This window comes from Euleptes europaea, chromosome 13 (genome assembly GCF_029931775.1).
Source record: "Euleptes europaea isolate rEulEur1 chromosome 13, rEulEur1.hap1, whole genome shotgun sequence".
Classification (NCBI taxonomy): domain Eukaryota; kingdom Metazoa; phylum Chordata; class Lepidosauria; order Squamata; family Sphaerodactylidae; genus Euleptes; species Euleptes europaea.
The window spans coordinates 40,139,911-40,211,641 of record NC_079324.1 but is presented as its reverse complement, the minus strand read 5'-3'; the positions used below and the strand labels follow the sequence as shown (position 1 = coordinate 40,211,641).

At 46.0% G+C, this 71,731-nt stretch overlaps 1 protein-coding gene across 1 annotated transcript; it reads right to left on the bottom strand.

Moving 5' to 3' along the window:
* Positions 1 to 27,625: 27,625 nt before the first annotated feature.
* LOC130485875 (gamma-aminobutyric acid receptor subunit gamma-4) lies at positions 27,626 to 65,596 on the bottom strand. Its single transcript, XM_056859022.1, has 9 exons — positions 65,589 to 65,596; positions 63,263 to 63,411; positions 60,448 to 60,515; positions 43,512 to 43,732; positions 40,135 to 40,217; positions 34,093 to 34,230; positions 31,543 to 31,695; positions 28,669 to 28,871; positions 27,626 to 27,941 (listed from the first exon to the last, which is right to left on the bottom strand). The coding sequence occupies exons 1-9, from the start codon at positions 65,594 to 65,596 to the stop codon at positions 27,648 to 27,650; spliced, it is 1,317 nt and encodes a 438-aa protein (XP_056715000.1). The 3' UTR covers positions 27,626 to 27,647.
* Positions 65,597 to 71,731: the final 6,135 nt, after the last annotated feature.

The following is a 71,731-nucleotide window of genomic DNA, read 5'->3' as shown; positions in this document are numbered from 1 at the left end:
GAATTTAAAATGTCTCTCTCATGTGCTCTATCTAAACTAATTCATATATATTTTTTAAAAACAAAGAAATAGGCTCTGCTACTCCAGCTCATGCCTATTAATTCCTAATCGCCTTCTTCATGCCAAGGGATTTGTGATGGCCTGAATTATTTAAAGTAACTGGGATGAGCATTGCTGAGCAAAAGTGGAGAGAAGACAGATAATCTTGACCCCAATAAGAGTTGTTTAACATGATACCCCGCTAAACCCAGAGAAAGTGGATTTTTTTTTTAAAGCAAATGCAGAAAAACACCAGTGGTGTCCCAAACTCTGCCACTGGGCAGGTCTTCCAGAGATCCCAGCGTGAGATGCATTTTCTACCTTAGTAAGTCTGGCAGTAAAGGGTTTATAAAACTATGCATGGTAGGAAGGGTTGGTAGTGGGAATTTCCCTCCTGCTCCCATAATAGTAGAACTTTGGTGGAAATGAAATCAATTATGAGTAGATTTCAGAACACATGAAAGGAAGCACAGCTTCACACAGCGCATACGGTAGTTAACATGTGAAATTTGCAGCCAGGATGCAGCCCTAGCCATTTGCCCAGATACCTTTTTCAAAGAGGATTAAACACATTCATGACGCACAAGTGTGTGACAATGGCTATTAGCCATGATGACTGGAGATACCCTCCATGTCCAGAGGCAGAGAACCTCTGCATACTGGTTCTGGGATGGGCCACAAAGTTATACCTCTCTACTCCACTTCTCTACTTTTCTCTCTTACTCTACTTCTTGGTTTCCTGGATGCATCTGGTTGGACCACCTGGGGAAACAGGATTCTGCATTAGATGGATCCACTTTGGTCTGATTTACAGGGTTGGTCGTTGTGATTCTGGGGCCCTGGACAAAAATCCAGAATAGGGCCCTAGAATCACTGCCCTAGAATCACATGGCACTGGGGTCCAAGCATTGGTAGCCTTTGCACTATGGGAAGCAGTTGGGAACTGCTGCTGTTACCAGAAGCAGGCTGCGGGAGCCCCAGATAGGGCAGGCATGAGAAGCTGCTGCTGCTGAGCTAGCTGCCCCCTCTGTCGGGGGGGGGGGGAGGCTGTGGGTGGTCAGGGCACTCCCCGGCATGTTACCCAGTGATTAAGACTGCCCATGCTGATCTAACCAGGCTGTTCTTACAGTCTCACTGTTTTAAAGACAAAGCTACTGAAGACATAGCTTTGCAGCTGGTTCTCCTTGGAGCCAGCGTGGTGTAGTGGTTAAGAGCAGTGGTTTGGAGCGGTGGACTTTAATCTGGAGAACCAGGTTTGATTCCCCACTCCTCCACATGAGTGGCGGACACTAATCTGGTGAACCGGGTTGGTTTCCCCACTCCTACACATGAAGCCAGCTGGGTGACCTTGGGCTAGTCACAGCTCTCTCAGCCCCATCTACCTCACAGGGTGTCTGTTGTGGGGAGGGGAAGGGAAGGTGATTGTAAGCCAGTTTGAATCTCCCTTAAGTGGTAGAGAAAGTTGGCATATAAAAACCAACTCTTCTTCTTCTTCTTAGGTGAGGCTAGGTTGACCTGCTGCGGCAGCTGTGCAATTCGTGCCTGTATTTTAGTGCAAAGACTGTTTGAGGAACATTGGTGAGCCAAGCTCAATCAGGTGGCTTTCCTAGCTATTCCGATCTCCCCGCTCCCCACCCTCAACACTTCCAGAAATGGTCATGTCACAAATTCCCTTTCCAGATACCTCCAACCTCACTGCAACAATGATTTCCTGCATGTCTGGAGAAGTCTCTGCCGTGGCTCAGTGGTAGAGCATCTGCTTGGGATGCAGAAGGTCCCAGGTTCAGTCCCCGGCATCTCCAGTTAAAGGGACTAGGCAGGGAGGTGATGTGAAAGACCTCTACCTGAGACCCTGGAGAGCTGCTGCCGGTCTGAGTAGACAATACTGACTTTGATGTACCAAGGTTCTGATTCACTATAAGGCAGCTTCATGTGTCTAATAGGCCAGGCTAATTTGGGGGTCCTATAAAATGGGAAAGGTGCCAATCATTGTTAATCAGGTGGGTCCAAGACAGAGGCTGGCTGCCTCCATGGGTCAGTCCTAGAGTCCTAAGCTCAGCAACCCCTCAAGGTGTTCAGTTTTCCAGGCTGTGTCTTTTTAGGACTACCACAGAAGTTACAAAACTTGAAGTTGGCAAATCACAAAGGAGTGATAATAGCAACAGTGCGAGTGCCAGGAAACAATTATTCCTTCTCTGATTCATCAGGATTTCACGTCAGTAGGTATGTCTCCAAATGCCATGCTGCTTGTCCAGAAAGCCAAAGTCACCTTCCCTCATCTTGTGCTTTGAGACACAAAAGGAAGCAGAACTGCTAACGGTGTCTTACAAGATAAGCAGTTTCTATGTTCTGAAATAAAATCAAAATGACTACCAGCATCTTGTCAACATTTTTATGAGATACAATCCAATTAAAAAGAAAATATCAGGGCTCAGATGAGACCAAAATCCACAATGTGTGCTTGCAACCTAGGGAGGGGGAGGGAGGGGATGACGACTGATTGAGCTTTCCCAATGCTGCAGAAAAGACACTCTGCACATTCTCAATGGTATGCTTTATTCCTGCTAAAACTGGACTCTCATAATCTCTAATGCAATTAAGTTCTGACCGTTGTGTCTGCTCTGTAGCTGTGAAGATGAGTCAAACAGAGCCTGCTAAAAATTCTGAGAGGAAAAGAGCGATGAACGCTCTTAATCCCTTAGGGGAAGCCTTTGTTAGTGTGCAGTGCTGAATGGGCCTCTTTGAAGTCCTTCACAACAACCTATCTCCAGTCAGGAGAGGTTTGGCAGGCTGAGAGAAACAGGTTGCTCTCTGCTGCACATAGCAGTTGATTGCAATCTCTAATTGAATTGTTGGGGATGTTTGTTGGCAAGTTGCCATGCTGCCAGCCTGCTGACAGCTTTCCGCTCTTCGGCGGAGCCCACTGTCTCTGGGGTCTGCTGCATCAATGTTTCCGAGAGGATGAAGGGTAGGGTTGCTAACTTCAGTTTGGAGAATTCCTGGATATTTGAGGATGGTGTCCAGGGAGGGAAAGGTTTCGGGAGGGGAGCGAGCTCAGTGATACCAAAGAGTCTGCCCTCCGAAGCTGTCATTTCCTCTGGGCGAATTGATCTTTACAGCCTGGAGACCCATTGTAATTGTTTTTAAACCCCCAACAAACTCCAGCCCCCCTCTTTGAGAAGAAGAAGAGTTGGTTTTTATATGCCGACTTTCTCTACCACTTAAGGAAGAATCAAACCAGCTTACAATCACCTTCCCTTCCCCTCCCCACAACAAACAACCTGTGAGGTAGGTGGGACTGAGAGAGTGTGACTAGCCCAAGGTCACCCAGCTGGCTTCATGCGTAGGAGCGGGGAAACAAATCCAGTTCACCAGATTAGCCTCCGCCGCTCATGTGGAGGAGTGGGGAATCAAACCCGGTTCTCCAGATCAGAGTCCACCGCTCCAAACCACCGCTCTTAATCACTACACCACACTGGCTGGCAACCCTTTATGCTTTCAAGCAATCAGCAGAGGCTGGGGCCCAAGTGTGGGATAAATGACAGCATGGATGATAAGGGCAGCCTGGTCATCCAGACTAAGAACTGGAGGTTCCTCTTTCTCCCTTCCAAGAAGTTGTAGAATTCAGCAAAGAGGCTAAACTATACCTTCATATGATTTGGGCCCCGCAAATGGATCCTTCTCCAGACTGAAATGGCATCGAGTCACTTGGGTTTATGATGAAATTTGACTGGCGACCCCAAATGGCTTTTTGTTCCTTGTCAGTTCAGCCTGCAGTCCAGTGGCTGTACACAGGCTTTGTATGCAGAAGGGCCCAGATTCAACCTCAGGTCTAACAGCTTGGGAAAGAAGAACCTGCTCCTCTGGAGATCTCAGAGAGCCGCTGCTACTCAAAGCAGACAACGCTGGCCTAAATGGACCAGCAGTCTGACTCTGCAGAAGGCAATATCATACATCCATATGAATCAGAAGGGTGTTACAATCGGACCTGTAATTTACTTACTTACTTATTTTGTTATTTCTTTTATGATCTGCCTTTCTGCATGAGACTAACCATGGATTATGCAATTAAAAAAATGCAATAAAAACAGCATAGTGTGTACCACAAACAAACAATGCAACAAAATTACACAATTAGGGGACAATGTGTTGGAACATGAGACTGCACATGGCAAGCAGATGGCAAGCAGATGTAAAAGATCTATGTGACAGCCAGGTGATTGGTGGTGTCACATGACAGCTCAATGACTGAGCAGAAAAACTGGCTTGTACTGGACTGAGCTAGATAGTCCTGGAGACAAGGCAGCCAACAGGTGATTGGCTGAGAGACTATGCCAGATATGTATATAGGTGTGTTATATATGTATTGGGTTGTGGGTTGTGGAGAGTTGATGACCAAGCGGAGCATTCTGTCACTGTGAATAAAAGAGCACTTTTGTACTACGTGCTGAGTCTTCTGTGCTTACTCGCCTGTAGAGCTGCAACGCTTTCTAACATACGCCAAAAGGGTTATGGGCCCAGAACAGCTCAACTGCGCTACATCCTGGAGGTTCTGAGCAGAGGTACTATCTGTGGAACAAGGGCTGTAGTGAGCAGAAGGCGAGTGGATGTCTGAGGTTGAGTCAGACGGAGCAGAGGAGGTGCCCAGCAGGTCTGTCAGCAGCAGTGCGTCTGAGGCGGAGGAGGAGAGCGACACGGAGCAGGAGCAGCAGGGAGCGGGAGAAATTATGGCTCAAGCTGCAATGTCCTTGCTTGTGGAGAAGCTCACTTCTACCAACTACAATGTGTGGGCGTTACGTATGCAACACTACCTTAAAAGAGAGGCACTGTGGATTTATGTCTCCAACCCCCCGGATCCTGAGACGCCGCAGGACGTGGTGAAAGATGAGAAGGCACTGGCAATCATAGTGCTGAGCGTGGCTGACGACCAGCTTGTCCATGTGACGGGAGCTTTAAAAGCGAAAGCAGCCTGGAACTCATTATCTCAGGTCTACGTACAAAAAACAGCTGGCTCTTTGATAGCCATATCGAGACGTTTGTACAGAACTTTTCTTTTGCCGTCAGTTCCTGTGAGAAACCATATAAATGAACTGACTGAATGTTTCCAAATGCTGGAGCAGAGGGGGAAGACTCTACAGGAGGATGATAAAGTTTATATACTCCTGAGCTCTCTGTCTGAGCAGTATAATATGTTAGTTACTGCTCTGGAGTCGGTTGAAATTGATAAACTGACTCTACAATATGTTGTTGGAAGAATTTTGGGCCATGAGAAGAGATTGCTTGCAACAAATCCTGAGAAGCCTGCCAAGCCGGAGGGAAACCTGCCAAGCCGGGAGACGCGGAGGTTTACCGGCGGAGAGAGGAATGCGGAGCAGAGAAAGCCGGGTGATTTACAGCAGCACGTGGCTCTGAGGGTCAGACGTTGCTACATCTGCAAGGCAACAAATCACTTAAAGCGCGACTGCCCAGAAGCAAGCAAGAAAAGCCGAAGGGACCAGTCGTCACGTGAGTTTGTGAGCGGTCAGAAGGCATCATTGGTGCTGACTGAGCACAGTGACACAGCCGGTGTCTGGATTTTAGACTCTGGTGCGTCACAGACCATTTGCCGGCATCAGGAACTTTTAAAAGACACACGGGACTCAAGTTTGCCGCATGTAAGCCTCGCTGATGGAAGGAATTCTGAGGTGACACGTGAGGGGAGTGTGTGGTTCCAAGCTTTGAACTATACATTTAAAAAGGTGCTATGTGTCCCTGAACTAGAGAACAATCTGTTAAGTGTAAGTGCCCTTGACAGGGCTGGATATACTGTAACATTTACAGACAAGGCTTGTAAGATATCCAAAGGTGGGAAAGTGCTTCTTACAGGGAAAATGTGTAATAATGTGTATGTGGTAGAAAATAGGCATGTGGAGGCAAAAATGATAACTAATAAGAGCCCCCATGACAATTGCATACATCTGCTACATAGAAGGTTGGCTCATGCAAATTATGAGACCATAAAGAAAACGCTAGCCTTACTGGGGAAGGAAAAAGTTAAAGAGTGTGGGAACTACCTGGATTGTGAGGTATGCAAAAGTTCCAAATCTAAGGCTTACCCAGTGGCTAAGCATAGTGAGAGACTCTCAGACACTGCACTAAAGGTAGTGCATGCAGATGTAATAGGTCCCTACAGGGAGAGTCACTCAGGTAACCATTACGCGTTGATTCTGGTGGATGATTGCACCAGATTCTCATGGGTGTATCCTTTGAAAAAGAAGTCACAGGTGTTTGAAACATTTAAGTATTGGGCCAAAAGAGTGCAGAAACAACTTAAATGTACCTTGGATTCTCTCCAAACAGATTTTGGGGGAGAATTCATGTCAAATGAGTTTAAGAAATGGTTGCAGGTGCAAGGTGTGAGGCACAGGGTTGCCAACGTGGCGGTGCCAGCAGAAAATGATGTTGCTGAGCGACATGGGGGAATGCTACAAACAAAAATGTATTCCATGTTGCAGGATGCAGGGTTGCCAATGACATACTGGGCAGAGGCAATCAAGGCCGCCGCGTATGTTTCCAACAGGATCTGGACCAGGTCCATACAAGACATACCTTATAGGGTTTTGTACCAGAGGGATCCTAGCTTAGGTTACCTCAGAGTGTTTGGTACAAAAGCCTGGGTTGATGTGCCAATATCCAAGAGAAGGAAAGGAGGAGCGAGAGCTAAGAAACTAACCTTCCTTGGGTATCAGTCTGGCATGAAATCATACAGGTTTGCTGATGAGCATAATTCTCTCAGCTACAGCAGAGCTGCGAATTTTTGTGAGGGAAATAACTGGGCCAGAATTCATGGACAGGAGGAGCCAAAAGAAATTGGGCTACCATTGACAGATCTCTCACAGGATGCAGATGGGGTGAAGCAGGAGGGATCTCCTCAGAGGGCTTCATCACCAAGGGCTGAAGAGGGGAGGCAGATTCCTAGGGTGTCAAGCAGGAGCACTAAAGGAATTCCCCCAGAGAGGTATGGTTTTGAGACTACTGATGTAAATCATGTACAGGTCAAAGAACCAAAGAGTTTTCAGGAGGTAATGGCTTTGGAAAGCAGGGAAAAGGAGGCCTGGCTAGAAGCCATGCAAACTGAGTTTGATTCCCTGAAAGAGAATAAGGTATTCTCTGTAACAAAACTGCCAGCTCAGAGAAAAGCCATAGGGTGCAGATGGCTTTACAAAGTCAAACAGTGTCCAGAAGGGAAGATACTCCGTAAGGCCAGGCTTGTGGCTAAGGGTTATTCCCAAGTTGAAGGGCAAGACTTTGATGAATTATTTGCTCCCACTGTGAAGGCTGATACTATAAGAGCTGCATTGTGTAAAGCTGTCAGAAATAATATGTTAGTGCACCATTTTGATTTCACCACTGCATATCTGAATGCAACAATAAGTGAAGAGATATATATGGAGCAGATCCCTGGGTTTGAATGCAAGGGTAAACAAGGAGTATTAAAATTGCATAAGGCTCTGTATGGATTAAAGCAGAGTGCACGTGCATGGTCCCAATGCATTAGTGAAGCATTGGCAAATCTTGGGTTTAAGCAAGGTGTTGCTGATCCTTGTATGTTTACCAAATGTGTAAAGGGCTCTGACTGTGTTGTATTTTTATATGTTGATGATCTTTGTTTGTTGTGTCATACAAAGGAACAACTAAACTGGTTTAAGGAGGCAACTGGAAAACTGTTTAAAATGAAGCATCTTGGTGACATTCAAAATTATCTGGGGGTAGAAATTACCAGGAACCCAGAAGGATATTTTGAATTGTGCCAGGAGAAAAAGATTGAACAGCTCCTAGAAAAATTTAAAATGACAGAGGCAAAAAGCACTGAGACTCCCATGACAACAGGGTATGTGAAAGAGGTGGATGATAAGGTATTCCATGACAAAAATCAATACCAATCATTGGTGGGTTCATTGTTATATCTGTCATGTTGGACAAGACCAGACATTTGTATGGCAGTACATTTGCTTTGCCAGAAATGTGCATGTCCATACATGAAAGACTGGAATGCAGCAAAAAGGGTGCTGCGATACTTAAAAGGCTCAGCTTCAGCCAGGTTGTGTTTAAAGGCTGATGCAGAGGAAACAATCACAGTGTATAGTGACTCCAGTTGGGGAGAGAGAGAAGAAGGAAAGTCTACCACTGGGTATGTGTTATTTTTACATGGGGCACTGGTTATGTGGAAGTCTTTAAAACAGACTCATGTAGCTACCAGCACATGTGAGGCAGAATATTCTGCATTAAGCGACAGTGAGATTCAGCTGGAATGGCTGTGTCAACTGGCTAAAGACCTAAATCTTGAATATGAAATGCCTGTAAGTGTTTACTGTGATAATACTGCAGCACAGCAATTGGCTGGATATCAAGGTATTAGAACAAGAAGTAAACACATCACAATAAGATACCAAAATGTCAGGGAAGCGGTAAACAATGGTTTAATGGTTCTGAAACATTGTGCTTCAAATGTAAATATTGCTGACGTTTTTACCAAGTGTTTGCCTACAGAAAAGTTTGAACTGTTTAGAAGCAAATTGGGGCTTGCAATGTCAGTCTAGGAGGAGTGTTGGAACATGAGACTGCACATGGCAAGTAGATGGCAAGCAGATGTAAAAGATCTATGTGACAGCCAGGTGATTGGTGGTGTCACATGACAGCTCAATGACTGAGCAGAAAAACTGGCCTGTACTGGACTGAGCTAGATAGTCCTGGAGACAAGGCAGCCAACAGGTGATTGGCTGAGAGACTATGCCAGATATGTATATAGGTGTGTTATATATGTATTGGGTTGTGGGTTGTGGAGAGTTGATGACCAAGCGGAGCATTCTGTCACTGTGAATAAAAGAGCACTTTTGTACTACGTGCTGAGTCTTCTGTGCTTACTCGCCTGTAGAGCTGCAACGCTTTCTAACATACGCCAACACAATGGTGGTGTAGTGGTTAAGAGTGGTGGTTTGGAGCAGAGGACTCTGATCTGGAGAACCGGGTTTGATTCCCCACTCCTCCACATGAGTGGTGGACGCTAATCTGGTGAACTGGATTTGTTTCCCCACTCCTCCACATAAAACCAGCTGGGTGACCCTGGGCCAGTCACAGCTCTCTTGAGAGCTCTCTCAGCCCCACCTACCTCACAGGGTGTCTGTTGTGGGGAGGGGAAGGGACAGTGATTGTAAGCCAGTTTGATTCTTCCTTAAGCGGTAGAGAAAGTCGGCATATAAAAACCAATTCTCCTCCTCCTCCTCCTCCTCCTCCTCTTCTTCCAACAGTATAGTAAAGGTAAAGGTCCCCTGTGCAAGCACCAGGTCATTCCTGACCCATGGGGTGACGTCACATCCCGACGTTTACTAGGCAGTCTTTGTTTATGGGGTGGTTTGCCAGTGCCTTCCCCGGCCTTTTTCCTTTTATTCCTAGCAAGCTGGGTACTCATTTTACTGACCTCGGAAGGATGGAAGGCTGAGTCAACCTTGAGCCGGCTACCTGAAACCAACTTCTGTTGGGATCGAACTCAGGTTGTGAGCAGAGCTTGGACTGCAGTACTGCAGCTGACCACTCTGTGCCACGGGGCTCTTAAAACAGTATAATACATACAATAATCATTGCAATACGGTCCTGAGTTTGCTTGCTGAAAGGCCTTCCCATCAACCGGGGATAAGAAAGACCAAATGTCTGGGTCTAGGAGAAGGATGAAGAAAGCCATGCAGAACTTGCCACATTGGCAGTGCTCTAAAGATATTAAGTTGTCTGGTGTCCAGAGTATAACTGACTGAGACTCTAATTAGGATCCTAATTGAAGAACCAGCTTGGCACAGTCCTGCTGCAAGGCTGCCTTCCTTCTGTGTGCTAATTTATGTGCCCAAATATATTGATCTTGCTGTGCAATGGAGTGACCAGAACACCTACAGAACTCTAGGCTGTTACGGGTTAGGACCGAACACCCACTCTCTATCAGATGCCAGGCTCTAGATGCCTGGGAGAGGCCAAGACATCTTTACAGATCTCTGCTGCATGACTGAGCAATTGACCCGAGCAAGGTCAGTGGCCTCGGGAATGAGCATTGTCATGCTGTCTAGCTCCAAGTCTCCAGGGCAAGGGAACTCTGCCTTCTGCTCTGGCGTAGGCTGAGTGAAAGGAAGCTTGGTGACCTTATTTCAGAACTGCATCTAGAATTACTTTTAACTTGTGCAATTGATTGCTGTGCTGGCACCAGAACAAACGCCTTTTTAAAGAGTCCTATGTGTGGAGAATTGGTCACTCTCTGTTTGTTAGTTGTAATGAACAAGGACTCAGTGGAACAGGCTTCCTTGGGAGGTGGTAAGCTCTCCTTCAGGTTTTTAAGAAGAGGTTAGATGGACGTCTGCCAACAATGCTGATTCTATGACCTTAAGCAGATGATGAGAGGGAGGGCATCTTGGCCATCTTCTGGGCATGGAGTAGGGGGTCACTGGGTGTGTGTGTGTGGGGGAAGGTAGTTGTGAATTTCCTGCATTGTGTAAGGGGTTGGACTAGATGACCCTGGTGGTCCCTTCCAACTCTATGATTCTAGGACTGTCACTTACAAACTCAGAGGCTGTCTCTGGGATTTCCAGGTGTAAAGGACAAGCCATGAGGGTTGGAAGCTTCCCTGGAGTTTCTGCCTGGACATGCCAAAGAGTGTTGAGCTAGAGGGACTTTCATCCGACCCTGACCCAGCATTGCAATCTGTATATTCCTTCTAACATCCTTATACAATCCAACTTCTGTACAAAAAAAGAAAAAAAAGAGAGGTTTTTTTTTTCTTTCAAAATTTGCCCTGCCATATTTTTCCAGTGCAGGGTGGACCAGTATTTGTGTCTGGTTCATTGTTTGGTGTCGCCCAGTTTTCCTAACCTTGAAAGTCTCATAAAAGCCATTCACTCATTGCATTGAATATGGCAAAGAAGAGACTGGGCTGTCTCAAAGCAATTGCCAGGCATGTTAATTTAAACATAACTCTGATTTGGAAAGTTTGGAATTGACACTTTCTCCAAATGTTCCGTAGGCATGAAAACTAATTAGTGGAGTAATTTACTCCCTCATTGCAAACGGCAGCCAAAATCTCCTTGCCAGAACAAAAGCAAAGAGCTTGCATGCCTTTCAGGCTGTTTGTCGGCTGTTCCACCCACTGCTGAAAGGAAAAGGGGCCCCGTGCTCTGTATGCTGGGTGAACCCAAATCCCTTGAACTGGGCCTTGCATTCCGGAGTCCAGAATTCTCTCCTTGATGCACATTGTGGGTTTTTTATCTCAATCTTCCCCACAGGTGCTCCAGCTAAAAGTAGCCCTTCTGATGATTCATTTGCTAGATTCACTCCAGATAGTGTATCTTCTTTTGCATTTCAGATGTGTGGTTGTTTAATGCGCCATTCCAGACCTTGCTGGGGGATTAATGACAGACTTCAAATAGGCAGCTCGAAGCTGCAACCCCTCATTAATCACAAAATGGTGTCCTGGGTGGGTGGGGAAATGGGGAGTCTGTTATTGGTAGGGAAGGAAACTATGATAGCAACTTACGTGACTAGATTTGTTATAGTGGTCAATACCGTTTCTATATCTAGGAAGTTTTCTCTCTCTCACATGCTGCCATGTGTTCCCGACTCATTCATTGGTGGAGAAGCATGTGTACTTTGCTTGTGTAGTGGCAGCAGCAGAAGTCTCAGTCAAGGGTGTTAGTCCAGGAGTCAGCCAGTCCCTCAAGGGAAAACCACTTCCTGCCACTTCCTAATCAACAGATGACTAAGGCATGAAGGTTCTTTTCTTCTTCTGTCTGTGGTGCAGGATTCTCCTCCTGGCTCCAACCCAACAGTTTATGCTAATAGTTAAAGATAACTCAAACATGTTCCAATAGGGTTGCTACGTCCCTCTTTGCCCCCAGCAGGAGGTTTTTGGGCAGAGCCTGAGGAGGGTGGGGTTTGGGGAGGGGCAGAACTTCAGTGCCATAGAGTCCAATTGCCAAAGTGGCCATTTTCTCCAGGTGAACTGATCTCTATCGGCTGGAGATCAGTTGTAATAGCAGGAGATCTCCAGCTAGTACCTGGAGGTTGTCAACCCTACAGACCATACATACATAATACCTCATCTTTACCCCAATGGGGACCTAATGCAGGTTTGTTCTGCCTTCACTTTATCCTTACAATACCCTTGTGCAGGAGGTTAGGCTGACGGTGTGTGACTGGCCCAAGTTTCCATGGCAGAGTGGGAATTCGAACCTGAGCCTCAAGATCCTAGTCTGACACTCTAACCACTATGCCACAATAGTCTCTTCATGGTGTAGGATTCCTATAGACAGGCAGACATCACTGAGGTCCCGCTTGGGCTTGCATTTAAAGTTTGAGCAAGGCCAATAAGCCCAGGATGGAAGGAGGAGAGGAACTGGAACAGGTGAAGAACAAAAACCCATTTATTGCCTTTGTAGAGGCACTGATCATTTAAACAGAGGGGAGGGAGGGATGCCGCTTGAAGGCTCTGCAGACACAGACACCAGTCGGGGGAGAGCTTTGCCTGACAATAAAACCATCATAAAACCGCAATGAATTATTCATGGAGAACATATTGCTGATGCAATAAATCACCACTTGGTAGCAATGAGATTTGTATATTCAGATGCAAATGAAAATGTCCCTAACTCCATATTTCCTAGTCCTCCCCCAGTTTGCCTCCCCCCACAAAGGGTCTGGTTTAGACTTTACCCTTTGACTTTCCAGTTAAGCCAAAAATGGAAGATTATTCAAGCCAGTGAGTTAGAGGGGTGGAGAAATATTCTTCTGCCTGAATACCAATCTGAATGCTTTTCAGGGAGGGCAGGAGTCAAAGCAGGATTCAAATAATGAGAGCAAAGTAACAAATCATGAGAATTCAACTGGGAGGGCAGGATTAAAATCATGCAACAAACAACTAAAGTTTCAGTGGAAAGCAGAGGTGGAGATCCTGAATTTTAGATCTGACATTTCAAGGTCAACCTCCCCTTCCTTTTCCCCGAACTGGTCTGCTGTCTATTACACAGCCTTTGCACATGGAAAGGTGAAACCGAAGGCTTCATTCCTGGCTCAGCTGTGGATTTCAAGACTTATTTCTGGAAAATTGGACAAATAGTGAGCTCTCTCTCAAGATAAAGAATGGCTGTGGTTACATCTATAAATCACTGCATGAAGCGGTGTTTATTTGGTCAACATAGTTTGTGCGTGCTATCAGAACCCCATTATTTTGTCATAGCCTAGGACAAAGTATCCACTCTGTGTCCAGGTACTAATAAAGTGTTGTTTTTCCTTTTGAAATGGGGTTAGGTTTTGAACTGAACGAATCTGCTCTTGGATTTGGAGCCAAGTCTGAAATCCATTGATCAAGACAGCTGATTACAAGTCCAGAGCTGGATCACATTTGGAAGCTTTTACCATCATACAGCAACATCACGATGAGGCAATGATAAAAGAACCCACCCAAGTCCAGGTGATATAGAATCATAGAGTTGGAAGGGACCACCAGGGTCATCAACCCCCTGCACAATGCAGGAAATTCACAGCTACCTCCCCCCCACACCCCCAGTGACCCCTACTCCATGCCCAGAAGATGGCCAAGATGTCCTCCCTCTCATGATCTGCCTAAGGTTGTAGAATCAGCACTGCTGTCAGATGGCCATCTAGCCTTTTCTTAAAAACCTCTAGGGAAGGAGAGCTTACCACCTCCCGAGGAAGCCTGTTCCACTGAGGAACCGCTCTAACTGTTGGAAAATTCTTTCTAATGTCTAGATGGAAACTCTTTTGATTTAATTTCAACCCATTGGTTCTGGTCCGACCTTCTGGAACAACAGAAAACAACTCGGCACCTTCCTCTGTATGACAGGCCTTCAAGTACTTGATTATGTGGTACTGAGTGATGAGCTAAAGTCCACAGAATCATCTACAGAAAGACGATAAAAGCCCAAACTCATTGATATGAATTTGCACTGCTTGCATTTCAAAAAAGCCCACAGCAGTGCAGGCATTTACCTTGCACCTCCAGGATCATTAGACTACATGCTATGAGTCTGATTATCCCCTAGATCAGTTTTTGTCCTGTAGGCAATGAAAAAGAAAGTTATTTCCTGTTAGAACAAGGATGGTTCACTATGATGACAATCATTATTTTCCCTCTTTCAAATTCAGATGAAAATCTCTCTGCAAACTTCAAGCTACGCTGCGCTAGTTACACAAAGACCACTGCAGGCACTCGTGAAGAAACTGGTTAAATTACCTTGCTTAATAGACTCCAAACTGAGGAATCCAAGTGGAAAGTGTGCCTTCGAGGTCCCCAGAGCTGTGGAAAGCAAACAGCACATGGCTTTCCCATTCAGGTGGTTTCTGAAGCACCAAGGAGGTTTCAGCGAAAGGGCTTTTGTGTCCCTGGGGTTTTCCTAGGGCAGCTCTGTGCATCGTTTCACAGAATGGCCACGTTTTTCAGTTCCTGGTATCTGTTGATGCTCACATTGTTATAAAATTGCAAGGTGTACACTATATCCCAAAAGGTAAGGTTGTTTTTTTTTAAAAAAAAGAAAAATACCAGCTATGAATGTCAGCATATTTACAAGAACTATACATTAAAACGGAACTCTTCTTTCTGGTGAGGATTAGTACTCAGGTCTCTGGAGAGTCAGCATACAAATTAACTAAATAATCCAATATTCTAACTAGAATTAAAATGAATGTAGGTGGGGATTCTCCTTTCTGTGTTCATATATTAAATATGTACAAATCTACATTCTAAAACTGGATTGAATTCTGAAAAGAGATTTGTGTGTGTGTTCCTTTCTCATATGAACCAGCATTTCATCACAGGAAAGCAGAGCAGCTTGGTATCTGCACGGGACCACTGCAGGGAGACTTTCCAACCATGAATGGAATTGAATGGTTCATCTGGATGACCAGGCTAGAAGCACCTTTGTCATAACAGTGGGGTTTTGCTTATTTTCAACAGCAAAGCAGTAAATGAAGAGAGCGCAATGAAAACAATGCAGCAGTGGTGATACTCTTGTCAATCCTTACTCCTTGCAAGACCTTGATTTTCAAAGTCATAAACATCCCAGCTGGATCCTTGGGCATGAAGGAGCAAAGAGCTTTCCCCTTCTATTGTTTAACTCCATATGCCAGTGAGGATGTTAGCCTCACAACCTTCCATCAAGCTGTGCTCCCACCAGGGTCTTGCTGGTATTCTTGGACCTGCACGAGACCTGCATGGACTTCATGTTTGTTGGGGGGGGGAGGGATCAAAGTGCTCCCACAGTGCTTTGATTACATCCTACTGAATTCAGATGCCTCTCTCTCATGCTGAGTGTCAGTCATTGGGGGGAAGAAAGTTCTGCCAACACTTGGTGCTGCAAATTGGGGTCAGCTTCTTCCACCCCACCCCACCCTACCCCAGGCTATTTGTAGATGCAGAGAGAGATTTTCCTTCTCTATCTTGCCCTGCCTCTGTGTGTTTTTCCTTTTTAAAAACACGTTTGGGAGAGTGCAGAGGGGAGGCTATTGCAATTCCATTGCATGCAGGCTACCCATCATTGAGGATGAGGATGGAAAACAAGTCTAGCTTTTGCCTTTGGCCACCTCCCCCAGCAGAAGAGCAGCCCTACCAATGTTACACAGAATACAAGCAAAGCCTTTGCCTCTTTTTCTGAAGGGCCAGGCATGCTAAGAGATGGAAATTATGTTTCGGTTGAAAATCCTTTTCCTCAGTCCTGCACCAATACACATTTTGCCAGGAATACAGGTGCCTACTCCTCCTACCACCAGACTCCCATTTAGGGTTGCCAACCTCTTGGTGGTAACTGGAGATCTCCTGCTATTGCAGCTGATCTCCAGGCAACCTGGAGCAAATGGCCATTTTGGAAGGTGGACCCAATGGCGTTATACCCCATTGAAGTCCCTCCCCTCCCCAAACTCTGCCCTGCTCAGGCTCCACCTCCAAATCTCCAGGTATTATCCAACCTGGAGCTGGCAACCCTACTCCCACCCAAGAACAGCTTTCTGTACGTAATGGTGGTCTTGGCCTCTGACGGTCTCAGCAACTGCAAAAACCCTCAAAACCCAGCAGAGAGAAAGGCCAAATCAGGTGACCCTTCATTGCACAGCATCAGAGGACAATGCCATTGAAAGAGGGCACTGGTCGCTTCAGGAAGGAAGTGCATTCCAAGCGGCCTGTCACACAGTTTGTGCCTCTTTTTTTGCAGGCTCAGCAAGAACATCAGTGCTTTGGCATCAGCTCCAGTCCTTCCTTCCTGATGAGTCCTCAGCATTTTCTAGGCCAGCTGTCTTCTACTGTTAGCCTCAACTCTCTCCCCTTTCCCTTCTCTGCTCCACCTCCTGGACTGCTTCCCCGCCCGTCTTTGAGCTCCCTTACCTCTTGGCAAAGATGAACAATGGTGATCGAGAGACGGCCCAGCCAGAGATAGACAGCTCCTGCCTCCCAACAGGTATGCCTGCTCCTTCAGGCATTTGGTCACTTCTGTGTCCTGATCAGCAAGGCATAAGGGAGAATTAGGGTATATCTAGATGTTGTGTGTGTAGCTCACATTCTCCACAGATGTTCTCTACAAAACCAGTTCTGATCCAGCACCAATGGCATACATAAACAACCCCATATAACGCAAGGAGGTAGACTTGCCATAGAGAGGTATACATTGTTCAGTAAACAAAGAGGCCAGCCTCAAAAGGTGCTCAACAATAACACGACTATTCATTTGCTGAAGTACTCCAAATTAGCTTCTCTGACGTATTTCAACTATTATGTACTCTTCATCAGAGATAAGCTAAAAACCATTCAAAAAGTATATTAAGCCACTGAGATTACACTGAAGCTTTTTTTTGAAAAAAATTAAAGAATGTGTGGTGAAACCAAATCTAACTGAACATGTTTTTGGACTTCCATTACTCTACAGATGTTCTACTACAAAACTGCAATCGCAACAGGTTTTTCCAATCTGGCTTACATTTCATTATTCTGTTAACGTACATTCTGTTTGATTCTGTTTATCATAATGTCGGTAACACATCTCTTGGATCAATGTTTTAAAATGAAGCCATTGAAGCTGTGAGGCTTCATCCTCCCACCTAATGCCATGTTGGCCAACTCTGGAGGAAGGTCTTCCAGGCTTCAGCATAGAAGGGAGAAGAGGTTGCAGCACCTTCATCTTCTCTTCCTTGGACAGCTATCTCCATTCCAGCAGGAACTGTTGTCCAAACATTCCCCCTGCTGAGCCAGTCCTTGCAACTTCCCTTAGGAAAGATACTTTTCTCACCCCTCCTTTTCCCAAGGCCCAATCCCAGCCTTGCTCGTTGGGCTCTGGCATCTATTCCAGCGAATCTTGAGCTATGGTGGGGTATTTGCCCATCCCTTCCTTGCTGCTGTCTGTGAGTGTCACCAGGCTGTTGACATCATTAGCTTTGTTGGGATGAATCCAGGCTGGCTCCCGCCCTTGGCAGCTACTGGCCCCTCCTGGCTGGACTATCCCTCTGGCAGCTGAACGGGCAGTGCTTCTCCTGGCCTCAGGTGAGTGCCTGCTGGTCTGATCGTTGGGTAGGGTTGCCATGTCCCCCCGGCCACTGGCGGCGGGGGGGGGGGGAGGGAGTAGGGTTGCCAGCTCCAGGTGGGGAAACTCCTGGTGATTTGGGGATGCAGCTTGGGGAGAACAGGGACCTCAGTGAGGTACAGTGCTACGGAGTCCAGCCTCCAAAGTATCAATTTTTTCCAGGGGAGTTGATCTCTGTAGTCTGGAGATAAGGTGTAATTCCAGGGAATTCCCAGGTCCCACCTGGAGGCTGGCATCCCTCTCATCAGGGATGGCGGGAGTCTGGGTGGTGCAAGTCTGGGTGAGTCTGGGTCTGGGCATGGGCTTTAGACAATACCTCAGTTCAAAAGCCTGGAGGTCAGGATGTTTGCTGATCTTAGTACCAGCATAGCTAAGAATTCCTTTTCCCATTCCAATAGCACAGTGGTCGGCAAACTCATTAGTCAACAGAGCTAAATATCAACAGTACAACGATTGAGATTTCTTTTGAGAGCCAAAACGCCTTTTAACAACCATTCATGCACGGGAGGTTTTGCCTTGGATTTGCCGCTCTCTAGATGCACATTTTCCCCATCTGCATTCTCAAAACTCTGCAGGGAGGCTTATTGTTGAGTTTTGAGAATCTGGATGGGGAAAATGTGTATCTGAGTGGCAAATCCAAGGCAAAACCTCCCATTCATAAATGGCTAATAACCCCCCACGCAGAGTTTTGAGAATCTGGATGGGGAAAATGTGCATCTGAGTGGCAAACCCAAGGCAAAACCTCCCATTCATAAATGGCCATGCACAAACGAGAAGGAGAAAAGCTATCGTCACCTGCACACGCACCCCCCCCCCACACACACACCCGGTGCCCCGCAGCCATGCCCGGCCAAAAGTTCTCAGACTCCACGAAGCCAGCTCTGTTGTCATTTGGTCCCATGGTTCACCACCTTGGTGCTGTGTAAGTCCTTCTTCTGTAATGGGAGTCTGTCCTAGAGACTGCCAACCAGGAAGTGACAAAGAAACGAGACAGGAGAGGGAAAGTGCTTTGAAAAACTTAGCTGATCCGAGTTATCCTGCTTTGGCAACAGCAGCTTCACAGTTTTGATCACAAATTAAATGTGAGCAACAAGGTGATGTTGCATAAAGGAAGAAAAAAAAAACACGAATGCAGTTTGAGGATGTGTTTGCAAATACATTCTTTGGAAGCAGTTTTTTGCAGCCTCAGGCAGAAAACAGCCTTTTCCAGCCCCCACTACCTGAGATCTTCTAACTGGAGATTGAAATGGTGACCTGCTGCACACAAGACAGGTGCTCAGTTAGCCAATCCTACCTTCACCCCCTTTTAGCGGGCTATGGGTATATGTCCCATTTTCATCTTCCTAGGAGACTTCTGAATTCAAATTGAGTACCTTTTATATTATTTTCAAATGTACATTCTAGCAATTCACCTCTAAAAGACCTCTAGGCAGCTGATCCTGGATATCAGCCTATTTTTTCTCCCTTTCAAACAGAAAGGAAAAACTGGTCAGGAAAACCTTTTTAATCCATCTAGCTTTAAGTTATTTGGGAATAGTATATTTATCAGCAGCTGCATAGCAGAACAGTGGCTAACTGGACAATGTTTCTGGGTTCAGTTTCTTCTTTTCCTACTTCCCTTCCTTCCCAGTTGCCTTGGTCAAGGGTCCACCTCTGTCTTCCTCTCTCTCAATTTTTCTGTGTGGGGCAGGATGGCCTTCCGGAGAAATGCTGTGGATAAAACATATTTGAGTCCGAGAAATTTTTGGACACCTCTTTGTCGATGGTGCCGTCAAATGGACTTACGAATAAATCATTGTGAGGGACCGTGATCTGACCCCGACAAAACCACTTCATCGAGAGAGCTGTGCCAATTCCATCACAACTTCAAAGCTCCAACAATAACTTTGATTAGACGTCTTTGTTTTAAAACATGCAAGAACTCCCTAGAAGCACGTGGATGCACACTGCCACTGCAGTGTGTGTGTTTGTGTTGTGGCCGCGCATGCAGAAAACTCAGCAATCTCTAAATCTCAGAGGCAGGAGGAAACACCCGGTATCTTCATCTCTTATTCAGTATGTGTGCTAGAATCTGTGTTTTTCCTCTTTTGCTTGGGTGGGTTCTTGTACATCTCCTCGTTTCTGTTGCTTAAGGAAAGAGAAGCCTCTAGAGTAGCGATATCAAGAGGTCTCTGAAGGGTCTCTTGACCTGATCCCAGACCCAACATCTCCAGAGATGGTTGCATTGGGGTGGGGGTGGGGGGAAAGGAAAGCTGGTTCCTGCCTCTGTGTGGGCTGAAGGGAAGAATCCTGACAGGTTAGAGCATTTGCAATTTGCATTTCAACAAGGTTCTGTGTTTCAGAGGAGGGTGTGTTGACACATATGCACAGACCCTCCAATGGGACAGAGCTGATGCAACGCTGAAGCACTTCTGGAGCTGCTTCAAGGCCCTCCCTCCCTGTGGCAACTGTTGCTATGTAGCCATCTGATTTGTTTGTACAAATGAGGCGGCTTTCCTCATCAATGCCTTTTTCTTCATAGAGTAAAGAATGGGTCCTTAGAATCCCTAGCACAGCAGGGGTTGACCCAGAGGGTTCCAAACAGCATTAGATTTTCTCTCGTCGTACGGATGGTCTCTTTCCTATAGCAGGCAACAAAGACATTGCAAACACATCAAGATGGGCTCTCACAGGACTGGCTGCGGCTGCTAGCAACTGAAACCTAATTCAGGTCATCTGGTACATGCTCTGTAGCTAGTTCAGGTACCCCCAGATTTAAGTCTCAGAAAATAATAACACATTTTAAAGAATAACAGAAATGAGGCTGATTGTAGACCTACCGACCTCAGACTTATATAGATACACATAAATCTTGTCTAGAATATGTATAATCATGTTACTAAATAGGTTATGTTGTGTGTTTTGTATGTATGTTTTATTTAATGTTGAAAACTTAATAAACATTTCTTTTAAAAAAAGAAAATAATAATACATGATTTGAAACAGTTTTTGTACAGAGGCAGCAACAGAATAAACTAAGGATGATCCCAGTGTGAAAATTCAGGGGGCCTGAAAAAGCTATTTGTGTCATGCTAAAGTCACTTGGGGTGTGAAATTGGAAGTGATGTCATTGCATTGGGGCAACACTTAAGGATCCCGTAGAGCGTCATCCTGACACGGTGACAGAACTTTTTCCACTGGAAGTGACATCATTTATCCAGTCCTTCACCAAATCCATTTATCCATCCAAACCTCTCGTTAAAGGTTTTTGTTGTAGACCCTCTTGCAGGTTTTGTTGTTGATTCTTTACTGCTATTTCTGTTCTTTTATTGTTGTTGTGGATTTTATTACTGATTTTGCTGTTAGTAATGCTGCTAATTATTCTGCTGGTTTTGTTTTTAATTTTGTAAAGTATTATTAGAAGTTACCTGGGAAATAAAAAGCATGGAATATAAATATCTTGAAAAATTGTTTTTTGCATATTTTAAAGGGGATAAGCAATTTCCTATTTGAGTTCCTTAAGAACCCTCAGGAGCATGCCCGTCTACTCCAACCCAGTTGTTTATTAATCTGAAATTTGTCAATTGGCCCTAGACTTACTTTTTTGATACTAGACCTCCTCCCTGAAAGGATCTGTGGGCATCCAGGTTCAGAACCGGCTGCAGCGAATAGAACGTTTTATGTGTCAGAGTTTGAAAACTTAACTTCGGGAAATTTTACAGCTTGCAGTCGGGCTGAGAGGAACAACTGAGTTTTAAAACAGATCTTTTTTAGTGCAGGCATAATAGTCTAGGTGAGGTTAAAAATGGGCAGAGATGGCAAAGGTCCGGTGCAGTGAGCAGCAGCTGGACATATGCCAATGAACTCAGTTACAAGATGGTCCAGCTCAGGCCTTATCTCTACATGCCACAGAAGGCAATAATAATGTTGTGTCACAATGGTGAGATGATTGCAAGGACCACACCACTTAAGAATGCAAGTTAAAGATCATGTCCTTCAACTTTAGTAGTTTCCTATAAGTGGAAAATGAGGACTTCATGCAAAGGGTTTGACTAGAACCTGGTTCCTCAGTGTACTCATTCTATATTTTCAGGGACTTTCAAAAATATGATCTCCCCTACCTGATATGTGAAACAGTAGAGCCCATTTTACCAACTCAGGGTTCTACAACCTCATTGATCTGGCTTCAGCTTTATGTACAGCCCTAGATGAGATACCGGTAGAAAGATGCAAGGATGGCTGCTATTTAAAAACAGAATGGGGTTCTCTCTGAAACAATCTTGGCATATCAGGATCATTTAGGCTGTGTGATTCTCTCTGACTGGTACCATTTTTATCTCACCTTTCCTCCAAGGATCTTAGAGCAGCATACATGGTTCTTCCATCCTCATTTTATCTTCACAATAACCCTGTGAGGAAGGTTAGGCTAAAAGAGAGCGATTGGTCCAAGGTCACCCAGCAAGCTTCCATGGCAGGGTAGGCATTTGAACCTGGGTCTCCCAGCTCCTAGTGAGACAGCCTGACCATGACACCACAATGGGTCTTATGTGTAGGGTTGCCAACTTCCAGGTAATTTGATCTTTGAACCTAAAATAATTATTTTCAAAAAGAAGATCCAAAAGGTCCATCAAGAAATGAGTAGGTGGATGTTTGTCTACTCGGGAGTTCAATTTATCCTCTATGATTGTTGTAACATCAGTAAGAGGAATGTTTGTATATAAGGACGCCACATCAAAAGTGGCTAAAATTGTATTTCCAGAGACTTTTTTACCTTCAATTTTTTTGTATGAAGTCACCAGTATCAAGAATGTAAGACGGGGTCTCAATAGCATATTTGTGCATGCGATTATTCAGCCTTTTTGTAATTTTGACTGTAATTACACACTCTGGATTAGCGTTTCTATAAATGTCACATCCAATCTCTCCTTTGTATCCCATCATGAAGTGAGTAACGTATATGTGAAGTTACCTTGATATATGCTTAAGATGTGGAAAGTTGTCAGTAAGTATATTTTATAATGTGTGTTGTATGCTTGTACTAGTCCATAAGAAATATCCAATGATAAAAGTTGTAAAAATAATAATTTTAATTAATTAGAATAGAAGCATCATGGGACAGCCATTGAGCATCAAATTCTTCAATAAATCTTCAGCAAAGGGATCTGAAAAAAAGAAGAACACAAGATTATTCATATTAATTTATTATTGGTGGACTATGATACTTATCAACTGATGAAAGTTGTATGAAACAGGACATTTACCGGAAGCTTGTCTTAATGGTCCTGGAATAATTTTATTTTATGTTTACATGTCTTTGTGAAGAAACAAAAGACTAATACAATAATTGTATTTATACTGATTTGGATATCATTGGTTTATTTTGTATATTTGAAGAAACTATAGCCATAGTGATTGCCTACTGTTGAATAACTTCCAGGTACTAGCTGGAGATCTCCCACTATTACAAGTGATCTCCAGCTGAGAGAGATCAACAAACCTTGAGAAAATGGCCGCTTTGGCAATTAGACTCTATGTAATTAAAGTCCCTCCCCACCCCCTGCCCTCCTCAGTCTCCGCCCCAAAAATCTCCAGGTATTTCCCAACCCAGAGCTGGCAACCCTACTTATGTGTCAGGTAGGGTTGCCAACCTCCAGGTAGTAGCTGGAGATCTCCTGCTATTACAACTGATCTCCAGCCAATAGAGATCAGTTCCCCTGGAGAAAATGGCCACTTTCGCAATTGGACTCTATGGCATTGAAGTCCCTCCCCTCCCCAAAACCCACCTTCCTCAGGCTCCACCCCAAAAACCTCCCACTGGTAGCAAAGAGGGACCTGTAAACCCTAGTGTCAGGTGACACAGCCAACCAGATTCAGCCTTATGATAATGTCATGAAGCTAAATCAAACAGTGGCCAATGGTTTCCGCTCTTTCATAGCTCCCCTCTCATATGAAAAGCTGATGAAACAGCACCGTTTGGCCCCTGTAGGTAGAACTGGATGGCCTGAAAGAAGTCTTCTTGTTTTCCGGCCATTGTGGAGTTTTGTTTCGACCCAGCAGACACGACTTCAGTATCTTTATGAAACTCTGTATGAGCCGCATAATGTTGTTCTTCAGAAGAACCACTCTTTATTATGAAAAGAGTAGTGTTTTCCGACTGCCCACCCCCGTCCAACCGCAGCACTTGACAAGCAAAATGCCCATTTACACACCTAACAATTTCATTGTTCAAGACCCAGTGGTTACTTTGAGAGGCCCACTGGGTTTCCATAGCAACCACAAGGCCTGCTCAGGATCCTAACTATTTCCTATGGCACCACTGGAGGAAACCAAAATGATATGGGAGGAGCTGAAATCCAGAAAATCCCAGGCAAGAAGAGATCTGCGAATTCACTTTTGCAGTGAAACTGGAGGCCCACTGTCCTCTTCTTATGGTGCTTGCTTTTTTCTGCTGGCATGGCGAGGGCTGTCAACGGGCCAGGAGGAAGAAAAAAAAAAGTCCTATTCTTTTTAACAGCGGCTTATGGGATGTTATTTACACCACTCCACGAAAGGCTTCTACTGCCTATTTCCATTAAGCCTTTATTAAAGGGAAAGAACATGTTTTTCTCCAGGCCTGTTGGCAATCCTACTTCAGAAAAGTGCTTGGCAGTTTTAATCTCATGCAGTTGCTTGACAAGACCATGCATGATGAGCAGATCCTGCCTCACTAAGGACCGAGGGTTGCCAGCTCTGGCTTGTGAAATTCCTAGAGATTTGGGGGATGGAACTTGTTGAGGGGATGGAGCTCAGATGGACTCCCATAGAGTCCATCCTCCAAAGCTGGCATTTCCTCCAGGGGAACTGATCCCTGTAGTATGGAGATAACTTCTAATTCTGGTTGGCAACCTTACTAAGAATATGCCTTTGTTGTAGAGAACCTGCCCATGTGTGGCATGTTTGCACACCCTGCAGGAGGGTTTTGCTTGGACATGGGTAGTGGCAAGCATCTGTTTCTCATAACAGAGCCATGTATGTTTGGCTGGCAGAACTGTGATTTTGCCCAGCAGCAAGTTGCAGTGGGCAGAGCCCTGGCTGACTGAAGCCATCACACTGAACAATATGCTGCTTACTTTTCATCCTGCCTGAGGCTGGAGTGGCAAGCGCTGAGGGATGAACATAAAGAAGAGGTTCTCCCAGCACCCTTGTGTCTGACTTGTACAACGTCCCTGGCCTGAAGGCTGGCATTCCACTCAACCTCCCTCTAAACCTGTGTAAGCAAATTCAGCATGGAGGGATATGCAGAGTGAAGGAGGAGAAAGAGAAGAAGGAGAAGAAGAGTTGGTTTTTATATGCCAACTTTCTCTACCACTTAAGGAAGAATCAAACCAGCTTACAATCACTGTCCCTTACCCTCCCCACAAAAGACACCCTGTGAGGTAGGTGGGGCTGAGAGAGCTCTTAAGAGAGCTGTGACTAGCCCAAAGTCACCCAGCTGGCTTCGTGTATAGGACTGGGGAAACCAACCTGGTTCACCAGATTAGAGTCTGCCACTCATGTGGAGGAGTGGGGAATCAAACCCGGTTCTCCAGATTAGAGACCACCGCTCCAAACCACTGCTCTTAACCACTACACCACGCTGGCTCTCTACTGGCTTTTTCACTGGAGCTTGGTCTTCTGTTGTGCCTTGACTTCTGGTGTTCCTCCTGCTGGAAAGGAAGGTGTGAGCCTAAACTCCTTGCCAGACTAGCCATTTTAGGGCCAACCTAGACAATACATGTGACATATACTGGGTTGGGGGCCAGTTTCCTGGCTAGGGCAACCTCTGCTCCAACCTCTGCTCAAGAAATTAAGCAGCAGGAGAAATGGCAGAGGGGATGATGTTGCAGACATGGTCACATCTCTTCTGGTTGCCTCCTCTGCACCACTTTAGGAGTTTCCCCAACCTCAGTGGTGATCACCTGGAAGTACTGTAATCATATCAGCAATGCTCCCTCTCCCCATGCTCTGTTCCCCAAATGCTGCCAGAGGTTGCCAGTATAGGTCTGGGTCAACCCTAGTCCTGACTTGCAATTATACTTGACTTCTTGGGGAGCTAGCATTCCCAAGCATTCTAGGACATGAATTGGCTTGGGAGCATGGCGAAATGGTTGTGGGAGTGGGGAGGCAGTTTGTCTTGTGGTGCCCCACATAGGCAGCTGTTCAGCTTTGGAAAATGGTGCAGGAGGGAAGGCTGAAGTCCCTCCCCCCCGCCATGCTCTCAAGCAGGTTAAGTCTCTCAAGCCCTTGAAAGCATTAGTTCCTTGAAATCACCTATGACTGCAAATAGGGGTCCCCAGACTTGCCACACGCATGGTCTAGTTTGTCCCTCAGTGGTGAATTTCTCATTGCAATCCCTTTGGGGAAGTGGACTTGTCAGTCAAGTCACTGTGATGGCCTTTTGTGGCTGGGTGCCCCAAGGGGCGATTTGGTTCTTCCTTGCTCTTCCTGAGGTTAAAAAAAAATCTTCAGTTTATTCACCACTCTATGGGGACCTATTTGATCCAGGAGGCTACAGAAGGTTATAGGGCTGAAATTATACAGGAAGCAGAGCCCCTCTTGTTCTCCTGACATCGGAAAGGTGCATGGCCTGGCCTGACAGAGGAACAGAAGAGTGAACCCATCCTCATTCCTGGCTGTGCTTCCTTACTGAATAAAAATCTTATTTTCCTAATCCAGAGATGGCAAAACAGATGGGAAATCTTGGCCCAGCCTTCTTTACAGCAATTCAATGAAAGAAGGACCGGTTTTCCTTGCAGCCAGCATTCTGGCTTGGTCCCATTAGGAAACCCTTAGCCAAATGTTGTGGCATCATGCAATTAAGCTTGCCCTGTGCTTCCACAGAACCCAGGCAAGGCTAAATTTATGAATGTATTAAACATGACATATCATTATTCAGATCATATTCAGCAGTGTCAGAACTCATCTCCAGTCCTGGCTGAATTTGTTCTCTAAGAATAGGACCCAACGCACCAGCTGTCCCTGTCAGCATCTTTTCTGCATCCCGCATCTCTTTCAGTGACAGCCCTTTAATGTGACATTCACTCCTGAAGTATGTTCTCTTTAAAACATTTATTTGCAATTTACCTCATGAGTAAATATTAATGGGAAGAAGCTTTGAGCAAACAGTAGCTGCTTGTAAGGCTGAAAGCCCGTGGCAGTGCCCTGGTTACACCAGCTCAGGATATGACCCTCCAGGAGATCGTCCCTGATTCCTTCTGAGCTTCACATTTCCCAGCCCTGGTAAGGACTTCTGTTGTATCCCATTTATTAGCCCCTACAGTGAAGGGAGAAACATAGAGACGTCCCTTACGCACACCCAAAAACCTTCACACACCCAATAACCAGTGTGGTATAGTGGTTAAGAGCAGTGGTTTGGAGCAGTAGTCTGATCTGGAGAACCGGGTTTGATTCCCCACTCCTCCACATGGGTGGCAGAGGCTAATCTGGTGAACTGGATTTGTTTCCCCACCCCTACACACGAAGCCAGCTGGGTAACCTTGGGCCAGTCACACTCTCTCAGCCTCACCTACCTCACAGGGTGTCTGTTGTGGGGAGGGGAAGGGAAGGTGATTGTAAGCCGGTTTGAGTCTGCCTTAAGTGGTAGAGAGTCGGCATATAAAAACCAACTCTTCTTCTTCACTGGATCTGCAGGGAATGTCAGTAGGCAATAGTTCTTGTCTGGAAAACTTGCTTGAATCCCATTGTACTGGATGGGGAAATGATTTGGAAGATACCTGGGGACAGCCAGCTGAATATTGCAGCACAATAATTTTAAACGTACTGCTGAGATCTGCATGCTTTACCACAAATAGCTTCTCCAACAACAGCAAAAAAATAAGAAGCTAAAGGGGGTTAAGGCTAGAGATGGTCTCATAAGTCAAGTGTAGCTACTGTTCACAAGGTGCCGGGCCCAATAATTCAGTCTGGCCCTACCCTCAGTCTCCCTGGGTTTGAAAATGGGCAGTGAGATAAAAGAGATGGACAAGACACTTCTTTTATGAAAATCTTTATTTGAAGAAACTAGAGATAGAGATAGGCAACCCAGTACACAATATTGAAGAGCAGAAAGGCAGTGGGAAAGAAAACCCGGGAATAGGAGTCCAGGCGGGAAATGTGGATGCGGATTCGGCCCTCCCGCCAGGTCCCTGTTTGACAGTCCTCAATGCAGCAAAAGAACCTCTGACATTCCTTCCCTTCCGCACAAGGGGAGGCCAGCTCTTCGCTCTCGTCATCTTCTACCTCTGGAGGCCAGTGCAAGATGCTGTTGATGTTGATGGTGGTATAGGAGGGCACCATGTGGGCATGACTGGCTGGCTGGAGCATGACAAAAGAGACGTAAGAGAAGCAGTGAAAAAGCAGAGAGCTCAGCCTCCATCCTCCAAGCCACCCAGATTTGATCAACTGGCACTCAAGCACCTGTTTGGCAGACTGCTGGCACAGCTTATGGGGGGAAGGTCTCATCCTCCATGTCCCACTAACACTGTTCACTGGAAACCAGATGAATCTAATGCCTATTCAGTGAGCCCAACTGAGGGCGCAAAATGCAATCCAGCAGGAGCCCATGTCTGGATAGCAAAACAGCAATGGGGAGAACCAGAGGCAGCCTCTCTGTGGCTCAGCACTGGGAGGTAGGATTACACAACTGAGAATTTATAGAAATTCAGGTATTAAGCCTTGTTTTGCAATGGGGGTGATTGCATGGGAGACAATGGAATGCACAGAGGCAAATACCTTCTGGAAATATCTGGGAGGTGTGAAATGAATAAAAGCCTTGCAAATCCCCACCTGTTGATAAGCACCACCCCATGTCACAAACATTCCCCATGTTGGTTCCAAATACTGGCTCCACTGGCACTCTTTTCCTTCCAAGGTCATCATTGTAATCCCACATGCCACACAATATGGATGGTGTTGAATTTGGCATCACATGGCATTGCGTCATTTGTCCCATCTCCTTTCCTTGCTTGGATCCAGTGGTTGGCTCCAGTGTCTCTTCTTTGCTTGGCAGCAACCCCAACCACTTCTAACTACCCTTACTCACCAGTCTGGGTTTCCTGTTGTTGTGCTCTTCTGGTTTCTTGTTTCCCACCAGGTAGTTGAGTGTGGCATACTCAATGAGGGCAGCAAAGACAAATATGAAGCACACAGAGACAAACAAGTCCATGGCTGTGATGTACGAGACCCTGGGTAGATGCTTGCGAGAGATGGTACTCAGCGTGGTCATGGTGAGCACAGTGGTGATACCTGGGGGAAGGAACTGCATATGTTAGCTGACATTCAGTTTAGCAGTTCCAAAGAAAGAATCTCTCTGAATTCAATATGCAGGTGGATGTTGAGACTTTGCCTACCTGAGATGTGGCCCTTTGGGGATTGTGTGTGTGCACAAATGGGGACGGGGGTGTACTTGAAGGACTGTCTCTCCCAATATGAACTTGTTCAGCAATTGCACTCCTCACAACATGGTCTCCTAGCACTCCTCTCTCTTTCAAGAAAATGATCTGCTATGGTCCGGCCCAGGCCGATTCTGTTGGTGCTCTACTATTGTGAGGCTGCAAAACAGACCTATTTAAAAGAGTGTGGGGTAGGCTCTTGCCTATCTGCTTTAATTATCTGTAAATAATGATGTTTTAATGATTTTAATAGATGATTGCTTTAGTATTGTATTTATTCTTGTTAGCATCATTGGGTCCCGACTGTGTTTTAAGAGAGGTAGGGTACTCTGAATAGAAATAGAACAGACTGAATCTGGAGGAAATTCTCCCAGATTTGCTCACAAAATTACCAGTCTGATCCTCCCCCCAGCCTTACAGACATTGTATTCAGTGGTGATAAATCACTGAATTAGGTGAGTTGAACCTTTAGTGTCTTAAAATGTCAACAAGGCTTGGAATTCAGTTTGTGGTGAAGAGGATGCATGCTGAGATTGCTGGTTAATGTGCTTTGGTCCCTGAATATGTAGAAGGGAGCTAGGGATTTGGTCTTGGCTCTGGAAGCAAAAGGACTTCTTGTGGTGGGCTAGAATGACCCAGATGACCAGATGCACTTCATGGAACTCACAGAAGGACTGTGGAATGTACCAGGACATACAGACCACAGGGTGGGAAGTGTGCTTTAAGGAGGTTGTGCATAAGACTGGAGAGGAGAGTCTGTGCAGGGGCATCTTCTGCCTTACGCAAGCCTTTGGGGCTTGCTGATGGTCTTCACTTCCTTGGAGCCTACTTTCACAATTCACTTTCTAACCCCACATTCAATTAGAACAACTGAAGGGCAATTCGTACAGGTATTTAATTAAGTGCATATCTCCAATAATAAGGGTTGATGGAGAATGTAATCATACTGAGTAATTGTACTTTGGAGGGAGAAGGCACAGGTGCACAGTTGAGGTACTGGTGGACAGTGGGAGGTATGGTTGTGGAAGTAAGATAAGCCATGTGAAGATCATCCATGTCCCATCCCTTACATGCATGGCCCACCCCTTATTCCAGTCCTTCTTTCTGTCAAGGGGACCCTATCAATCTTGCTGGTCACCAATGAAGCCTTAAAGTGCTGCTGCTGAATGCCAGGTTGGTTTTCAGTAAAACCTCCCCCATCCAGGATCTAATATTGGATGAGGAGGCCAACCCGGTATGCTTCATGGAGACCTGAGTGGGTGAAGAGGGAGGGTTAGCTCTCTCCCAGCGTGGAGTAAGGTGCCACCAATATGTGGATGACACTGAGCTTTATTTCTCTTTCACAGTTGAGTCACTTGGGTCTCCTGAACAGGTGCCTAGCGAATGTAATGGGATGAATGATGGCCAAGAAAGTGAAGTTCAGTCCAGATGAGACTGAGTTACTATTGGTTGATGGGGGATCTGCTTGAGGACTGCAGACTCAGCCTATCCTGGAGAGTCTTGCACTCCCCCTGAAGGGGTGCTGTTGGATTCTGGCTTATGCTTGGAGGCTCAGCTGTCCTCTGTGCCATGTAGTCCCTTTTATCAGCGTTGGCTGGTATGCTAGCTATGGCCCTTCCTCAAAATGTGTGATCTGGCCACAATGGTCCATGTTGTAATTACATCCATATTAGAGTATGGTAATGGACTCAATGTGGGATTGCCTTTGAAAACTGACCAGAAATGTCTATTGGTCCAAAATACAGCAGCCAGGATACTGACAGACATTAGAGGCAGGGATAATTATCACCCTGATGTTGAAAGATCTGCACTGGCTGCCCATCTGTTTCCAGGCACAATTCAAAGTGCTTGTTCTTATCTTTAAGGCATGGGACCAGGGTACTTAAAGGACTACCTCCTCCCATACTGTCTAGTCCAGTCCACCAGCTAAGATCGTCCTTACAAGCCCTGTTCTCTGTGCCCCTACCTTCATTGGTGAGGTGGGTAGTGACTTGAGACAGGGCTTTTTCAGCAGTAGCATCTCACCTGTGGAATGCCCTGCCCCTTGAAGAAGAAGAAGAAGTTGGTTTTTATATGCTGATTTTCTCTACCTTTTAAGGAGAATCAAACCAGCTTGCAATCTCCTTCCCTTCCTCTCCCCACAACAGAAACCTTGTGAAGTAGATGAGGCTGAGAGAGCTCTAAGAGAACTGACTAGAGGCTTGCCTGGCAACGACATTACTTTCTTCCAGGTCAAAACATTTATTTTTACTCAGAATTTTAATTAGGAGGTTGATTTTTTAACATCATTTTATGGTCTGTTCTTAGCCTGAGAAACATTTAACACTCATTTTAGACTGTTCTATGTTTTATGTTCTTTTATGCTCTGGCTGAGTGTTTAAATACTGGGTTTTAATTAATAACTTTTATGATGCATTATGCTTTATTATGTTTTGTTTTGTAAGCTGCCTTGGACAGGTTCCCCGGAGAAGGCACATTGATATTTTCCAAATTAATAAATAAATGTAGACAAATGCCTTCCTCACCCAGAGATGTCCTGGCAGGCGTGGAGTCCCTCTTGATCCAGAAAGAGACCCAGGACAAAACAACAGTCAGGATACAGGGGATGTATGTCTGGATAGCAAAATAGCCCATTCGTCTGCTCAGGTCGAAGGACACTGTCATGACCATGTATTCTCCTAGGAAAAAAAGGACAGAAAGGCAGGCGTCTCGTGAAAGACCACATAATGAATTCAGTCACAACAGCTTCTGCCTAAATTTGATGTCCACCCTGACTTTTACATAGGTTGTGGGCTCAGTGATTTAAATATGCCAAGCGAAGACGGTAGCAATTACAATGGAGAGCTCCACAGGGAAGACCGTGCCTCTGCCGCATTGCTTAGGAACCATCAAACCATGCTTGTCATCCCTATCGCCAGATCTGCACCTGCTTATGTTTCATTTTCTTCCTGTCTCCTAAATCCCTTTGCCTCTGAAAAATGATTTCGGTGTATTAGCAGACTTTCTCCTAACCAAATATTAGAATATCTTGATCCAGGTGGCATTCTTGAGGATTCTGAAAGAAGAAATCGCAGAGGGGTTTTTTGGGGGGAGGGGGAGGGATTTTTGCTCAGCTATACTGCACAAGTAAAGTATTTATGATTAACACATCCCTTCTCCATGAATACCCTGAATCAAGAGATATACCAACTGCTGAAAACAAGGCCTTGCCCAGAGAAAATCTCTAGTTAAAATGTGCTTTAAAAACACATTTGTAATCTGCTAATCATGAGTGCAGATTAAGAGCACACGTTAATCAATACCTGATTTCAGTTTAAATTATGTTTTCACCACTGAAATAGCTTCTAAGAGATTTGATGGACCCAAATTGTTCCAGGAAAGTCAAGACTGCTATAGCACTCAGGGAATGGCTTGCCCATTAGAGAAAGAAGAGATACAGGGGTTCCCTTCCAAAATTGGCAATGGGGGTGGGGTGTTCTTGCTAGTCCTTGACCCCTACTGCTATCATATAACCTAGCAACATAGCATATCCTTAGTCTAGATGGCCCTGATCACCCTGATGAATGACCTGTGCTAGGAATATGGTATGGGGACCACATCCCTGTTAATTCTGCTGGGCCTCTCTAAAGCTTTCAGTACCCTCATGTTATCCTTGGCTGGGATGGATATTGGAGGCTCTATGCTACAGTGGTTCTATGGCTTCCAGAGACAGGACTTGGGGAGTTTTGCTCAGCACCATGGCATGGTGTTCCTCTCGGTTCTGTTCTTTCACCCCTGCTGTTTACCATCTACATGACAGAGTTGGGAGAGGACATCTAGAGTTACAGTGTCATCAGTACACAGATGCCAAGTGACTCTATCTGTCCTTTCCAGCTGACTCAGCTGTGAGGAGGGATGTTCTGCATAATGGGCTGAGCTTGATAATAGGTTGGAAGAGGGCCAATAAACTGAAGCTCAACCCAGATAAGATTATAGTACTGTTGTCTGGTACAGGTGCTGATCGTGCAATCGAGATACAGCCTAATCTGGTTTGAATTGCACTCCCCTTGAAGGAGAAAGTGCACAGTTTGGGGGTTATGTTAGATCGGCATCTGTAGCTGGATGCTCAGATTTCATTGGTAAAATGTAGCTCTGGTGGTTCACCAGTGACCTGGCCACAGTGACCCATGCTCTTGTCACCTCCAGGATGGATTACTGCAATGCACTCTCTGTAGAGCTGTTCTTGAAGATAGTTCAGAGCTTCAAGAAGCTAGACTGCTAAATCTGGACTACAGACAACATATAAAGTCAGTGCTTTATGATTCTCACTCGCTGCTTGGACACTATGATCCATCTCAGGCCCTTCCATGCCCCTCCATCTTCAGAAGTGATTTAGGTAGCCACAAGGAACAGGGGCTTTTCAGTGGTTGCTCCTCAGTTATGGAATACCCTCCCCCTTTCCCTGAGGTTGGCATCATCGTTTTTTCAACACCAGGCCAAAATTTTATTTCAGATGTCTTTTAGTTGATTGTTGTGAATATTTTTTTCTACTCCTGCACTGTTTTGCTTTTGGCATTAGTATGGCTTTAATTGATTTCTGTTTACTCCTTTTAGTGTTGCTGGTATTATTCATTTATGGTTAACTAATAGTTTACCTGGTGAGTTGTATTTGTGGTATTTTAATTATTTTGTTATATTGATTTTCTATCATTGTGAGCTGCCTTGGGCATGTGAGGTGGAGGGGGTAATATATAAAATGTTTAAAACAACACATTTAAAAGAATTGTAAAAAGACTCAGGCCTTAAGCCGGTGAATGACTGGTCTCCTAGCTCAACTATGAAGGAAAAAGCAGGAATCCTTTTGTTTTTTGCTTCAAGAGAGGCTGGCTAATGGCGATGGTTTCAGCATGCTCGAAGTCAGGTGCAGGGAAGGCTGCCTCTACATACTCCAGAGGTGGGACCAACGGGCTCCATTTCATCCTGCTCCATTGTCCAGGTCTCACACTGAGGCAATATCCTAATCATTCTTCCGTCAACCACATGGAAAAGCCCTCACTGGAGCCTGATAGCACTGCCTCTTTTGGAATTATGCCTACCAGCACCTGTCCTGAGAACTTCAGACGTGTTCCTCAGGCCTGTGAAGTCAAACTGATACAGCCTCCAGGTGCGCTGGTCAGAGACTTCAATGGAATACCTTCTCCAGCGGTAGATTATTTCATCTCGTGGATAGCCATCTAGAAGGGAGCAGACACAAGGAACGCTTAACACCACAGACCCCTCACTGTGCAAGGATGACCTTTTATACCCTCTTGTCACTCTGTAGGGGTCACTGGGGTGTGTGTGTGGGGGAGGTAGTTGTATATTTCCTGCATTGTGTAGGGGGTTGGACTAGATGACCCTAGTGGTCCCTTCCAACTAGGGTTGCCAACTGCCAGGTAGTTAAACAAACAAAGTAAAGCACTGAAAGCACACTGTGTATGTACAGAAAATCCTTTTATCTATGTAATAATAATGATAACTTGCAATTCAACCCGACTCTCTGTAACGTTTACAGAACATATGCAATTAGCAAGGCGGCTGTAGTGTGGAGGCAGGCAGCTCTCCAGAGCAAACATGAAAATCCGGAGTGGATTTCAAAATGAATGAACTTCTTCAGGATTGAAGTACGTTGTGCCAAGATATATAGTTCATTCACATAAGCCGCATAAGATGATAGGAATTAATTTATCCCGAGATGGGAGACCGGTAAGACCCATTTCGCCGTGGCTTTGTCCATCGGGAAAGTAGAGCATGAGATGGCGCCTATCTCATTGCTGAAATGCTTGTAGCATACAGATTGTAGGATGGCTTCTAGCAATCTGCTAATTCAAGTGATCTCCAGCCGACAGAGATCAGATCGCCTGGAGAAAAATGGCCGCTTTGGCAATTGAACTCTATGGCATTGAAGCCCCTCCCCTCCCCAAACCCCGCCCTCCTCAGGCTTCGCCCCAAAAACCTCCCGCTGGTGGCAAAGAGGCACCAGGAGACCCTGAGGCTTACTTGGCACCTACTTTCCTTTCCTTTAGGCAGCACCTTTAGGCATTCATTTATGAGGGACCTGGCAACCCTACTTCCAACTCTTATGATTCTGATTCATCACGAGCCAGTCGGATGCAAGAGGCTTGTCAATTTTTGCCTGGGAGAAACACTCCATATGCTGTTACACAGAAGAACCACTATGCCACATACAAGCAAGGGAAGCCCAACTAACGTGTAACCATCCTGATGACACGTGAAAGGATCCAGGGGCTGCTCAGCCAAAGGCAAGCCTCAAGGCCAGTCATTAGAATACCTCTAGCATTGGAGTTTACAGTCCCTGCTCCAGGGGCCTTGCTTCACGGGAAGCATCAGCCAAAGATGCATCAAACACCGAAGGAGCAGAGATCAAACTCCCCATCCCATCCCCACTTGCCACTGAGAGATGGCATTTCCCATTCTGCCCATGTTCTTCTCCCCATTCCCCACTCCCCTGTGGAAAATGGTTTAGAGAGTAGTGGTTAAGAGTGGTGGTTTGGAGTGGTGGAGTCTGATCTGGAGAACCGGGTTTGATTCCCCACTCCTCCACAAGAGCGGCAGAGGCTAATCTGGTGAACTGGATTTGTTTCCCCACTCCTACACACGAAGCAAGCTGGGTGACCTTGGGCTAGTCACACTCCCTTGGCCCCACCCACCTCACAGGGTGTCTGTTGTGGGGAGGGGAAGGGAAGGTGACTGTAAGCCGCTTTGATTCCTCCTTAAGTGGTAGAGAAAATCAGCATTTAAAAACTAACTCTTCTTCTTCCTCCTCCTCCTCCAAGGGTGAGGGGGCAAGGCTCATGTTCCTAACTGATCTTACTTCACCCCCTTGCTTTTCAGGAGGAGGAGGAGGCAGGCATGGTTGTTTACCACGAAGCTGGAGAAGATGAAATGTTATCCAGGCCCAAGAGCCTAATGTGAGAGAACTCATTTGACTGCAAGGGATTCCCTCCCTTGTGAATTTCAGCTTGGATTCAGATCCCTTCCTTTGTTTGACCACAGGCAGCTGGAGCCAAGAGTGCATCACTATGTTGGGGCTTCTTTTCATGTCTCATTAGGATCCTCTCCAGCCCGCAGCCTTTTTGGAAAAGCCCCAAGAACAAAATGGGTGGATGTTGCCAACTGTAGATGCTCAACTATCTATCGGCAGGACTCCAGGGGAGGGAGGAGGGGAGACGATTGTTGTTGTTATCTTCCATGTGTGAAATGCATAATATATTGTCGAGCTGTTAAATTTGTCTGAATGATTTACAGAGCCATTTATCAATTTTTTTTGTTTCATAAAACAGTGGTTTGGAACAAAACAACACCCTTCCCCATCTATTTAGGATTACAAATGCTTTCTACCAAGTCTTTTGGTCTGTCTGGCTCAGTAGGGTTGCCTAGTCTGACCGGAAATGGCTCTCCAGTGTTTCCCAGCCCCCATTTTTTCTGATTGTTTAACTGGACATGCAGAGATTGAACCTGGGACTGTGCACAGGCAAAGTGTTGCTCAGCCTCTGAGCTATGTGAAACACCAGATGGATAATTTGATCCTAAGGAGCAAAGGGGAGGGGGATCTGGATCAGGGCCATGTGCTGGGGAAGGGGATTTACCACCCCACCGCCATCTTCACGATTGAAATGCACTCTGGACTGCTTTAAGCTCCAGCAGGGAAAACAACTGGCCTCCACTTTGTGCCTTTTTCTCTTCTGGGGTTTAAACCAAATGTGGGCTAGATGAGGAGAAATTTTAATTGAAAACAGGCAGTGCTTCCTTTTTCATCTGTATAGGTTTTCCTAAATAGATACTGATTGATTGTTTAAAGTATGTCTGATATTTTGCTTGTTAGCATGCTCATAAATGCTCCCCATGCTTTACAAGCTTTAAAATACCTCTAGTCTTACGTTATGGGAAGCCTTCAGCAAATTAAGAGAGAGATCCAGATTAAATTGGCATTTCCCACTTATTTCCCCTCCCTGCTGCAAACCTCCCTCATGTTGCTCCTCAGGACTCCCTGTCCCCCAGAAAAATCAGTTTTGTGGAGGTCAGCACTGGAGGCTGCAGTGGGGGGGGGGAGAGAGAAGGGAAGTTTTGTTCTGCTGATGGAAAACTGAGTCTGGATCGAACCCTAAGAGTGGGAGCAGAATGGTCTTGTGTTCAGGAGCACATGACTGTGGTCATTTATGCATGGGCACTTTCACTCACATTCGCCCCCAGTCTGACTCGGTTGTTCCTTGGAGTTATGCATGAGTTTTCCGTTCATTAGAGATGACCTTGCGCCCAGCTCCGGCAAATCCTGGGACTTCCCGTTCCTGTAATAACCTGATTCTTCTATCTCCCCTGAGATCAGCCTGGGTGAAATCTCCATACATAAGCCAAAGCGCGCAACAGGGGAGTTGGGGGGGGGTGAGTTTCTCTCACAGAAAGCACTACAGCCAATCACAAAGCAGTGTTTCAAGGTGTGGGGACTCAAATGCTTCCTGATTTGAGGTTGGTGTCTGCTGGTGCATAGATTCGCAACAGAAAAGTGTGGGTTGAGCGACCTTCAAGCCCCAGGTAAAACTCCCATGCATAAACGACCACAGACTCCTAGAACCAGGTGGGGGGGAGAGGATGAAGAGGATGAAGAAGAGTTGGTTTTTATATGCTGACTTTCTCTACCACTTAAGGAAAAATCATAATTTTTATAATCGGCTTATAATCGCTTTCCCTTCCTCTCCCCAAAAACAGACACCCAGTGAGGTAGGTGGGGCTGAGAGAGCTGTAAGAGAGCTGTGACTAGACCAAGGCCACCCAGCTGGCTTCATGTGTAGGAGTGAGGAAACCAACCTGGTTCACTAGATGCAAAAGCCTTAGCACTTGCATCTAGGTTGCCAACCTCCAGGTGGGCCTGGAGGTCTCCTGGAATTACATCTGATCTCCAGACCGCAGAGATCAGTTCCCTTGAAGAACATGGCTGTTTTGGAGGGTGGCATTATACACCACTGAGGTCCCTCTCCTATCCAAACCCCACTTTCCCCAGACTGTACACCTAAAATCTGTAGGAATTTTCCAACCTGGAGTTGGCAAACCTCCTTGCAGCCCATGGCCGTGGCCTCAATGGATTAACCTGATGGAAATCAGCGCAGGACGTTCTGTGTACTTTTTTGTTTTTATACTGTGCCCTGTTTAAATTGTATTGTGTTTTTTGTAAGCCATTTTGGGTCCTCACCGGAGGGAAGAGTGTGATAAAAGTACACTATGCTAATGACTAAAATGAATCTGTTTTCCTGCCCTTTTGTAAGTCATCTGCGAGAGTGCTTTGCTAGATCAGCCCGCAAGGGAAGATGCTCAATGCATAGTGAGAGAAGACACTTGTTCAAGACCACAGCCATTCCCAAGTGACAGAAAGAGCATGGCAAGCATGAAATCCAAGTAGAAACCAGCCTTCAAGCCAGACTCTCGATCAGATATAAGTCCTAAGCAAACGATAGCTCATGGCCATTCACAAGGGCTATGAGACAGGCTAAGAGGTAGATTCCTGGGAGCGCTACTGTTTTGGTCTGTCCACATTATAGTCTCCTACCCCCACTTCTCCATGGGTTTTCAGGGAAGGGAGGAGGCTGGAGGAAGAGGCAGATGCCTGCCTGAAGCAGGAATGGGAGTCTCGCAAGCTGCCAGTGTGGTTTCATCTGGCATCCTGACTTTATTTGTAAAACAAAACGTCAAAACTATTTTGAAGCAGTGATCTTGATGCCTATATGATAGCTCCTCAGGGGAAAGGAGAGACCTCACAGCATCGCTCAGCTATGTTTATAATTAATTGCCGAGCATGCACAGTGTGTACTGTTAATTAGCTAAGCTACAGAGATGGGCTTGGGATGGGAGGTTCTTGGGAGCCACGTGGGCAGTAGGCAAAGGAAAGTGATTGTGCTGATCAAAGACCAGAATCAATGGCAGAGACAGAAGCTGAGAAGACAAGCTCCAGAACTACTTGCTGGTGGAGTCCAGTAAACAGCAGCATGCAGCTTGCATGCCAGTCAGAAAGCAAACAAGCAAAGGGGGGTGGGGTGGGGGCAGAGTCTGTTTCATTATAATGGGCAGAAATGACACTCTTTTCTGGCTACCAGCCAACTCCAAGGCTTCTAGATTGCCACTAAGGTTGTTAATAGGGGAGGGGGCAGGAGGGGGCCACTCTCTTGAAGACACCTCTGTGCTATCTGGGAGTGCACGTGGTTTCTGCAGAGAGGGAGCTGGAAAAGAGGAATTGTAAGTGGTGGGCAGAGATGGAGTGGAGGAGACTTATCAGCCATCTTCCAAAGATGAAGCACTTGAGTGGTAGTGAACCCTGAAGGTTCTGATCTAAAAGCCTGCTTAGGAGCTTTCCATCTGTAGTGTGGGTGATTCTTTGCAAAGCTGTGGAAATAAACCTGACCTGCAAAACATTCCAGTATTCAGAACAAGAGAGCCTCCGTGGCTCTCCTGAGCCACACCAACCCCAACTCTTCACCACTGAGGGCTAAACTAAACGTGTCAAGAGACAAATGTGCTTAAACCAAGACTGCTGCAACCATATGGAAAATGGGGTGTAGAGGGTCCCGTTTTAAAAGCAAACCGACCCCTCATGTACACTCTTTGCTTTCTGTGTGACTGTGGCAGATCCTAGTTTAAATACATGTTTAAGCCTTGACTCTCACCACTTTAATATTGTTCTTAGACATCTTCGTCAGTAATATTCAGAAACATTTGGATCTGTTATTCTAGCACCTGGCTGTTTGGGAAAGGGCTTTCTGAAGATCTCTCTCTCCTCTCACTCAACACCAAACTTCTAGACCACACCGCTGTAGACAAAGGTTTGGAAATGTACATGTGAATGTTGCTCAGGGAGACTACCGAGAGCTCTCTCTCCCCTGTCTCCTCACACACATTTCTCTCCCTTCCTGCTGGTTCCCTCCAAGCCCACCCCTTGCCCTCCAATCCATCCCTGAATAGTTGGAATTGCCATGGTTTGCAAAGCAGAACAGGCAGGGATCCCCCCCCTCTCCTTCACCGCCTTTCTTCCCTTGTCGCCACTCTCCTTGGCCCCTTTATCCTGTCATGGCATCTGTGTGATTCGTACTCACAACTGGAGAAAATGAGAGGGCAGGAGTGCGTGTCCATGGGGAAATTCTGCAGCTGAAGCAGACATTCAGCTTCAATTGTTAACCTAGAGAAGGAGAGAGAGGAGGCTGAACATTAGAATGCCCACAATTGCAGCTGAGCAACTCACCTTGGCCATGCTGCAATAGCTCAATCCTATCCTTCCGCAACAACATTTTACAGCCTCAAGAGGAGGCCCTTCACAGGCTAAACTAAGTGAAGGAAACCACCCAAGGCCACCAAACTCCATCCCCAAAACTGACTGGGCCCCTCTCCAGATTTCTTTGTTTCATTCTGAACCTGGAAGTCTTCTCTTCGGCATTCAGACACTAGCCCATGGCCCTTGCTGATATGGTTTGAAACTCTCTCCCCCTTAGTTCTTGTAGGTTATCTGGGCTGTGTGACCGTGGTCTTGGTATTTTCTTTCCTGATGTTTCGCCACTGTTACTCCTCTGAAGATGCCTGCCACAGCTGCTGGCGAAACGTCAGGAAAGAAAATATTAAGACCACAGTCACACAGTCTGGATAACCTACAAGACCTGATGAACTCTGACAGTGAAAGCCTTCGACCATATCTCTCCCCATTCCCCATCAAATCAGGAACATCAAACTGTAATGGTCTCTATTACCGTTATTTGATGGCTAAATCTATAGGATGTATTACTGATGGACAAGTATGGTTCCCTGGTAGAAATAGTCTCTAAGGTAAAGAGGCAACATTATTGAATCTTGGAGATTCTTTTTATTGCTTATTCCAAGATATTAAAGGCAGGTTCCAAAGCATAGACAGAAAATAACATAATTTTTAGGCAGAGTCACACAACAGGCTATTTCAGAAATTTGTACAGAGTATACAGATCATAACTTATATCAAATACATTTTCATACCACTGCCCGGGAGATCTTGACTAGACCTCTGAATTCTAAATAATTCCAGGCTCCTTTTATACATTTTGACATGGGAAAGCTAGTCCTGTGGTTGTACTTATGACACCTTTCCCAAGGATTTTCATACGTTCTCAAAACATATTTTAATCTTTTTAATAACATGGTTAATCCTTTGCACGTGTTTCACACTTTTATATAGCCAGATGCTAATAAGAATATTATCAGACAAAACCATGGGTGGTAACTTAGTTCTTCAGGATAGGGCTGTCAATTCGGTTCGGCCCGAACTGAAAATCAGCCGAATTTCCCCTGATTCGGTGGTTTTTAGTTCGGGAGGAACCGAACTCAAAACTGGCGGGCAACCGGGGGGGCCGAATTCAGCGAGTTCGGGAGTTCGCAAATAAATTCGGCAAATTCGGCCGTCAGTAAGCAGCATAACCGTCAGTAAGCAGCATTCTCCTCCCCCAGCCAATCGGTGGCCAAGCTGGGTCTTCTTCTGGCCAATCAGTCAGGATTGAGTACTGGAGGAATCAGCTGATGTGCGGCCCGGCCAGGGAGAGAGAGAGCGAGCGAGCGAAATCCTCATGTGTGTGTGTGGGGTGCTTGTGCACATTTGCTCCTTTCTGTGGCTGCAGGGGGCATATTTTTTGGGGTACAGACACAAAACTTTCACTGGAGCTTCAGATGAAGCTTCTTAAGATACCCCCCAAGTTTTGTAAACATTGGGTCAGGGGGTCCCGAGATATGGGCTCCCCCCTTTTTCTTTCCATGGCTGCAGGGGGCGCATTTTGGGGGGGTACAAGCCCCAAACTTTTAGTGGAGCTTCAGATGAAGCTTCTTAAGATACCCCCCAAGTTTTGTAAACATTGGGTCAGGGGGTCTCGAGATATGGGCTCTCCCCCTTTTCCCTCCCCCTTTTTCCATTTATGTGGCTGCAGGGGGCGCTTTTTTGGGAATATAGCCCCCAAACTTTTAGCATAGCTTCAGACAGTTATTCTTAAGATACCACCCAAGTTTTGTAAAGATGGGTTCAGTGGGGGCAGAAATATCGCCTCCCCCTTTTCTCTTTCCGTGGCTGCAGGGGGCGCATTTTTTGGGGTGCAGATCCCAAACTTTGAGCGGAGTTTCAGACCAGTGTTCTTAAGAGACCACCCAAGTTTTGTGAACATTGGGTCAGGGGGTCCCGAGATATGGGCTTTCCCCTTTCCCCTTTTCCCTATTGGGATGAATGGATCAGCGAGCCGATCCTGTGTGCATCTTCTCCAGAGCAAAATGTCCCGTGCCTAATTGGAATCATCTTGGATTACAAGTCCTCCCCAGCCCCTCCTGATGGAACAGAAGACAGCCACAGTAAGACCCCTTTGGGGGCTTTAATCTATAACTTTTCTCCTGTGTATGTGTGTGTGTGTGTGGGAAAGCAGAGTCTGTGTGTGTGTGGGGAGGGAGCAGTTTCTGTGGGTGGGGGGGAAGCCAAAGGGGGCTGTCGTCGGTTCTGCCTGGGGTGTGTGTTCCCCCTCGAGTCTCTCGCTCCCTGGTTTGAGGGGGGAGGTTTCAGTTGTGTGTCTTCTGGTTTTTCCCTGTTGCAAAGGTGTTGTTTTACAAGGCTGAGTTGCTTTGCAAACTGTTTTCGGGGCTGGGAGCTTTGTGTGTGGGCGGCAAGCTCTGCTGAGAGATGCACATTAAGGGTGGGGGGACCCCTTTCAGGGCCCATATCTCAGCCCCCCCTGACCAAATCTTTACAAAACTTGGGGAGTCTTTCAATAAACGTCCTTTGAAGCTCTGCTGAAAGTTTGGGACCTCTAACCCCAAAAATGCCCCCCCCAGAGCCGCGGAAAGGCGCGATTGTGTTTTTAATGGCTTTATTCGGCCGAATTTTTTTTCCGAACTTTGAATTCCTGCCGAATTGAACGGATCCGAAGTGGGGGAGTTCGGACTTCGGCACGTACCGAATCTAAACGGGCCGAATTCGGCCGAATCCGAACTATACCGAATTTTTTTAAATTCAACAGCCCTACTTCAGGATCAGACTGGGTAGCTGGCCTCTGTATTGGGTGGGGCCAAGTAGCATTCCACTGGGGACAGGATGGCATACACTCAGCTTTCCTAAGTTTAAAGCTAAAGGTCCCCTGTGCAAGCACCGGGTCATTCTTGACCCATGGGGTGATGTCACATCCCGACAGACTTTGTTTACAGGGTGGTTTGCCATTGCCTTCCCCAGTCATCTTCCTTTTACCCCCAGCAAGCTGGGTACTCATTTTACCAACCTCAGAAGGATGGAAGGCTGAGTCAACCTTGAGCCGGCTACCTGAAACCAACTTCCGTCAGGATTGAACTCAGGTCGTGAGCAGAGCTTTTGACTGCAGTACTGCAGCTTACCACTCTGCACCACGGGGCTCCTTTTCCTAAGTTTGGAGAGGGATATAACCCCACTTTATGCTGCTGCGCCCTCCCCCCTGCAAGAGTTGGCAGGCACCTGAGTGTGTAAAGGACTTTCCCGTCATTCCAGATCCGGAGGAGCTGATTGGGGGTGGTTATCCAGTGGGAGTCAGCCCTCTTGGAGTTCCTGAAAAAGGTGTCTGGGATCCAGATCCGGCTCACCATGTTGGTGTTGAGGGTAAGAGCTTTGAGAGTGCTGTTAAAGCGAAGGCGCCGGTCATACCATGTTTGGGCAAAGAAGATATCAATGGTGTATTCCTGGGAAGGATGCAAAAGGAACAGATAATCAGGAATAGCCTGGCACTGATCTCAAGTCAGCATGTAAAGCTGGAGAGTTAGAATAAGGCACCACAACCAGGAAGCAGATGATGCCCAAGTGTATATTTCCTTTTCAGTCCTGATGCTGCCTCCAAACCTGAAAGTGATGGAATGGGGAGGGCCAAGGAAGGAAGGAATTCACCAAATTTAATGCACCAACCCCTGGATTCACTTTGAGTTGTGTCAAGATCCTATCCAGGAGTTGGGCCAGTCAGAAATGGGTATTTTATACTATTGCTGACTTCCTGAGGAGAGAGGGCAGGATACAAGTTCAAAAATAGAAACAAACAAATAATAATAATAGTTGGTTTTTATATGCCGACTTTCTCTACCACTTAAGGAAGAATCAAACTGGCTTACAATCACCTTCCCTTCCCTACAACAGGACACCCTGTGAGGTAGGTGGGGCTGTGAGAGCTCTAAGAGCTGTGACTAGCCCAAGGTCATCCAGCTGGCTTCATGTGGAGGAGTGGGGAAACCAACCCAGTTCACCAGATTAGTGTCCACCACTCATGTGGAGGAGTGGGGAATCAAACATGGTTCTCCAGATCAGAGGCCACGGCTGCAAACCACCACTCTTATTAGGGTTGCCAGGTCCTTCTTCGCCATCAGCGGGAGTTTTTGTGGGCGGAGCCTGAGGAGGGCAGGGTTTGGAGAGGGGAGGGGCTTCAATGCCATAGAGTCCAATTTCCAAAGCGGCCATTTTCTCCAGCCGAACTGATCTCTATCGGCTGGAGATCCGTTGTAATAGCAGGAGATCTTCTGCTATTACCTGGAGGTTGGCAACCCTAACTCTTATCCACTACATGCTGGCTCTATAAATAAATACTACCATATTCGGGAACACCAACAACAAACGTGGCACAAAAATGCACACAATGGCAACATATGAAGACAAAAAGATGTATTTGTACATCCTTGCAAAGTTTTAAGTGTAGAATAGGTAATGGAAGGCGAATCACCGGAAAACATTGTTTACTTACTGGATGTATGTGTGAAAAAAGGATGTTGTCAAACCACAGATACTTTAATATGCTTTTCTAATTTCAGTCTGGGGGGGGGGGGAGAGGGGGTCCCTTCTTCTAGCTCCTTGAAACTATCTGTATGCTTGTTAGAAGTGGAGCATCCAATCGCCTCCCCCTAGTTCTGAGCTTGGTTGCCAGTGAGAAAGCTGAGATGGGCTAAAATGAGACCAGTTATGGCCAGACTATCCTGGAGAGAAACCACAGGCTGAGGGAATATGACTGAGATTCTGGGCATACAGGAAGGAATGTGTGAGGGGAAGATGATTTTTTGAATTACTTCAGAGTTAGTGTGGCAAATCTTTTTCTGTAACTGAGAAATTCTGACAAGCTGAAAGTTTTGACTTCATCTTGTTAACTAAAGAATCATTGCCTGGGGGAACTGCTGTGCGCTGTGTGTATGTATATATATATATGTGCGTCTGAGAGGGGGGTCATTCCTTGTGGGGAGGAAGGCTGTCTACTACAATGGGCAATTTGCCTGTGTCCTATATTTTTACCATTAGCAGCTCACTTATCTTAACACCACAGAGATCAAAGCCCTCTAAGGTTGCCAACATCCAGGTAGTGGCTAGAGATCTCCTGGAATTACAACTGATTTCCAGGGAACAGAAATCAGTTCCCCTGGAGGAAATGGCAGCTCCTTGAGTCCCACTGAGAAAGGTAGACTATAAATAACGTAACTAAATCATATCCCTGTTAAGCTCCCTCCCCAAATTCTGTTTCCATCATGCTCCACCCATAAATCTCCATAGATTCCCCAAGCCAGAGCTGGCAACTCTAAGACCTCACTGGCAGAATATTAAAAGGGCCAGTTTGGGGGCATCTTTGAGAAAGGGTAGTTGACACCATCACAAAATCTCACAGAGAGTGGGGCCAATCCCAAAATGGCTGCTATGGGGAGGGGGACATTCTCAAGACACTGAGAGTTTCCATATCAAGCATCCTTCTACAACAGAGCAGACACAAAGGTAATACTCCCTGGAGTCTTCTAAAAAACCTGCTGCACCAAGGAGGTGGAAGAAAGCTGTGACTGGCTCTTGGGTTTGGGAACAGGTGTTGTTTGGTTCTGGTTTCCAAAGAAAGGGAAAGCGTGCTTCCTGCATGACCACAGGGACAGATTACCAAACCCAGAGACATATGAAAGACTGCCAACTCTGGCTTGATGACTTCCTGAAGAACTGGGGGCAGTGCCTGGTGAGGGCGCTCTGTGAGGATGTGATGCCATAGAGTTCATTTTCCAAAGCTGCCATTTCCACCAGGGGAGTTCATCTCTGTCATTGGGAGATCAGTTGTAGCTCTGAGGGAACTTGGCAGCCGTAGATTATGGTCAAGCTGAGGGCGCATGGCTGTGAAACGTCTGCTCAGCATGAGTTCAGCCAACAGGTAGGGAGTGATGCGAAGCTCCCTGTTTTCTTTGGATTTTATGCCGATTCAAGAAGCAAGTAGGGGTCACGATGAAACACACTGACAGAAGCCACACTGGAGGGTCACTGGATCCGTCACTGAATCCGTCTTTTGCTAATTCCCTCTTGGCTTGGAGAACGACGAGCCAGTCTAAGAAATCCAGAGGAAGCATTCTTCTCCTTACTGTGATCCTGAGTGGGGTGCAGAGGACTAATTAAACTGGTTTATATCATGATATATCTAAATTCTTAAAACACAAATCCTGATTTAAAAGCAGAATTTATCTTCTGTGCTCATTCTGATCTTACCACAGCAACACAATATCCCCCCATCAAGTAATGGCTTTCGTTGTTTTGTTTTTCTTTCCAAATGAGGCTGAAAAACCCAGTTTAGCTATTTCAACACCCATTTGCAACGTTTGAAACAATTGTGACTGGAGTTGGATGGGGTCAAGCATCATCCCCGGTGTAAAAGGACAGTACTCTGGACATCCTGAAGACAGCCCAGAGAGGCACAGTGGGCAGCTGAAGCAGTTCTTCAGCAAAGCAATTTGGCCATGCTTCCGAAACCTCCACTAATCCCATTGCTGGGAAATTCTTTTCCCCCGTTTCACTCTTTCAGCTTATTGTTGCCGCTGTAGAGATGTATTGAGGCTGTAGAGAGAATCAGAGGGCTAATTCAAAGAGTGAGAGGTTTGCTAAGGCAAGCTGTTTGGGAAGAAGAGGAGTGTGTGTGCGCGCGCTGTTCACCTTTGTGCAGCAGGTCTCCTCCCTCACGTGCATTTGCATGGCACAGCAACGGCCAGTTTCATTCTAGGATGCTTGTTGGCTGCTTGCAGACTGGTTTTCCTTTTAGCATCTCAGAGCCCTGTGGCGAAATCATTTTTTATCCACCACTTGATTGGTTGATTATCACATAGAGCTGCCTGAAATGTAGAAAGCACAGAGGCAGGGAAAAGGTGGCCTCTTCTTGAGTGGGAGCTGCTTGCGGCAGGGCAAGCGTGAGAGGGATCAGAGCCCCCAACGCTGATTAAAAAAAAAGGTCTCTACTGTGTTCCTGCCTGTTATGCCAATGCAAAGTCCTTTGCCCGGCTGAAGCTGTTTTTCCGTTCAGGTGCTCATTGGTGGGCATTTGCCGCAGTGATCTCCCAGACTCCATAGGCACTGTGTGCCATGTGGGATTAATGCCATCCACTGCTGCCTTGTGCCAGTGGCTGATGGTTGCTGTCCCCATCCTCTTTCTTTGTGGATTTGGGCAGCAATTGTGGAGGGACATTGCTGGCCTTTCCAGGTGACACCTTCCCTTCCCATCGTGGTCAATGCCGCAGTCCTCTTCACAGCAGCGTTTCTCTGCATCAGGAGTGTCAAGCGACTGAGTCATTTTTTAAATAAAGGGACCAGAACATGAGTATCAATCACCAGACCAAGAGCCTTGATCTTGCCAAGAACCTTGAGGCTGGCACAGAATGTACAGGATGCTCCATTGATTAGAGACAACACTGTCATCTCTCGTAGTTGTGCGCTGGGTCATCCGCAGGACTCTTACTCAAAAGCCTGTAGCTTCACTGTAGCTTTCAGAACATGAACCTGCCACTTAGGGCTTTTCTATGACTGCATTAGGAGGATAGCAGGGGGGTGGAGAATTTGCAGGGTAGGGGCTTCCAGAAGAGCAGCTTGGGCTCAAGTCTACCCACAGCCCCATGTTCCCCTTCTCTCCCCTTGCCAGAAGACACTACTGGGGACAGGCTTCAGTTGCTAATAGGTGAATCAGAGAGAGAGAGAGGAAAGGCTGCAAGAATCATGGAGTCATCAGTAAAGCCATAGTGACATCCCATAAATTGTGTGTGTGTGTGTGTGTGGGGGGGGGGGGAAGCAATCTCAAACACTTTGCAAGTTGCAAGCTTTGCTGTTGTTGTTGTGATTATCAAGAATAGTCGCTATAGTGCTTGCTAGGGTTGCCAACATTCCTGGGGCGAAAACGCGTGGTCGCTTTAGCCTCCTTTATTCCCTGTTTCAGCCAAGATTCAGCCAGGATCGAACGCATGCGTTTCGCCGAACGAGCGTTCGATCCTGGCTAAATCCTGGTTGAAACAAGGAATAAAGGAGGCTAAAGTGACCGGGCGTTTTTGCCCCCTGGAGAAAAATGTCCTGTCCCTTTTAACCAAGGCTTAATGCATGGAAACGGGCAAATGAAGCTTTTCATGACATGGAGGTAAACAACATCATCTGGTGTTTGCCGCAGATCGAACTGATATTAAAGGGACAGCTAAAGGGTTCATAAGGGTTTGGCTGTTTTAAAACTAGCTGTCCCTTTAATATCAGTTCGATCTGCGGCAAACATTTTTTAGACTGTAAGTTCGTTGGGGCAGGGATCTGTCTTCCAGTACTCAGTAATGTACCATGTTCATAGATGAACTTACAGTCTAAAATTTGCCCTGAGGGAGTCAACAGAGCAAAGGGGAAGGAGAAAGTGGTGGTGACAAGCAGGGGAACAGTGCATTGGATACAAGGTTTGGGCACAGTTGAACTCCTAATGATAAATAAATATTATATGTAGCTTGCGCAGTGGATCTGTTTTACATGAGGCCACCCAGGTGCACATAATTAATCTGAAGTGTGTTACTAAATGCAGCTCAGTCAAACACACACACAAAGGAAAGGGGCCAGTGCAAAACACCGGCACACTTTTCAATTTAGACCTGGAAAACAAAAGGACTGCTTGATCTGCCGAGGTTGTTTTTCTCTCCCCTGGGCAATAAATCAAAGATTAAAATGCTACAAAGTATGGACTGGAGAATTAATTTACCTTGCAAAAGCTAAGCCTTGGGAAACATCAAGGGGTGACTTTTGTTTTACTTACAGACAAAGGGCATGCAGGATGCATGAGATGGGCTCTCTTTTTGCACTGGTTTCTGCAAAGACTCATTTTCTGATGGAGAAAAATAAATCATTTGGGACTCTGGCCTGGGTCAAAGGTAGACTTGGCTGGATGTTGTTTGTAACCACCTCTTCTCCAGCATGGCTGTGGGTCAAACAGGCCAGTCAGTCTGCCTACATTTAGATTCCTTACCTGTTGACTGGCTAGGAAGGGATAATTTTCTGCAACTGCAGGAGGCTGCTCTTTGAAACAGGCAGGAAAGGCACATTGCCCCATCCCTGCCTTCCCCCAGCAGGTTAGCCTCACCTAATTGTGCACAGAGTCTGGATCCAAGGCTTTCCCATGCCTGATGCTCAGATGCACCACAGAAGGTTTCCTAACCCATCCTCTTTCCTGACTTATACTGGTGCTGGCCTTTATAAACTAAGCTAGTCCAAGAAGGCCAACTGATTTGTGCAATGGCTAGCTTGTTGGACACTGGCTAGCAAGACAGTTTGGATTCAAATGCCTGGTGGTGCTGGAAAGTGCCGTCAAGTGCCTGCGGGGTTTTCAAGGCAAGAGACCTTGGAAGGTGGTTTGCCTCTTAGAACTCTCTCAGCTTCTGCATGGGCTGAGAGAGTTCTGAGAGAACTGTGACCGGCCCAAAGTCATCCAGCAGGCTTCATGTGGAGGAGTGGGGAATCGAACCCTGTCTGGCAGCTTAGAGTCCGCCGCTCTTAACCATGACACCAGGCTGGCTCTCTCAAATGCCTACTTATGCTAAAATGCGCTGTGTGGGCACAAGAAGTTCCTGAAGGGTCAACTTTTGGATACACCCTGCCCACATGATGATGGCACTTTCTGACACAGTGCAGGCCAGTCCCATGCCAGCTGATCCCTCTGGCCTCTCTTTCTTCTCCTTATCAGGTGCAGCCTGACACCATCCATGCCAGACCACAGTGACCTAGATGCATATGCTTAGCTCCTGATTAGCAGTCATCACCCAAGGGACCAAGAGAGTCCTTGAGTCGAGACATGACATCAGACAGGCTTTGCTCAGAGAAATGCAAGCTGTCTGCACTATCTGAGAGGAGGCTTCCTTTTTCAAACAAATGTGCGGGAGACCTAGATTCAAAAGGCAGGCTAGGCAGAGTCATTAAGGTGTGTGTTAGAGGAGATTTCTCTGCCATCTGCTTGCTGACTTCCCTCTATGGTGGGTCCATCTAATGTACTGAAGTTCATGAATGAGGCCAGCACCTCAAATCAAAGAAGGATGGTCCTCGGTTAGAATGGGACTCTGCCTTCTAGCACACTAGAGATAGACCAGAGGGACTGCAGTGCATAAGCACCCCCTTGTCTGAGCCAGATTCAGTGGCAAATATTCTTTTTGGAAGGCTAAAAAAACTAGGAACCAGATAAGTGTAAGCGGTGGCAGCGTGTAGCTTAAATATCAAGCACAGATTTTGTCTGAAGAGGCACATTTGGGGCGAAAACGCATGGTCGCTTTATCCTCCTTTAATCCCTGTTTCAGCCAGGATTCAGCCAGGATCGAACACATGCATTTCGCCTAATGTGCGTTTGATCCTGGCTAAAACAGGGATTAAAGGAGGATAAAGAGACCATGCGTTTTCGCCCTTGCTCTCCTTTTAAAAGGAATACTGGGGGTCCCTCTTTGGACAGAAAGAAGGTTCTCACACACAGGACCGATCACAGTAATGCAAACAGTGAATCCAGATGTGTTTGCTCCACAACAGATGTTCCTCCCCAGGGTATCTCACAGGAAGAGTTTACAGCAGTGTTGTACCACACTTCCAGATTTTTTTAAAAAATTCTGAAAAACATTACCCTTTTCCACCTTTTATGCGGGCCACATTATATGTCATGGGGCAGCCGTACTTGTTTGTTAATTTCTCATGAATTTAATGGAGGGCTAAATTTAAAGAAAGAAGAATCACACAGGGCAGGAGATGGAGCCTTGTGCCCCCCCGGCCTTATTTTACCACATTCTATTACCTCACACACTTTTATTCCTTCACAGCTTACTTCCAGTTTTGGAAAGACACAAAAAAGTGCTTTGTGTGAAGAAGTTTTGGGTTTTTTTTGGGGGGGGGTGTCAGAAGGGTTGCCAGGTCCCTCTTTGCTATCGGCAGGATATTTTTGGGGTGGAGCCTGAGGAGGGTGGGGTTTGGGAGGGGAGGGACTTCAATGCCCTAGAGTCCAATTGCCAAAGCGGCCATTTTCTCATATGAACTGATCTCTACTGGCTGGAGATCAGTTGTAATAGCAGGAGATCTTTTGCTATGCTATTACCTGGAGGTTGGCAACCCTAGGTGTCAGTGAAAACGAGACCTTCTCTCCAGCCCCTTTATATACTACTGGAGCAGACCAATGTGGCTCCCCCTCTCATGCCAGTTGGACTCTGATATACTTCTTCAGCGGCACCACCAGGAAGCAATGGCTCCAGGGTGTCTTATCTCCAAATCAACAAATCTCTCTCCATGGAGGAAAACACTGAAGAGCGAAGCAAAGTGTTAATTTAGCTGCTTTACAAATTCCGCTTCCCTTGCTGGTTCACATTTTACACCTTTGCCACGTGGTAACCCTGCGGCCTCTTTGGCTGGCTTTCTGCTGTGGATGGACTCTGGGGCATTTTGATGATTCATTTTTCTCTCTTTCTCAATTTGTGGGCTCAGATTTCTTCTTGGCTTGTTTCGCTGTGGTCTAACATTTAGTTTGTCGGAGTTTGTGCTCTTCCTGTTTGTCTTCATTTGGGCAAAGCTGCTGTGCAGACCCTGATGGGAACTGCTTTGCCACTCTGCCCGATCAAGTTTGGCACAGTCGGGTTTGTAATTTATACACTTTAATCATATTTACATGCCCTTTGCCCTTGGTCCATAGTCCTCTGAGAATATAACAGAACACAAAAGCAGACTCTCAAAACTGACCAGATCCAGTGGAGTCTGGCCCTAGCTTCTTTCCCCATCCCCAAAGCAGCACTGTTTTCGGTAGGCTCTGCTCAGATGAAAGTCTATTCCTCCCTCCGCTTAGTTAGTATGCGCCACAGCAACCACAGCAAAGAGGTTCAGCATTATAGCTTTAAGAAGGTTCTTATTGTTTTCTGAAGAACTGCTGATGGCTTATTGAAAACACATGTTGGGAGGTTTTAACAGCGAAGGGGTCTCTTCACCCCTCTGAATAAGCAATTGGCAATGAAAAAGGGATTATCTGAGCCTGCTCTGGTGGAAGGCAGAGCGCGGGAGGGACTTTGATGAGGCTCAATGAGTCTTCATTGTCCTCTTCCATCAGTCCCCCCCCCCTTACAACCAAGTGCTGAACAAGGACTGAGAGCAGAGAGAGGTCTGTTCCCTGTCCAGCTGACTTCAGCAGGACTTCGTAGATTGCTGTCAGATCCTGCCAAACATGCAGGTGGAGTGTTGGGTCAGCCATTAAATCACACGTAGATTGGTTTGAGATAAGGTTGCCAGCTCTGGGGAAATACCTAGAGATGTTGGGGATGGAGCCTGAGAAAGGTGGGGTTTGGGGAGGGGCGGGACATAAATGGGGCATAATGCCATAGAGTCACTTTTCAAAGCAGCCAGTTTCTCCAGGTAAACTGATCTATGTTGCCTGGAAATCAGTTGTAATCCCAGGCGATCTGCAGCCAGCACCTGGAGGTTTGAGCAACCGAAAAAATACATAACATAACAGCATAATTGTGTCTGTATTTTTTGCCATAAGTGCCTGAGATTTCCAATAGCACCTGGAGGTTGGGAACCCTAGTTTGAGACATGACAGGTTTTCGTTCTCGGAGTAAACTGACTTTGCTCGCTTCCTCAAGCCAGCTGCAGCTTGAACTATCACAGCCAGCAGGGCATACTGGTTAAAGTCTTAGGCTCGGATCTGGGAGACCCAGATCAAATGTTCACTGTGCCATGAAATTCGCTGGGTGAACTTGGGCAAGTCGTTCTCAGTCTAATCTACCTCGCAGGGTTATTGTGAGAATAAAATAGAGCACGGGAGACCAACGTACACACCCTGTACTCCTTGGAGAAAGGTTGGGTAAAAATGTACTACATAAAATAAATAAATGTGCTATAGAGACACCTGTGTTCCAGTGCCTGTGAGGACATCATCACCTGAAATGGGTTGTGTTTGATGCTATTAGGAGCTCCTAGAGCAGGGGTTGCCAACTTCACCTTTAATGAGAGCTACCTCTGCATAATAAAAAAAATATTCCAAGCTATTCCCCCCACCCAGATTACCAAGTTTCATTCTCTCCAAGAAAAAGAACATGGACTAGGAAGAGCGCCAGAAACAAAGCAATCAGCTAAGCAGCAGTGAAAAATCCTATTCAATAATAGTTTTTTAAAAATTTAAGCCCAGAGCAGATCTTTTCAGAATTTCCCCCCAGGCCTTCTGGGGGATGTGTGAGCTACTCTGCAGCAGCCAGCAAGCTCAGTAGCTCACAAGGTACTTGTTAGAAACCCCTGTCCTTTCAGCTGGCGATCTAACTGAAGTAGTAATTTTGGTTTCCTCTTATATTGACTCCTTCATTATGTAGACAGTTAATAAAGGTTATCAGAGGTTTTACTGCATCTTGGATCCTGAAAGCTGTTAATACAAGAATGCGACTGTTCCCACTTGCTCTGTGCTTGTGGAGGATAACCTGCAGGGAACCGCCTGAAGCATTCGCCTTCCTGTTATTGAAATTGGGGGGAGGGGGAGGTTGCTCCAAGTCAGAAGAACACAAAATGGGAGATCCACAAAGCAGCTCTTTAAGTAAAGAGCGAACGCAGTCATGAGCAAAACAGGACTTTGGCCTTTCTGGCCATGCGGTTTTCGTTCATCTGTACACTTGACAGGCCCTTGTTTTTGCTGACTGATTTCCTCTGTTTCTAGGAGCCATAAGGCCAGGCAGATCCAATGAGCCAGCCTGCCCTTGACACCCAACAGAACTACAATCCATAACCATAAAACCATTCCAAAGCAAAACAGCCACAAATCCTGCCAATAAACTACAGCAGTCAGCAAAAATATAATTGAAAAACAGACTCATTCTGGACCTTGCTTTCCCTCCCCACGCCTCCGCATGTGCCCATTCATGTGAACACGATTAATCCTGGCCTGTTTTGCAAATTATTTGCCAAAGAGAGAGAGAGAGAGAGAGGGAAACAAAGTTGAGGGTGTGATTTGCAAAGGAATCCTGTTAGGACTGCATCAAAATAACCCTTTAAAGTTGAGGGCATGTAGAACAGCTAACTTAAAGTCTTCTTGGGAGCCTCAACACCACCCCTTTTAAGGGGCTATCTAGCTCCAGAGTCACCATCATAGATGAGGAAGTACGTCTGGCTTTACTTCCTCCCTGAAGGAAGCCGGGATGGGGTAGGTGGTAGGCAGAATTAGCAGGGTTAGCAAGAACCCTGAGAATGTCAGTAGGAACGTACCTGACAGCTCAAGGGAGACACCTGCTGGAGGTGGAAGAAGTTGATATGAGTGTGTCTAACTCAGGGGTCCCCAACTTGGTGCCTGGGGGTACCGTGGTGCCTGCTTGCCGATACCTTTCCTAGTGCCCATCAAGTGTTTTTAGAAAGAAGGTAGGGCCAAGTGGGGCTTTTGCCCAGCAAGGCTTCTGATTGACCACTGGAGATTTGATTGGCTTTGCAAATTTTTTTAAAAAAAATGTTGCTTTGTCCGCAGCTGCCACCACAGCACAAGGATCCTTACAGGGTGGATGAAGGTAAGCTGTGGCAGTCATTTTGCGGCTGGCTCCACCTCCTATGGCAGTCATTTTGTGGCTGTGCCCATCACACAGCATCAGAATTCCAAAGGTGCCCGTAGACTAGGGTTGCCAGGTCCCTCTTCACCACTGACGGGAGATTTTTGGGGTTGAGCCTGAGGAGGGCAGGGTTTGGGGAGGGGGGGGACTTCAATGCCATAGAGTCCAATGGCCAAAGCGGCCATTTTCTCCAAGTGAACTGATCTCTATTGGCTGGAGATCAGTTGTAATAGCAGGAGATCTCCAGCTACCATCTGGAGGTTGGCAACTCTACTGTAGATTCAAAATGCTGGGAACCCCTGGCCTAACTATACTTTCGGGAAAGACTACTGCCTGCTTTCAAGGGTTGCCAAACTCTAGGTGAGGCCTGGAGATAAGGTTGACAAGTCCCTCTTTGCCACTAGAGGGAGGTTTTTGGGGCGGAGCCTGAGGAGGGTGGGGTTTGGGGAGGTGAGGGACTTCAATGCCATAAAGTCCAATTGTCAAAACGGCCATTTTCTCCAGGTGAACTGATCTCTATCGACTGGAGATCAGTTGTAATAGCAGGAGATCTCCAGCTAGCACCTGGAGGTTGGGTAGCTTTTTGCTACTATATGTACACAAGTGTATTGGTTGTTGTAACTTTGTGACCTTGTATGTCTTTGCACATGTAAATAATAACATCACTATTTTGCATACAGTGCAAGAGCCGGTTACTATTTCTTTGCTCAGCTTGACCTGTTGGTTTAGGTGCTTCTTTTTGCTAAGCACCTGGAGGTTGGCAATCCTACTTGAAGACCTCCTCGAATTACAACTGATCTCCAAACTACAGAGATCATTTACCCTAAAGAAAATGGCTGCTTTGGAAGGTGGACTGTATGGCAGTATACCCTGATGAGGTCCATCCCTTCCCCAATCCCTTACCTTCCCAAATCTTCAGAAATCTTGCAACCCAAGTTGGCAACCCAACTATTTCCCGGGCATATTATGCCTTTGTTGGAAGAACTGGGCGGGGGTGGGGCCAAAGATTCAAATCCCTATTCAGCTATGAAGCTGAACCTCATTGGATGACCTTGGGCCAATCACTCTCTCACCCTAACCTACCTGTACACGATTGCTATGAGGGGGGAAAATGAGGAATGGGGACCCCTTGACCTCCTTGAAAGAAGGATGCTTTATAAAATGTGACAATAAACTAGGTGCAAGTGAACCACATAAAAAACAGCTCTTCTTCCCAGCTCCTCACCCTGGGACTTAGTTCTTTGCCCTGGAGACCTTGAGAAGGAGGCTAAATCTTGAAACTTCAGGGCTGAGATTTGGCCATCTTATGGTCTCAGGATAGGTCCAGAATCCATCTAGTGAGCCACCTGTGAGGGACTGTGTTTCAGACCCCTCTTCAGGCACAGAAGAGAATAATGGGTAAAACAGTAGCACTCTGAAATTGGCAGGCAGAACAAAGCCTCTGGATTTATTTTTGTTTATTTACTTCATTTATACCTTGCCTTTCTCTCCATTGGGGATCCAAAGTGGCTTTCATCATTCTCCTCTCCTTCGTTTTATCCTCACAACAGCCCTGTGAGGTAGGTTAGGCCGAGAGTATGTGACTACCCAAGGTCACCAAGTAAGCTTCCATGGTAGAGTGGGGATTTGAACCTGATTAGCCCTAGCATACGCATGAGGAGCCTGGGCTTTCTACCCGTACCTTGCCAACAGAGTGGGATCTTTTGCATCCCAACCTCCACTGAAAGTCCTTTCCATGGTGCCTGTGACTAGAGGTATCAGCTTTCCAGCACCCCAACTCCAACACTTATTGGGCAGGGTGTTGTAATGTTGCACTGAATGGCCATCCTAAGGGCAGTGCTTCCAAGTCCTATGAGGAAAGGTTGAAGGAGCTGGGTATGCTTAGCCTGAAGAGGAGAAGACTGAGAGGGGGTATGATAACCATCTTCAAGTACTTGAAGGGATGTCCTATAGAGGAGGGTGCCGAGTTGTTTTCTGTTGCCCCAGAAGGTCAGACCAGAACCAACGGGTTGAAATTAAATCAAAAGAGTTTCCGTCTAGACATTAGGAAGAATTTTTTAACAGTTGGAGTGGTTCCTCAGTGGAATAGGCTTCCTCAGGAGGTGGTAAGCTCTCCTTCCCTGGAGGTTTTTAAGCAGAGGCTAGATGGCCATCTGTCAGCAATGCTGATTCTATGACCTTAAGCAGATGATGAGAGGGGGGGCATGGCCATCTTCTGGGCATGGAGTAGGGGTCACTCGGTGTGTGTGTGTGGGGAGGTAGTTGTGAATTTCCTGCATTGTGCAGGGGGTTGGACTAGATGACCCTGGTGGTCCCTTCCAACTCTATGATTCCATGATAGACCACTACGAAGTGGTGTCTGTGAAAGTGCATAGTCACAGATGGATAGGTTTGAAGAGTCTATTCACCAAACATCAAAATTACAAGAAGCCATTAAATGGGGGAACTTGCTGATGACCCTGAGATTTCAGCCTCCCTCCCTAAGAATGGACTTCCAGGCCTAACTCTCCAGGCTGGGCAGAGGGGGGAGCTTTTGTACTATAAAGTCCTGCAGGTGAAGAGGGCAAAAGCGGAGAAGGAGAATGCTGATACTAACTCCAACCAAACCACAGTCCATCCACCACCTAAGTCCAGTACTCTACTTGCAGCCACTCGCTGGCTCTCTGGTATACAAACATGCAAGGTGGTTAGGCTGGGGTTTGGTCCTCCTTTAAGCTTGTCCGGGTGGGCCATCTTTTGCCCCCATTCAAAGGTTAATTTAGCTTTGAGAAGGACCAAAAGGCACAACAAACAGGATGCTTGATTCTCCCACAATTCAGCATCCATCTTTTCTGAAATGAGGATGCATTTAAGACAGATTCACTGCTCAGAGTTCCACCCCACAGCACACTCATTAGTGTCATTTGACCTTCCTCAATGAACCTTGCAATACCGTGTGGAGGCTCCATGGTGAGGCCAGCGGGGTGATTTTTGCACAAAAGCAAAATGTCAGTTGCACACTCTTTCCCCAACTGGACTATCATGCACTGCACTGGATTAAAATTCCTCTTCGGATTCTGACCAGATCCCCCCCCCCAAAAGGTGAGGAGAAGGACACCCCCTTCCTTTTTCAGGCACGATCTGTACCTCTGAGACTTTGCCGGTGCCTCCCTTCCTACCACTCTGAAATTGCAGCTCTTGTCCTGCTCAGCGTTTGCATCTCTTTAGTGACAGTTTGAATAATGACAACGGGAGCTCTGCCTCCTCTGAATGATTGATGGAGGAGATCTCAAAAGGCATGCCCAAAACAAAGCTCTTCTTCAAACCAGCAGCTGAATTTCAGCTGGTTTAAACCACGCTGCCCTATTAGTGCTGTAGGAGCCCTGCCTTCCATGGCATGTAGCCCCCTACCCAAGATGCCAGTTGTTTATGAGAACCTGGGCGACCAGATAAATGCAAAGGAAAGGCTGAGCCTTCATAGAAGGCTGGAGCTTTCCTATGCTAGAAACATCTGCAGCTTCTAGGAAAGGAGTTCAGAGCCAGCTGTGTCTCGGGTGTGCATCCCTGTCCCACGTGGCTCACAGCTCTCTGCATCAGCCCACTCCCACCAATCATTTAACTTAACAAATGCTGCTGTTGAGATGATTTTCTGCCTGAACACTTTTGCACATCACAGGGAGAGTCTCCAGGCATGTGCCATTTTCCCCATGGAAGCACAGCAACGGAGTCCAGTTTTTAAGCAATAGCCCCTTGTTCATCTAGCATGCTTAGCATCCCTTGGGATTCCCGCCCGCCTGCCTCCCTGGCCTATCAAAGGTCTTCTGAGAGCCTTGCTAGATGCCCTGGTCAAAGACTTCTCTCTCTAGAGGCTTGACCTATTTTGTGGGAAAACACAAAGTACTGAAACAAGCAGGACTGTGTCCTCGAGATGCTTGTTGAGTGGAATTCAGTGGGAGGAAAAACAACAACCATCATGTTTTGGAGTTTGAAAACAACTACAATTTGCCAACATTCAATATGGTTTAAAAAGTTTTTCAGAAGACTTACTCAGAAAATAAAATATTGACATTTTTATATTTGAAATGATAAAATGTAAATTTTCAGATGTTAATTCTGAATGTTTCAAGTTTTGTTGGTCCCCCCCCCACAGAGATCAAGAACTTGTTCTCTGCTACTCCGGAGGGTAAAACTAGATCTGATAGGCTTAAGTAACAGGAGGACAGATTTCAGTTGACAATTAGGGAAAACTTTCTAATGGTAATGAGCTAGATTCGAGTCTAGTAGCACCTTAGAGACCAACAAGATTTTCAGGGTATAAGCTTTCAAGTGGCAAAGCTCCTTTCATCAGACAGCTTTGACTCTTAAAAGCTTATACCCCAAAAATCTTGGGGTTGGTCTCTAAAATGCTACTGGACTTGAATCTAGTTCTTCTACTGCAAACAAACAAGGCTACTCTCCCAAAACTTTCTAATGGTAAGAACAGTTTGACAATGGAACCAATTACTGGAAAACAAGGGGGCTCTTGCTGCCTGGATGTTTTCAAGCAAAGGGCGGACTGGAGCGGAGCATCTGCTGGGGATACTCTGGATGGCTTATACAGCCCTGTACAACTCTATTATAACTGGAAAGACGGCCTTCTTCCATACCAATCTGTACCTCAATTAAAATTGTTTAAAGAGGTTCTGGCTTTAGAGGAGAAGCTGGGCATAATGAGGAGACAGGTCTTTCTTTGTGGTGGGGCCCTCCTGATGGAATTTCCTCCCCACATTCTCTCTGGGTCTTCAGGTGCCAGAAGAAGACCATCCTTTCACTAGAGTTTTAGCTGGAGAGGTCTGTTTTGGTCTGGTTGGTGTTTTCATTGCCACTCATTGGATTAATTCTATTATTTCTGGGGTTTGTGGATTATATTATTAGCACCTAAACACATGAAGCTACATTATACTGAGTCTACTGAGTCAGAGCACTGTCTTATCAAGGTCAGTATTGTCTAGTTTGACTGGCAGAGGCTCCCCAGGATCTCAGGTAGAGATCTTTCACATCACCGTTTAACTGGAGGTGCTAGAGATCGAACCTGGGACCTTCTTGCATGCAAAGCAGACATTCTCCCATTGAGCACAGCTCACTCCTCCCATTTGTTAGACACCTTGGAACTTTACTGAAGTGAAAAGCAGGATGTAAATATTTTAACTATGCATAAATAAATAAGTGAACTTGCAACTGAGAATGTGTGCCTGTAAGATGGCTGCTCAGGTCTTGCACAATAGACAGAATCAAATGCATGAAAAGTATCCAAGGTGCTCAAGGCAAACTGGGTAAACTTTAGGACCCAGAGGAAATAGCCACAAGATGTAGATGTAGCAAAAGCTCAAAAGAGGCTCCATTAAAAAGTCTCAAGGGGATGGAAGGGTTGGTGACCAGAGAGCCCAAAGATAAGATGAACACTGGCAGTGGATGGAGTGAGTGGATTGAGAGTGATGAAAACCCACTTCTTGTCTGAGGATGGTCCTGCTTTCTCACTCTGGAAAATCCCTTATTCCTTAATGATGCTCCCACCCCCCATCCCCACCCCTCTTCCTATTGATTTCCACCGATCCTCCAGTGGATTTAACACTCACCATGTGGATCACAGAGACAGGTCCAATGCTGTTTACGTAGATGTCCACGTCAATAAAAGTGGGCTTGACTGGAAAAGAGACCCAAAGAGACATGGATCAGCTGTGGGAAAGGTTGTGTGCTAAAGAAAGCATCAAGGGGTGGAAAACATGAGACAGAGAGAGGAAGGTAGGAAGGACCAGAGGATACCCTGACCTGGATGGACTAGCCTAGCCTGATTTTATCAGATCTCAAAAGCTAAGCAGGGTTGGCCTTGGTTGGCACTTGGATGGAAGACCTCCAAGGGAGTTCAGGGTTGCTACGCAGAGGCAGGCAATGACAAACCACCTCTGTTTGTCTCTTACCTTGAAGACCCTACAGGGTTGCCATAAGTCAGCTGCAACTTGATGATATTTTCCACCATAAAGAGGATGGGGAGGATGCAGAATCCAGCTATTTGTTGCTGCTCCTACTCAGTTACAGTTGTTAAAAACAAAAACTCTACTGTCTTACATGAGGTCTTCCTTTCATACTCATTTAGCGATCTTTACATTGATTGGCCAGTACACTTTGAAGTAAGCAGAGTCTTCTCTCCCCTTACAGGCATAAGTGTTCCACTAGCCCTGGTTTCCAAGATCTTGATGCCAAAGAATTGAACATTAATCTTATAAAGACTGGTCTCTCCCTAGAGGATGGTAACAGGGACTTGAACTCCACAGATCTGGGGAGGTGAACTGGGTGTGCAGAAATCAACTTGACAAAGGAGGGAGATTAGGGCTGTTACCGCACTAGGTATTCCCAGCGATGTATTAAGAGTTTGGAAATGTTATAAAAAATACTGTTCGCACTTTCTATGTATTCCCACTGATGTATTAAGAGTTTGAAACTGTTATAAAAAATACTGTTCGCTCTTTGTTTGGCCCCTTTAGCTGTGAAGACATCTTCCAACCATCTTTTAGCCGTAGTATCCAAAAAACCCTTTTAAAACGATGTTTTTTATAACATTTCCAAACTTTTGATACATCGCTGGGAATACCTAGTGCAGTAACAGCCCTAGGAGGAGGAATTAACCAGCTTTATTGTCTCACTCAGAAGCAGGGCTTCTTAAACTTTTTCCTCTCTTGACCCCTTTTCGCTCATATGCAAATCAAACATTTACTGATAAAAGGTTCAGAAACCTTTTACTGTTGCCAAAATTTTTTGCGACCCCCACATTCAGTTACGTGACCCACAGTTTACGAAACTTTGCTCTAAAGGGTTTTAAACAGTGGGGGTTACCGCACTTTGTACTCCCAGCGATGTATTAAGAGTTTGAAAATGTTATAAAAAACATCGCTTTAAAAGGGTTTTTGGATACCACGACTTATAAATGGTTGGAAGACGTCTTCACAGCTAAAGGGGCCAAACAAAGCCGAACAGTATTTTTTATAACGTTTTCAAACTCTTAATACATCGCTGGAAATACAAGTGTGGTAACCCCCAGTATCTTTCCAGTGTGGTTACTTGGGGGAATCTTGCTGTCAGCCAGGATAGTAGGTGGTCTCTTGGGAGTGTGACTGAGGAATATCATGGAGGAATATCACACACAGAGGAATATCATGGAAGTATATCATACATGTTTTTGGCATTTCCATTTAAACCATCTTGGGTATCAGGTGTTCACATAGACTCTTCTCTGCCTGAGACTCCCAGAGAGCCACAACTAGTCAGAACCAACAATATTAAGCTAAATGGACTAATAGTTAGCACCTGTGAGGGGACCTAATGATTCCACCCTCTGTCATACTGGCAAGCTGCCATTAATTTTAAACCACTGCAGGAATTCCTAATTTTAAACCATTGCAGGATTCCTGTTTTTTTTTTTTTAGGTGGGGGTGGGGAAGCCAGAGGAGGCAGAAAGGAAATACCAAGGAATTCTGTGGCCCTTAACAACAAACCACCACACTGTAACAGAAAAGAGTTCAACAGATGCTGGAACCCTCTTCATCTTCATTCATTCTCCCCCCGACCTTCAGGCCACACTAAACCCCAACAATACCTAGATTTTAACAACATCTCAGTCCTGTCCACCCTAGGGATTATTGTTTCTTTGGGATATCCCCGTTCATTTCCTTTCAGTTTTAAACATCATAAAGCTTCTATCCCTCGCATTTATTTATTTATGTTATTTATAGTGCGCCTTTCTCACTTGGACTCAAGGTGGAATACACAGAGCGAATCAATGCAATTGACAGATGGGACATTCTGTAAGCAATGCAATAGCATTAGGGTTGTAGAACCAACCAGAAGTCTAAGAACAGAATGGAAGCAAAGTAAAAGTATTAACATGACACATTAACTGATACAAAATTCCATCGCAGGATCCTAGTTTCAGCAAGCTATACACAGTAGTATAGATCCTAATAATTTTTCCAAGTAACTTTGTGAATCATTTAGTACTGCGTAACTCTATTGCCTATGTGATGAAACGCTTGGGAAAGGGACAAATGCTCCAGAGGGATAAGTGGGAAGTTAACAGCCAGAGTTACATCCTTCTAAGACTATTGGCTTCCTTGGACTTAGAAAAGTGTAATTCTATTTAGAACTGCACTGCTAGACTCCAATGAGCCCTGAGCAGGGCTGTGGAGTCTTTATTACCCTTATTTGATTAAGGTGATAATTTCTTGACCTCAGATTCCTTCCTGGCCTTCAGCACATTCTCTTGATCATTGTGTTAGAACGTGATATACAACACACTGGGAAGCAAGAGAATCTCTGCTTAATTTTCTTTGTTTGTCAGGAATCCACATTCCTCAGCAGAACCGTCATTCCAGCCAACGTCTTGAGAGCGACACTTACTGCCAATATCTGGCCTCAGTTTGTTGTCGTAGTTCTGGAGCAGGGAGTTGAGAATGTGGGTGGCATCTGTTTCCTGGGCTCTGGGAGTCAGGACCCACGTTTTGTTGCTGCTGAGGTAATCGTAGTCATATTCCTCTGTGCTCTCAGCCCTGCAGAAAACAGGAGGAGTGTAAAAAGAGCAGCACAAGAGAAAAACCCTGCTGGATCAGAGTTCAACTAGTACAGCAGACTCTCTCCAGCAGTGGCCAGCCAGAGGTATCCGCCCTCCCCATTTGATTGTTCTCCAGCAACTGGTATGCCAGAGGTAGACTGTCTTCAAACATGGAAGAACCATTTAACTTCCATGACTAATAGCCATTGATTTATTTCTCTGTTTTCCAAGAATTTGTCCAGTCTCCTTTTAAAGCCACCTAAGACAAAGGCAATTATGTCCTGTGGCAATAAATTGTGTATTATGAGTTGTATGAAGATGATGAGAGGAAAGGCATCTTGGCCATCTTCTGGTCACTGGGGGTGTGGGGGGAGGAGGTAGTTCTGAGTTTCCTGCATTGTGCAGGGGGTTGGACTAGATGACCCTGGTGGTCCCTTCCAACTCTATGATTCTAAGAGGAACTTCCTTTTGTCTGTCCTGAAGCGACTACCCAATTCAATGGGTAAACACACATTTTAGTGTTATGAGGTAGGGAGGGAAATTCTCTCAAAAAAAAATAGGAGAAGAGGGGTGGAAATAGGAGGTTCAAGAGCTGCAACGAATTTGCTCCAAAACTTCCTCCTCACTGAATGTGGGTGGCATGTCTCTGGACATGTGAGCATTCACTAAATGTTCTATAAGTATTTCATATCTGGCATCATATTTAACATCCGAAGCGCTAGCAGTTACAGTCAACATTTTACCATATCGGATACCTGACACAGAGAACCTGGAAAATGTTGGCATTTTATAAAATGTGACAATTGACCTGAAGCATATTATGTTAAGTACCATCTTTCGGCTCATTACAAAAGGTACATTTTGAAAGCTGATGTCAAAATCCAATGATTTTTTTTACGTTTCATGGATTAGCTCCAAACCAACAATCGTTTTCCCCTCCCCGCACTGCTGTTCTGGAATAACCTGCTTTGCCCGGCCCCTTGAAGGTTGCTGGGTTAAACCTTTTCTGACCATACACTTGTCTGTGCTTTTAAAGTGAGGTGAAAGTGTTGCATCTTATTGAATTGCTTATGTCTCCTTAAAAAAAAACAACTCCTCTGGTTGGGAGGTGGAGCTCTTTGGTAGCCCCAAAAGTCTGCCTAGCTTCTCACTGCCTTGCAAACAAGCCCAGTAGGGAGAAGTAAAAGAGCAGATGGCCAGCTCTCCCCATTAGGGAGAGGGGATAAGCAAGAACCAGGGTCCACTGGACACATGTCCCTTATTCAGCTGCAGTTGGGAGGAATAGGCAAGATGAGCAATCGATAGGGTTGCCAGGTCCCTCTTTGCCACAGGCAGGAGGTTTTTAGGGTGGAGCCTGAGGAGGGCGGGGTTTGGGGAGGGGAGGGACTTCAATGCCGTAGAGTCCAATTGCCAAAGCAGACATTTTTCTCCAGGTGAACTGATCTTTACCGGCTGGAGATCAGTTGTAATAACAGATCTCCAACTAGTACCTGGAGGTTGGTAACCCTAGCAATTGAGTGATTCATGCTGTTGGATCTCCCACTAAATCTGCCCCTACTGCTCTGAGATCCCATGTGCAGGTTTGTGCTTCATCATAACAGCAGGATTTAGCCTTGGCCAACAGTAACACTGAGATAGGAAAACTATTATTGCCAGAAGATCCCGTGCCAGCCATCTTCCATTTTCCTTGATTGACAGTCCAGAAGTACAATGCCACCCCTATCTTCCCATGGCTGTTTTTTCCCCAAAGGCAGTGCTCTCCTACTTTGTGTAAGAATATGTAGGAGAGTCACAACTCACTGGTTCAAACAGTGCAGCACTAAGGCTTTTCCTTCTCATGCAAATATCACAGGAGGAAAGCACAAAGCCCTGAAATGTTGCTATCTAATGGCCAGTAAGGTTGTAAATAATGGCCAGATACCGCCATGTTGCTGGCACTAGACAGGTTGGGGTCTAGTCAGTGCTGAACGGGGATGCTACAACACAGACGAATCAGCCTTATACTGAGTCAGACTGTTGGTCCGCCAAGGTCACTATTTACTCTGGCTGGCAGCAGCTCTCCAGGGTCTCAGGTCAAGATCTTTCACATGATTTATTATCTGGCCCTTTTTTCAAACCACCAATGCCAGGGATTGAAGATGGGACCTTCTGCATGCAAAGCAGATGCTCTCTCACTGAGCCATGGCCTGTTTCCAGAAAGAAGCAATCTTAAACATTTGATAGTGTATTTGTATTTAATACGGTAGAACTGGAAAAGGTGCAGAAAAGGGGAATCAAAGGGATCAAGGGGTTGGAGAGCTTTATGTACAAGAAATGGCTAAGGAGCTTGAGGCTTTTTAGTTTAGAGAATAGATGACTAAGGGGAGAGTTAGAATTCATAAAAGGATGCATGGGAAGAAGAAAGTGGTTACAGAGAACTCTCCCCCTCCCCATAATTAAACTCAGGAACATTCAATGAAGTTGAGGTGCAGTCAGTTCTGGACAGACAAAGGGAAGTAATTCACTTGCAAAATTCACTGCCATAGGATGTAGTGATGGCCACAATGTTAGCTGATTTTAAAGGAGGGTTAGATAAAGTAGAGAGCCCAGCGTGGTGTAGTGGTTTAAGAGCAACTGACTCTAATCTGGAGAAATGGGTTTGATTCCCCAATCCCCCACATGAAGCCTGCTGAGCGACCTTGAGCCAGTCACAGTTCTCTCAGAACTCTCTCAGCCCACGCGGAGGCAGGCAATGGCAAACCACCTCCAAACGTCTCTGCCTTCAAAACCGTACGGGGTTGCTTTAATCAACTGTGACTTGATGGCACACACATACACACTAGATAAAGTAATGGAGGATAGCTGATGGCTATGATGATAGAACTATCAAGTTCAGAGGAAATAAAACAGGGCTGGGAGGTCAACAACAGGGGTCTCTGCAGTCTGCTAGTAGGCTGTCCAAGGGGGTCTTGTTGGCCAATGTATGATGTTGGACTAGATGGACCAATGGCCTGATCAAGCAGCGCTGTTCTTATGTTACCTTGGGTTCCGTAATGGAAGAAGGGTAGAATATAAATAAACAGATACTAGCAAGAAGGTTTCTGAAGAGCTCTCCATTACAGTTATGTTCATACTAGCCACTCCGTCTAGAAACTGCTGTCATTTGTTTCTGTAGTTTTTAGGGGAAATCAGAAGATACCTCTCCCAGACTTACGGATGCCAGCCTCCAGGTATTAGCTGGAGATCTCCTACTATTACAACTGATCTCCAGCTGATAGAGATCAGTTCACCTGGAGAAAATGGCCGCTTTGGCCATTGGACTCTATGGCATTGAAGTCCCTCCCCTCCCCAAACCCTGCCCTCCTTAGGTTCTGCCCCAAAAACCTCCCACCGGTGGTGAAGAGGGAAATGTCAACCCTACCCACACTGTTGCAGCCCAGTGTTTTCCATGTTGTCCTCCCATCTTGTTTCAGAGCTGGTTTGTGGCAGTATTTTTAGTCTTTAAAAATAACTGCAGTACTAACCTATTAAATGTGAATGGCAAAGTGTTATTGATGTACCTAGCAGAAGAAGTAGTAATGTTAATGACAACAATAGCTGCTCTTATACAGAGGCAATTTTCTGTGTGGCTTTTTATGCTGCTGTGAATATAGAGGCATTTGTAATAGCAACAGATCTTCCACATGGAAGTTTTCCCATACTTCCATTTGCGGCTAACATTCCCCTACCACTGGAGGGGTTTCCCTAAGCCTTTTAAAAACTGGCAATAGCTAGATTGCTGTAGTATAACATTTCAAGGATCTATTTCAACTATGTACCAGTTCCCCAGTTTTTTAAAAAAGTAAGCTGTTGGCCCTTTTTGTTGAAAACATATAAGGGAAAATGGAGAGGCCTGGATAAAGCCCTATGCTGGAGGGGCAATGGCAGCCATGGAAGGGGCAAGCAAAATGGTACCAGTGTCAGTGAGATATGAAAAAAATACACATCTTCTCATCCACACAGTATTTAAAAGCCCACTTTGACTATGATCTTTCCAAAAAGATTGTACCTAACCAGGCTTGGGAAAGATTGCAGCAAAACAAGGGGAAACACAGCAGCAGATGAAAAGAGGACAACAGTCATGCAGATGCTTCTGAAAACAGCACTGCTGTAAGGAATCCAAGGCAGAGTACAACTTGCATGTGGAAACAGCAAATGATAAAAGCAACAAGAAAAATATAGCATATAAAAGCAGCAGTTAAAACAATGACAGCCGCAAAGGCACAACAGGAGTAGAAAGGATACATAACTTAGACAAATACTAAGGAAATTTTTAAAATCACTTGGTGCTTAAGCTTAACAAGCTACATGCCTAGTGACCTGTGGGAAGGGCAAACCACATTTAAGGCACCACCACAGAGAAGGCCCTATCTCCAGTTGCCACCACAATCAGAGTAAGGGTATGGTTGCCAACCTCCAGGTGGGGCCTGGAGATCTGTAATTACAACTGATCTCCAGATGCCAAAGATCAGTTCCCCAGGAGAAAATGTCTGCTTTGGGAGCATGGACTCTATGTGATACTCCACTGAGGTCCCTTCCATCCCCACACCCTGCCCTCCCCAGGCTCCCACTCCAATTCTCCAGGAATATTCCTACCTGGAGTTGGCAATCCTAATTAAGGGCAAAACTAGATGTGATGGCATCCCCAGGTCCAACCCCTTTATAATGCCTAATGAGGCAATTTTAAAATGCCCCAACGATCAGCAGTGTGGCAGGCGAGGGGCTCTTGTTTTCCCCCCACACATTTTCAAATGTCGAAATGGTCATCACCCAAGGATATTTTGGCACTTGAAAAGGCATACAGGGTGGAAACAAGAGCACCTCATCCCACTTCAACGGGGGCCTGATCAGGATGGGGCCCTCGCAGCATTTTTAAATCGTCTCATTAGGTTCTAAAATGGCAATGGCAGCCATGGGTTTGACCCGGGGATGCCAGCACATCTAGTTTGGCCCTCAGACATGATAAGGCCCTAAACCATGTCAAGTTTAAGAGGCCCCATATCACAGAAGCAGAAGAAGAAGCAGAAGCTAATTTAGGTATACTTACAAATTTTGTTTTTGGTATTTACATAATCTGAGACCTGACACCCTAAACTGTAGCTTACTTAGCCTATGCATAAACCCAGCTCTGCTTGCCACCCATTTCATCTCAGGAGTGTGTGTGGGGTTGATGCTCTGTAGGAGCTCACAATTTGGGCAGGGGGTTGCTTTGCAAGCCCATTCTTGTATGTTTTCGTTCACCACCGTGCAAGGGTAAATAAATAGCGCCACTGAAATATAGCTTTTTTAAAACGTAGGGGCCCTAAAGCGGATAGAAATTAACTGGAATACCACAGAAAGCAAGCAGTGCTAGGTGAAGGGGCTTGAAAATGACTGGAATGTTGCCCTTTTCAACAAAAAGGCAAGGAGTTTTGACAGCTCTCCCCAAGGCTTTGTGCCTTTGCAAAATGCATGGGGGAAGCCCCCACGTGCTAATGTGCTAACAGATGTGGGGCAAGCAAGTTTCATCAGCTGGCTTCCTGGTAACAAATCGAGGAGGGGGTCAGTAATATGCAGTTGCTGTGAAGGGAGGGGCACGGCGAGCTCATAACGGAAAGTGAGGGCTATATTAAGCTCCGTGCTGAACCACTGAGATAATTCCATTTCCATCTGATAATGGGAGAGCAATGCGGCAGCAGCAGTGTGAAAATGGGGGAGAGGATCACCTTCATTATCTACGCAATGCCCAAGGATGCCATCTAAATGGAAGGGCAGCCCAGAGAGCTGCTTGTCTTCGTGAGACTCCCCCTGCTCCTCTTTACTTGGGCCACTTGGGAATGGCCCCCCATTCAGCTGCTCACAGCAGTCTGGAGTGAGCACCAAGGACAGCAAACACAAGGTGGGTTAGGGTTATTCCCTCACACATACTGCTGGATACACAGTATCAAATCTAAGCTCTCCTCCCCTGACCCAGTGAGCAAGCAATGTGGGAGGTGTAACCACCACTATGAATAGGGGGACCAGCAGTGTAGTCCCCTTTGGTAGCAATGCCTGTGTGTAATGCTACTGATCGGTAAAGGCCCCTGTCAGTTACATAACTGTAACACCTCCTTCCTGTCTCTGACCTTCTTGAACGGTGTGTGCCAGATAGCCAAAGACCTGCAAACATTATTGAGGGCTAATTTTTCACTGTGGATTACTGAGAATATATTAATGAAAGAACATTTTTCCTAAGGTTTTGATTAGTTATCTAAATGTACACCCCCATTGACTTATTTGCAGAAAATGAACCTCTCAGAAGTAGTGCTCAAAAAGCTTCCCTGGTTACCAGATTCCAGCCCAAAGAGATATGCTGCTTGCATTCTAACTTTAGTGAGTCCAACCTCTCTTTGACAAAGGAGGACCATACTAATGGTAACCTCTAGATAAAGGTAGTCCCCTGTGCAAGCACTGGGTCATGACCCATGGGGTGATGTCACAACACAACATTTACTAGGCAGGCTATGTTTACAGGGTGGTTTGCCAGTGCCTTCCCCAGTCGTCTACACTTGACCCTCAGCAAGATGGGCACTCATTTTACCAACCTCGGAAGGATGGAAGGCTGAGTCAACCTTGAGTCGGCTACCTGAAACTGAATTCCGTTGGGATCGAACTCAGGTTGTTATTATGAACATTATTATGAATGCTTTTCTGCATGGTTCAGATGGGGTTGTTCTCAGTGGATGCGAGGTGCTTCCTTAACATGTATCATGAATGGTCTATCTAGCCTAGATCCACCAGTGTTAATCCTGACCAGAAGCTGCTCTTTTGGGTCTCAGGCAGGGAAGTGGCAGAGGTCTCAGGCAAGGATCTCTCTCAGCTCTGGCACTGAGCTACACCTCCCCAAAGGCTCATGTCAAGAGACACAGGAGGCATGTGAAGACTGTACAGACTGCCTGCTTCCCAGTTTGAGATGGGTGGGCGGTTTAAGAGCTCCACTCCCTGCCCCTACTTTTCCAAATAATGACAAGCACAAGAAGTTCTTCCGTTTCCCAGGTGTAATAAGTGACGGCTTGGCTCCTGCATGCACAGAGTAATTAGGGAGGTGGAAGGGCCGTGCCTTGTGTCTGTTCATGGAAATGTCATATGCAGCAAACATTTTGCAATCAAGAGCAGAGCAGACCGGAGGAGATGCTGCTTTGCAGCCGAGCAAGTCAATCTGGCAACTTGAGAAAGGTGCAGCTCGGCTCCATCTGGCTCAGGGAGAATCAAAGAGGAAGCCGAAGCCGTGCTTGACATATTGGAAAACCTGCTTGTCAAAACAGCCACCTCTCTTGACCAAGCCGTGCATGGTAACGTAGCAGACAAAAGAAGGGAGTTTGTTGGAGCTTGGGGTGTGGAGGTGCGTGTCTACGGAGAGGGAATCTGTCTGATGGCCTTACGGGGCAGGGGCCATGTCAGCTGTGTGAATGATCAGCCCTAGGAGAGGACAGATGGAGTTTGACATCCCCTCCTTGGGCGATGCTTGACATTATCCCAAGAGCATGCGGTGTCAGCAGGCCCTAATTGCATTTGGCGAAAGAAAGGGCATGCTGCCCTCAGCTCCTGATGACAACCCAAGAAGTGGGCGTGCTCAACAGCCTGATTGGCAGCTTCCAGCATGGAGCATCCACATCAACGAGGGGTGCAGGTCTGTCTCAGAAAACTGTTATGTTCACCCACTTAGGTGGTCTGCCTACAGGCACCGATTTGTTTTATTCATTATAGGTATGTGTATGTTTCATTATAGGCATGTGTGCGACTTGGTACACTTTAGGAGCTCCTGAAATATTAGATGATGCTAGGCAAAGAGATACGGAGGAGGGTTTAAGCTTCAGAAAAGAGATGGAGGAGAGCAGCAGGGACACACAATGATTGATTGTGGATGCCGAGAGAGTGGGAGAGATTATTCCTCCCGAACAATAAAACTTGAGGATGTTTGATGAAACTGATTGCCAAAAGGCTCAGAGAACAAACAGAAGTAGAACATCTTCATGCAATGAATAATTAACATATGAAATTCATTGCCCTAAGACAGTAGGAAGGCCAATCATCTGGATGGCTTAAAAAGAGACCTATTAACTTCGTGGCTATTACCTAGGAGCATTAGAGATTAGAAACAGACAGCACACCTGCAACGACCACTTATTGTGGACTACAAAAGGTATGGGTGGCTATTGCTATCATGAGTTTCTGGAGAGCTTTCCAGATACCTTCTGCTGGCCACCAGCAGTAATGATGGAGGTTTGGCTTCATGGACCATTGTTTAGCCCAGAATGGCTCTTAGCATATTCTTATGGCAT

What these genes read in the sequence shown, in the direction of transcription:
- LOC130485875 (XM_056859022.1), bottom strand. An exon ending in ACTGAGGCCAGATATTGGCA is followed by an intron (nt 60,516 to 63,262) that starts GTAAGTGTCGCT and finishes TCTCTTTTCCAG; the next exon opens with TCAAGCCCACTTTTATTGAC. An exon ending in AAAGTCCTTTACACACTCAG is followed by an intron (nt 40,218 to 43,511) that starts GTGCCTGCCAAC and finishes CTCCTTCTCTAG; the next exon opens with GTTAACAATTGAAGCTGAAT.